This window comes from Hesperophylax consimilis, chromosome 14, assembly GCF_061612785.1.
Source record: "Hesperophylax consimilis isolate HC1 chromosome 14, BYU_Hcon_1.0, whole genome shotgun sequence".
Taxonomy (NCBI): Eukaryota; Metazoa; Arthropoda; class Insecta; order Trichoptera; family Limnephilidae; genus Hesperophylax; species Hesperophylax consimilis.
In genome coordinates, this window is record NC_142849.1 from 37574414 (window position 1) to 37646502 (window position 72089).

A 72089-nucleotide genomic window follows, 5' to 3' on the forward strand; every position below is an offset into this window, starting at 1 on the left:
AAAATAAAACGTTTTCGGAAATATTTTTTTATTATCATTTATTTATAATAATATTTTTTATATAATTTATAGAAATATGTGTGTAATATTATTGTAAATAGTCCTTAGTAAAAAAATAAAACAGTGCACTGGTTAGTTAGGCAGTGGTTGAGTTGGCACAGCTTTTGGTTCCCACCGAGGCGCCGTGAGTTCAATTTCTCGGCTAGTTAAGTACTGCATAAATCCATGTTTGTCTTTCATAAACAATAATAAAAAGTTAATTAGTTTGTTTATTTTAGATTTTATCCAAAGATGCCATACCAATTAGATACAGGCGTCGCATTATTGAGTTTTTCTTCCTCATGAACACGGGAATCTGCCTCTTCAACGTGGTGGGAACCGTAGTCCTAAACGATGGAGAGATTGATGACAGCCTTTGGTTTGTACGCCTCAATATTACCCACTCCTACTCCAGGAGATATCAGTTTGGGCTGTTTTTTACACTGGCTTCTATGACAAGTAAGTTTGAAAACATATTTAGTGAGTAAGTACTTAAAAATTATAAAAACAGAGATAATGTTTGGAAGTGCGATCTACACAGGGGCGGATCTAAATCTCAAAAAGCAGTCAGCAAACGTATCCAAGGGGCCCTTTGGCCCAATTGGGGTATCTATGTGGCGTGGGGGAAGAGAGTGGAAAATTTGTTATCACTCTCACAAAATAACTCACGAAACACACTCTCACGAAAAGCACCACAGGTGAAATGTTATACACGCCACCCCCAATTGGGGTACTTATATGGCGTGGGCGAAGAGAGTGGAAAATTTGTTGTAACTCTCACAACGACATGGAAAAGCGCCGCAGGTTAAATTTCTTACATGTTGTCCCCAATTGGTGTACTTGGTACATGGTGCGTTTGTAGGGAGTGGAATATGAATTATTAAAACAAGGACACTAAAAAATACAGAAGGCGTAAATTTGTCTAGGTTACATCGATGGGCACAATCGATGAATTTTATTGTCATGGACAAATTGATTCTGTTAAAAATCATCACACAGTTCGAGATAATCGTTTTGAAACGTCATCGAATAAGGAATCAATTCTGTCAAAAATCATTTGAAACCACAGCCGTCACGTCATTGATGAGAATTAATTGATATAAAAGCAGTCACGTCATTGGTCAGAATTCATCGATATCAAATCGATTCCCAAATCCGAGATACGTCAAAAATATCTCGGAATCAGATTGCTTAAATATTCTTCCCGGGGGTGCATTATGTTACGTACTACCTAATGTGATTTGGTATGCATTTGGGATTACGCAATTATTTTTTGGTAATTGTTTTATGTTGGTAAAGTTAGGTATTAGATATTAGCTGTTTAATTATGATATTATCTAGCAATCGAAGTAACTACGAGTCTTTGAACTAATACAAAAAAAAAAAAAAAAACAATTCATTCAATTTATGGTTGGAATTTACATCGCCCCTACATTTAGGACGGGTTGTTTCGGAGAATTTGAACAATTCATCAAATTTCAACGTTCATTTTCGGGTTCTGTGAAAGACTTATTCAAGTTCTGTTTTCATATCATTGTAGGCTAGTTATTTGACAAAACTGAAATAAAAACAGAACTTGAAAAAATCTTTCACAGAACTTGAAAATGAATGTTGAAATTTGATGAATTGTTCAGATTCTCCGAAACAACCCGTCCTTAGTGTTTTTAAAAAATGGGTGTGTCAAGCCTACGCAAGACAGAAGTGAAACTTCTAGTATTCTTCTCTCTCTCTCTTTTCATTTCATTCTCTCTTTTTTTCTGTCTATTGACATATTTATAAGTAGCATGTGATAAAAAAAATTAAAAGTTATAAAAAAAGAAAAAAAAAATTAGTTAAAGCGGGGATCGAACCTCGGTTCTTCACGACCACAGTCGTGCGCTCTGCCTGTAGACAGCGAAGATGAGTTAGGAGAGTGAGTTAAACTAGGTATATAATATTTACACCTTGCTAATGTTTTCAGTATTATTAGGGCTTTTTTATACTAATTTTCATATATTTATTGGCAGGTAGAGTAGAAATTAATATTGTTTAGCGTTTGCCAACGACCATACCATGTTGAACACACCGGTTCTCGTCCGATCACCGAAGTTAAGCAACATTGGGCGCGGTCAGTACTTGGATGGGTGACCGCTTGGGAACACCGCGTGCCGTTGGCCTATTTTTTATTTTAATTTCATGTTTTTTTTATTTTTTTATCATTACTATAATTAATAATATCATAAAATTCTTTAACTTTTCAAGTATGCTACAGGCCTAAAATATTACTTAGTGGATTGATATTATGGTCAACCATTGAAAAAAAAAATTCCTACAAACTTATTAATGTAATTACGATCTTTTTCAAGCGCGTATGTAATGATTATTTTTATCAACCTCGCACACACCTTGCTAATTTTTTCAATATTATTAGGGCTTTTTTATACTAATTTTCATATATTTATTGGCAGGTAGAATAGAAATTAATATTGTTTAACTTTTGCCAACGACCATACCATTTTGAACACACCGGTTCTCGTCCGATCACCGAAGTTAAGCAACATTGGGCGCGGTCAGTACTTGGATGGGTGACCGCTTGGGAACACCGCGTGCCGTTGGCCCATTTTTTATTTTAATTTTATGTTTTTTTTCATTTTTTTATCGTTAACATCATAAAAAATTTTATATCATTCTTTAACTTTTCAATTATGCTACAGGCCTAAAATATTACTTAGTGGATTGATATTATGGTCAACCATTAAAAAAAAAAAATTCCTTAAAAACAAAAAAATAATATTCCATGGCCGAGAATCGAACTCGGATCAACTGCTTCGAAAGCAACTATGCTGACCATTACACCACCAACGCCAGTTGTCGAGATGAGCTAAGAAGCATTTATATTTTACTTCAAAACTTTTACTACATCAAATGAACTTTAATCGGTCCCGCATTTTCGTTTCGGTCATGAGTTGGTTTTACTCCTCGAAATTGCATGACGCGCGTAAAGAAGTTTCACTTCAAAAAATTCCTTAAAAACAAAAAAATAATATTCCATGGCCGAGAATCGAACTCGGATCAACTGCTTCGAAAGCAACTATGCTGACCATTACACCACCAACGCCAGTTGTCGAGATGAGCTAAGAAGCATTTATATTTTACTTCAAAACTTTTACTACATCAAATGAACTTTAATCGGTCCCGCATTTTCGTTTCGGTCATGAGTTGGTTTTACTCCTCGAAATTGCATGACGCGCGTAAAGAAGTTTCACTTCAAAAAATGGCAGGTTATTAATAAAAATAAATAATATTTTTTATGGCCCTGTTCTTGTGAAAAACCTAAAAAAAATTATGATGAATCTAGAGTTGACTTAGGTTATGTATCTAATTGTTGTGAAAAACCCAATCAGCCCGATACATAAATTTTATATTTGGTTTTTGTTTATTGTCCAGGTTTTTATGTCCGTGGGGAGGAAATATTAAATTATTTCTTCTGTCGAAGTATGACTTCACGGAAATAAATGCATTAAAATTAGTAGTAAGAGAATTTTTAATTTTTAAAAATTTATTTTAAAGGCTTACAACTTTGGTGATTTTTTCAACTACCATACTAGGCTCATGCCCGTATTATGGTAATCATACATGATTTATGTAAGAACAACAATTAAATTTATAAAAAATAATAAAGTTTTTATTGGCATTTTATTAGCTCTGCAAAAAACACACCTTTTTCTAAATCTTGATTCTTGAACAAAAAATAAAGAAAAATAAGAAACAAACAAACACACAAGAAACGTTAGGTCCTAAATGTACAAAAGAATAGAAACGCTATAATTGGCATTCTATTCAGTTTTTAATAATAACTGTCTTGTTTTAAACATCACACGTACAATCTCTCACAAAGATACTTTCAGATACTTTATTGTATCATTTAAACACTGTAGTGGTTCGGGTGAAGGAAGAATTTAATCTAATTTTAGTTTTCCCTGTAAGCAACACACACCTTCAGATTCATCCTTCCATTTCAGAGCAGAACAATGTTCACAGACAACAGACATTTTACCTATAGAAACTGTAGAAACATTCTTATATTCAATTGAAGAAACGTAATTTATAGCAGCATTAACTTTATTTGAAAAACTAGTAACCCTCATAGACCGGGGGTTATTTTGTCTATTTCGATCGATGAGTAATCGATTGTTTCTTTGTACGGAAGATTCTCTGGCTCTCTGGGATCTTTGCCTATCACGACCATGATTCCATGAATGACTAAGGCTGCTAAGGCGAGCCTCAAGTTCAACAGACGATTATCTATATTTTTACGAAGGCGTACTTTCTCTGCTATTTGACAGACGAATTTCCCTTTCTTCTTAGTTTTCGTCATTAAGACGTACCAAACGAATTCTTTTTGCATTCCTTGTACTACGACCTATATTCAAATTACTCTGTTTTCGAGACATAATTTATATACAAAACTGTGATCAGAAAATAACAAAAGAACTAATATTCGCATTATTCACAAAATAACAACACTAAAATAAGAATAACTCGTGTTTCATCCTTGAAAACCAAATTATATTGTCAATAAACAACCCAACACGGAGAGCTCTGATATACCTGTTATCGCGACATTCTCGCCGCGGCGGCTTTTCTGCGTGCAGCAAATAGTTTTGTTGCAAGTGATTTTTAAAATTGCGATATCTTCTAAGATATTGATTTAAATTTTATGTTGTAGAGGGCAATTTTAATATAAATGAACTGCTCAACATAACTACCATATTTAATTGGATAAGAACAATATTTTATTGGCGTCGCATATAACACATAATAATATAATATGTAAAAGATAAAATTGATTACTGTGGGTTATCCTTAGTAGATAGATATATTTCACCGCTGATTTTTCTGTAGGCCTTTTCAAGATATACAATTCCGTAGTACATTATTTTGTTGTATTTTCTAAGTTTTAGCCAGCGTTAGAAATGTAACCGCCTGAAAAAATATTTTTTTGACTTAATAACAAAACGTCAACTTTTCCATGCTTTCTATAAATATAATATTCAGGTTTTTTTAAACAAATATATATATACAAAATATAGAAACCTTCCAGAACAAATTTTCTAAACGATAGTGAAACCGTATTAAAATCTGCTGCGTAGCTTAGGAGAACTGAGCGCACAAACAGACACGAAAAGCGACTTCATTATACTATTTAGAGATACGATTTTCCAAAATTCTTGCATGAATATACATTACATGTTTTACTAACATTGTTTGTGTTACTGTTACATGTTTTACTAACATTGTTTCATATTCGGTTTTTCAGTTTTCAGTATACTCTTATATCATGCTAGGTATATTCTGTTCTTAATATCTAAAAGGACCCTGGGTTCGTGCCCAGCTTGCCCGTGGGGTAAAGACGAAACTGCAAGGGGGCCCCAGAGAGGCCAAGCAGGGTGGGGCCCAGTCAGCATTTTATGAAATGCTGACCGTTAGATCCGCCCCTGGACCTACATACATTATATGTATACTGATTTGAAAAGAAAAGATGTTGCTGATGTAGGTATGATGGTATTATAAATGAGAATGATGATTTATAATAATAAACTATAATTACTAGATTGGTCAATGGTACTTAACAAATAGCAAGAACAGGAACAAAAGAATAATGCGTAGGGCATTGATTAGGGCAAGTATTGTAGCGTTAATTATAGGGAGTTTACATCTCCCGAAAATAATGACAACATTATTTTTACCCACATTCTTGTGGGGCTGGCATCACTGTAAGCCTGCGCACGATACCTCCCGCGGAAAACATTTTATTCTGTTTCCAGCGGTCTAGCCAGGTCTAGCCGTCGGGTTAGCCCTAAATCTTCTCTAGCGTACGCGATCTGTTTGTTCATAAAATTATTGTAAGGTGAGTTTTGTTAAAATAAAAACTAAATTGGAAATATCCGAATTCTCATTATTACACACCGAGAGTAGTCACGCAACCTTGGATTCTGCGGATTGGAGAACCACAGAATCATTCAGCCAACTATCCATTTAAATTGGCGATAATCACAATCCTACATTATAACATTACATATCATATACAATATAAAGTAGGAACTTACCGAATAAACTCACAGACACATCAACAGTCTCCAATTTACCCAAGGCCTTTCAACTTCTATGACCGACAGGCCAATGGAATGTTTTCAGCAGATTTTGCTCAAATTGCTTAACCCTCAAATCTCTCCTAATTATAAAAAGAATTGCAATATTTTACATTAAAAATCTGGAACACAAATAACCACTTTCATAATATAAAAACTTCAAGATTTTTAATTAGTTTTATGAATTTGTAAATATTCGTTTTGATCGACTTCTGTAAAATTTTCATTTTGTGCTTTGAAAGGTTTTACCAAACCACAGTCGAATATTATACATTTGTGAATACATATATATTGATAGTAGAGATAGGTAGGTAGGTAGGTTGATGTTGTAGAAACAAAATTTGTCAGTTTTCATCTTGGCAAGTTAATAACAATTAACAACTTGTTTGTATTGATTTTAAATCTGAAACTGAAATATAAAGAACTAATCTGCATTTTTCTGTATTAAGCCGCTGGATTTGGGCCAATTCCACCAAGTCACATTGGAGAAATGACTATTTCGATGATAGTGATGCTCTGTTGGGGACTGTACAAGAACTACATTTGCTGTAAGAAAGATTTCGTTGTCTTATTTAAGAATCTACAACTTTTTGAAAAATTTTACTTCAAAAATGAATGCTAATTAACGACAATAATGGATGATGGAATGGAATTGGGTGAAAGTGAATGAAAAGGCTGAAAACGAGCAACTTTTTATGGAAATTTCTTTTCGTCTTCTTCTTCCAAGGTATCGTTTCTATTTCTCTACGCTTGAGGAATAAGTATAATTTTAATGTATGTTTTCAGCATTTCTAAATGACGAAATAAGAGGTGCCAACAGCGTTAGCAATGAATACCTCGAAATGCTTAGCCAGATAGAGGTAAAAACTAAAGGTAATAATATAAATCATACTTATAACACACATTACACATAATTTAACTGCATTAAATTATTTGTGCAGGAATATATGAGACATAAGCAACTACCGGTTCAAACGCAAGAGAGGTTTCTCGACTACTTTGATTATAGATTCCTAAAGAAATATTTCAGAGAAGAATTTTTAATGAATTCACTGTCAGGTAAATCAAGTGTATCGTTTATGATTGGGTGAAGAGAGATTGTTAAATATATATACAGATATAGCAAAAAGAAAGCATGGCTGGAAAAATGTAAGTATCTACTTACATCTCTTCTTTGAAAGTATTATTGGTTGCATGCGAACCTCTTGAATGAATCTACTTAATATACATTCAATATATATTTGATTAGATATAAATCTATAGATTAGATCAATGAATATCTTAGGTATGATTATAGTAGAACTACTGCTTGTAGGCAATGGACCCCTTGGAAATGTAGTAGAACTACTGCTTGTAGGCAATAAATCTCTTGGGGGTGTAGTAGAACTACTGCTTGTAGTCAATGGTTTTCTTGGGGGTGTAGTAGAAATACTGCTTGTAGTAAATGATTCACTTGGGGGTGTAGTAGAAGTACTGCTTGTAGTCAATGGTTCTCTTGGGGGTGTAGTAGAAATACTGCTTGTAGTAAATGATTCTCTTGGGGGTGTAGTAGAACTACTGCTTGTAGTCAATGGTTCTCTTGGGGGTGTAGTAGAAATACTGCTTGTAGTAAATGATTCTCTTGGGGGTGTAGTAGAACTACTGCTTGTAGTCAATGGTTCTCTTGGGGATGTAGTAGAAATACTGCTTGTAGTAAATGATTCTCTTGGGGGTGTAGTAGAACTACTGCTTGTAGTCAATGGTTCTCTTGGGGGTGTAGTAGAAATACTGCTTGTAGTAAATGGTTCTCTTGGGGGTGTAGTAGAAATACTGCTTGTAGTAAATGATTCACTTGGGGGCGTAGTAGAACTACTGCTTGTAGTCAATGGTTCTCTTGGGGGTGTAGTAGAAATACTGCTTGTAGTAAATGATTCTCTTGGGTGTGAAGTAGAACAACTGCTCGTAGGCAATGAGTCTCTTGGGGGTGTAGTAGAACTACTGCTTGTAGGCAATGGTTCTCTTATGACTGTAATAGAATTACTGCTTCTAGGCCATCGTTTCTTACCCTTTTTATAGTCTCGACCCCCTTAACACTTTCAATGACCATGTACTGCTCCATACCTATAAAGCTGATAACATGTGAGTGTAATTTTTGGTATAATATAAAATAAATAAAACAATAATTAAATAAATTAAATGGAAATACTTGGTTTTAGGTCACTTTATTGATAAATTTTATTGTCCACCGGTTTCTGTACCTCCGTACCATCATCAGGACAATTATAAAAATTATGCTATTAAATACGTCAGATAGAAAAATTTTAGATCCGTTTGTGAAGGCCTAGAAATCCTTTATTAGAGTCATTTTGTGTAAACCCTATAGGTACTCTAGCGATCAGCTCTACATTAAATTTATCGATAAAGTCACCTAAAACCAAGTATTTTCACCTCATTTATTTCAAATGTCAAGTCACAATGTGCTTGCTTCTTTTTAAAAAAGAAATTAACAATAATTGATTAAATTCTTTACTTTCTTTATTCAGGTACACATTTCATAGAATATTAAAAATCCATATGTTAAGATACCACAAAAGAAGAAACATTTGCGAAAAAGTTATTACAGATACAATAACAAAAATAATTGAAGATTGTAAACAAAATAAAAATGAAAAACAAAGGCGTACTGTAGGAATAATTTTAAGAACACAACCACTAATACGAAGTTACCGTTTTTAAGTTTGTTATAGTTAAGCGCACTTGAAGTGAAATGACACTAAACTGCACTATTTAAATGCAATATTATTATTATTATTATAATAAAATCCCTGGAAAATGAGGCAAATAATAAAATTAAATAACCAGTGTTAAATCTACCAACGTTACACCAATTGACGAGCTGAAAATAGACAATGTCCCCTGGACATACACTGATAATCCTAAAATCCTAGCCAAATTAGGGAATAGACTTCCCTCAGCTCTTACTAATCTCCTGAATTTGGCTGAATTTAAACGGGCTTTAACAACAAAATTATTTAAAAAATCTTACCATTCATAAATCTTAACTTCTTATCAATATTTTATAATAAGCCATATTCTCTAACTTCCGGTAATTGTTTGGTTTCGATTGCCTCCTTAAAGGTAAAATGTCTGCTCAGAAGATTCTCATTTCTGAGCACAAACTGCCTCCTGTTTTATGTTATGTTTTAGTTTTAATATTCGTGTTTTGTCCTGTCCTGCTGTTATTGTTATTCTAAGTTTTGTCAACACTTTGTATAAATAGTACAGTGGTACCTCGACATACGAGTGCCCCAACATACGAGTTTTTTGAGATATGAGCCGGCGAGTGAGTGATTCTTTGCTTTGAGTTACGAGCGAAATTCGAGATACGAGTTTGGTTTAGCAGGTTGGCCGGTAGCGCACGTGTGTGGCCACGCCCACCACGGCCAGTGAATCAGTTAGCAGCGTGCTCCCGCTGTGATAAGTTGTATTCGCGTTTTGTGTTGCGTTTACATTTACATTTATAGTTGTAGTTCACTTATTTTTATAACCATGGATCGGAAGATAGTTTGTGAAAAGTCAAGTGCTAAGAATATCTAATTTATTTTTTTACATTCTCTTTTTTTGTTTTTGTACAATAAATATTTGTCATTTATAAATACGTTTTTATTATTCAAAACCACGTAACAAAATAACTGGGGTGACATTTTGGGGGTTGGAACGGATTAATGGTAGTCTAATTGTTTTGTATGGGGAAATCTGCATCGATATACGAGTAATTCAAGATACGAGCAAGGTTGCGGAACGAATTAAACTCGTATGTCGAGGTACCACTATAAATTTAGTGTTATAATATTAGATCTGTATTGGGTAAGGCGCACTGTAGGAATAATTTTAAGAACATGACCACTAATACTAAATTACCGTTTTTAAATTTGTCATAGTTAAGCGCACTTGAAGTGAAATTACACTAAACTGCGACATATAAATGCCATGTTATTATTATTAAATTCTTGAATATGTCAATAATTTTTTCGTAAATAATAGGATCGAATTTAGCAAAGCAAGCTACGCAATGTGATGAAGCAAAACTAACCGCCTGAGCAAGAAAGAAGATCGAGTTTAAACAAATCACAACTGATGAAATCAAAAACACAATTTCTTCTCTAAAATCAAATGTATCTTCGGGGAGGACTTAATCACAACCAATACAATATAATATCCCTGTAAAAATACTTATCGTACCTCTGACATACCTAGTTAATCAGTCTGTAACTGGAAGCGTTTTCCCCACAACTCTAAAATTGTTATACCAATATTTAAACAAGGATGTAAAAATGACATAAACAACTATGGATCAATAAGCCTACTCAATAATTTTTCAAAAATAACGAAGCGAATAATAAAAAACATCTCCTATCCTACTTAGAAAATAATAAAAGTGGGTGTGTCAAGCCTACGCAAGACAGAAGTGAAACTTCTAGTTTCAGCTGATGCTTGGCGTGGCGCAGTTCGCTGGTGTCTGAGAGAGAGGAAAGAAGAGAAGAGAGAGAACGTTCGTGAGCGGCTCCCCCACCTCAACAAGGTTTCACTTCAAAAATGCCACAGCCGAGAATCGAACCTCGCTTAACTGATTGAAAGCCAACCACGCTGAGCACCAACTGTAAGCAAAGCCGCATAAATTGATTATATTATGTAGGTTCTGAAAATATGAGAGCTTGTTATGTTTTATAATGTTACCTACATCACACCCAAAATATAATATATTTTCAAAAATAATGTACAATGTACAGAAATAGAATCCCACACAAGATCGCGTAGTGCGCTCTAGCGAACGGATATTTTATCAGAGGGAGATAGTTTTAATTTTTTTTTCTGTAAATTATTACATATTATCAAAATAAATAAATTAATTAAATAAATGTAATACAATTATCATAATATACGGATTAGATAATAATTTTAATCCAACACAATAACGCAAAGCGCGCTCTAGCGGAGTAATGTTTTATCACAGTGAGATAAGTGTTTTTATTATTTTGCAATATTATTTTCTTTTAAAAAATGTTCTGACCTACTAAAAAATAAGATATTGAATGAAAAAGGCGTTAAAAACAAAAAAATAATGTGCGATGGCCGAGAATCGAACTCGGATCAACTGCTTGGAAGGCAACTATGCTGACCATTACACCACCAACGCCAGTTGTCGGGATGAGCTAAGAAGCATTTATATGTTACTTCAAAACTTTGACTAGATCAAATGAACTTTAATCGGTGGTGGGGGTACCCGCATTTTCGTTTCGGTCATGAGTCGGTTTTACTCCGGTCCTCGAAATTGCATGACGCGCGTAAAGAAGTTTCACTTCAATAAAATATTATCGGAAACACAGTTTGGTTTTAGGGAGAACTTAAGTACACGCTATAGAAACAATACAGATATGATCACAAAAAATTTAGTATGTGAAGAAAAAACACTGGCAATCTTCATAGACTTTCAAAAGACTTTTAATACAACTAACTAACTAATAATCACACCGTTTTCCGCAGGGGTAGGCAGAGAGGACGGACTGCCAAACAACTCGGTCTTGGCACACACTCCTTGCCTCATTAACATTCATACATCGTCTCATACATACTCTTCTATTATTCTGACTCTTGACATGGCCCGACTCGAGCATCTGATTCACTTGATCGTGCCATGTCTTCCTCGGGCGTCTCCGACTTCTGCTACCATTCGCATTTGCATCATATATCCTCCTTACACTCCTATCTTCGCTCATTCGCTCTACATGCCCAAACCATCTAAGCGTCCCTTTCTTGATCTTACTCAGTACGCTTACATCAGCCTTGCACTCTTTGCGGATCTCCACATTTCTGTCACAATCATACATGGTTTTACCACACATAAGCCTCAGGTATCTCATTTCTACAGCATTCAGTCTACTTTCATCCTTTCTCTGCCAGTTCCATGCCTCACATCCGTACATCAGGGTAGGTACCAGCACTCCATCGTGGACTGCTAGCTTCGCAAAACTTTAAAAAATTGGTATGTCAAATACAACTCTAAGGGGGTATTTCACTATGTCGGGCTAAATATCTGACTAGCTAGCCGTTGGCTGGCTTTAAAGATCAGAATAACTTCGTTATTCAACGGCGACCGTTTCACCATTTTTTCCGAGCTTCCGGATAGATAACACTCGAAATAGTTTGGCAACATCGCCCTTGAGGTGTTTTTGCACAAAAACGGCGCTATACAAGTCATCCAAGTATTATTATTATTATTATTATTAACATCGCAAAATGTTTGCAGTTACTCCATCTACTGCCACGGCTGTCATGCGTCACAGTCCGCACACCGCGAAGTGTGCATTTTTTTGGTTATGTTATGTTGATTATCAGGTCATTTTAGATAGATTCGTGTCGAATTAATACATTGTTTCTTATTTTGAACACAATCAAATAATTCAGGATGGATCATACAAGCATTCAAATTCATTCAACAAAATTCGACTCACTTCTCCGCTGTCAAACTCGGAATGTTTTGACGCCATCTTTGATTCGAGGAATAGCGCCTAACGTCTGGTTCGAGCACTGATTAGTCAAATCGAACTTTAACCCGAGCGTTAGCGTTATTCAGATATAGTGAAAACGAAAAAATGACTAATCCGCGGATTAGTGCTTAGTCAGAACATAATCAGAGATAGTGAAATACCCCCTTAAAATAGTAAAAAGTTATATGATGGAGCCTACAAATAGCGTTCAAATTAACAAGGTAAAATGCAAACCTCTCCTAATCAATTACGGAGTACCGCAAGGAAGCGTACTAGGACCGATATTATTTTTAATATATATATCAATGAAATCTGTAACCTAGGAACGAGGGGAAAACGATTTGTTTTGCTGATGATTTAGTAATTTTATTTAAAGAAAGAGATTGGAAAGTACCTACAAAGAAGCTGAACAAGGACTTGGGTCTCCTGCAAAACTGGCAAGAAATTCCCTCATACTTAATGTTGATAAAACAAAATATCTGACATTTTCTATAACAGCCAGAGTTCAGCCGTCGGATGACTTTATTCTCAAATTACATACATGTCAAGGAATCTATCAACATAATCAAGCTTTATCATGCCTCTGTCCCACTATAGTATACTCCATAAGTAACAAATATCTTGTAATTGTCTCCGATGGATCTCACACATTGATGTAATTACGAAAAACTCACCAGGTACTCTTTATACTTCTTTAGAAACATCCGTAATATCCTCAAAATAAACAACATTAAAAAAGTGTAGTACGCTTTGTGTCAATCACTAATAGATTACGGGATAACTGGTTGAGGGTCTGCCTTGAGCACTCACACAGAGCGGCTCAACATAGCCCAAAAAGGAGTACTAAAGACAATTCTAAAAGTTTCGGTTAAAACTCCAACAGAAGAAATATTTACAAATTTCAAGTCTACAATGTACGAAATCCTTATTAAAAAAATATTTTGTTTACTAAAAAAAATATCTGAATACTCCACTGCCCATTTGTATAGCGCCGTTTTTGTGCAATATCATTAACTTTTTTCTAATGTATATTCTTTATCTTTTGTTTTATTTACTTACATAATATTGTACAATGACTGTCAATAACTATCATACATGTAAATGGCACTCAGGCTGTTAATTCTAAATAAATGAATTATGAAATATTGTCTTTAGTGAAATGAAATGGACCTCGGGGTCACGTTTGATCTCAAATTTACCTTTTCAGATCATATAGTGGAACAAGGAAACAACTTTCCAAACCCGAAGCAATGATGCTTTTTTTATATATAGGAGATGGTTGACGTAAGGTTCCCGTGAGCACATGGTCAATAGGCCCATTGTGGTATCTCCCATTTTACCTCATTCCTTTAACAGTAATCCGGTCCCTTTAATAAAGTTCACCAGGGTCGTCATTGGATATGTGACTATGTCTTCTGGTTCTACAATGTGTCTTCCCCGGTATATGAGCCTTGTTCCCAACAGGGCGGGACATTGGCACCAAAGGTGAATTGGAGTCTCTTCACATTTCCTGCATCTGCTGGTATTTTCCACTCCCAACAAATGCATGTGTCTTCTAAGATGGCAGTGTCCCGTTAGTAGTGCATACTACCAGTTCCTTCAGTGAGTTTCTGTCCATATTGAGTAGTTTTCTGGTTCGCCTTGGGTCTAGTTCGTTTATGAGTACTTTAGATTGCCTCATTCCAGGTGCCCTTTCCCACTCCTCCCAGTGCCGTCTTGGATTCCACAAGTGGTGCTTTCGCCTCTTTCCTTGCTAGTCCCTCAGCCCGCTCATTGCCCTCAATTCCTTTATGTCCTGGTACCCAGATCAGGGTTATTTTATTGATGGTAGCAAGTTCTTCAAGAATGGTCCTGCATTCCATCACCAGTCTCGAGTCGCATCGATTACTTTCCAGTGCCATAAGGGCTGCCTGGCTATTAGAGCATATGTCTATGTTCTTATTCCTGTATCAGGAACACAACACGACCTGCAATGTATTCCACATGGTATGGTGATGCTAAATGATTTCTCTAGGACTCTTGACATTTTCGAAATTGGCCTTGAAGGTTTTAAGAGTCATTTTAGGCAAGAACTCTAAATACATTACATATTGTTAATTTATTAGGTTATGTCATGTTTATTGCAATAGAATTAGGTACATAAATCTGTAATACGCATTATTAAAATAAATTTCTACAATCAATCACGGATGATGAAAATAGATCTATTACAAAATTTCAGAGCATCTACGGTCCGAGGTGATTCTCCACGCCTGCCAGAGCCTCTTACGGAGTTACACATTCCAAGATTTGCCCCCGCCTCTGCTGGGTTCCCTCCTGAGCAGGCTTCGCTACGAGGTGTACCTGCCGAACGACGTGATAGTACGGGCCAGCTGCATCGGGGACAGCATGTACTTCATCTGCAGTGGGACGGTGGCGCTTTATACACCGACTGGAAAAGAGGTACCTAACATTGGCCTCCATTTCGCAGCTTAAAAAAACCTAAATGTTTAAGAAAACTGATTTTTTTTAAATTTTATTTTATATTATAGAAAAAAACAGTACATGATTTACAGAGATGAAACAATAAACAGGAATAAGATACTTCATGTTGGGTACCTATGATATGTTTCCTTGTAATGTCTGCTAAGTCGTATGGTTATTCCTTAATTACCAGGGGACATGTGTAGTATATAGGTGTGTGTGTAATGTATGTGTGAGCGTTTGTGTGTGTGTGTGTCTGTATGTATGCGCATTGAACAGTTTAAATTATTGACATGATGCCACGTTTGAATTTGGGCAGTGAATTCGAAAAAATATCAATGTTAGAGTTAAGACAAATATTATTTAAAGTATGAAGAGCTCGGTTAATTGGCGAATTAGATATTTATGTGAATGATGTCAAAAGTTTACTAAAAAACAGACTTTTATGGTTTTTTCCACAACATTGTTTTTCAAAGCTGAGTCAAGCAGTGAATGTGTACTGATAAATTGACGTTTTGAAGCAAAGGGCTGGTATTTCAATTGATTCTAAGCTCGGCTTGAGATATGTTTATCAAGTTTCTATCAGTTAGGTTTCCTGACAATCCAATCTGATTAACATTCCTGTGTATATACTGAAATACTAGCCCTAAGATGGATAAAGGTGTCACTTTCTAAATTGGGCAGCCAACACCATGCTTTTTATTTGCATTTAAAGTTAACCATAAACACTCAAATAATTGAGTAACTGTCTGGAATTGCTTTTATGTCAAGGTTTGTTAAATGTTTTATTAATTATTTTAATTTTAATAAGAAATCCACTGACAAGACATTCCCTCGATTTTTAGGAATTGTTCCCCGATATTTAGTGATTCCCCTTGGCCGGGAGACCTGTCGGTTTTCGGCTCTTTAAACAGGTCAGGTCCGAATTCTTCGCAAATGTTTACGGCCGCGGTTGTCCATCACGTTTGTAGCAAAAAGTACAAAAATGTTATGTTGCAAGAAGTAAAGAATTCTTTGCATATTTTATTTATAGGAAGTGAAAAAAGTAAAAAAAATAAATAAATGTACAACATTCGTCAATAACCTCGGAGCCTGTGGAACTATAACATCCCCGACTGGAGTAAGTGACGAGAGCGAAGGAAGTGGAAAATTAGTTACAACGCTCACAAAGAAGTGGAAGAGCGCCGCAGGCCAAATCCTTTTCCATAGTCGCACCAATTGGGGTAGATAGTAGTTATGTGGTGTAGGTGAATGGAGTGGAATGTATATTATTGTATTTACAAAGACACAGAAAAAGCACCGCAGACAAAAAAAATTTAGGTAACAGGGCAAACCAAAGATATTAGAAGAACGAGATATGCTATGTTGGCCGCCGGACCGTAGCCGGAGTACTACCTAATTAGGGTACTTTGAACGGTATCGGGACGTGTACGCACAGAAATCTGTTCTATGTATTAGTGCGGATACCTTAGCGCAAGCGAAGGTGTGCAGTAGTATTGGTGAACAAAACCGGCGACACTGGGCAAAACAATTCCACTCAGTACGAACTGCGCATAGCACATCTCGTTCTTCTAATATCTTTGGGGCAAACCAACAAATGCTTGGAATTTCTATTTTTCGGAGTCAGAATCCCTACAATATCCCTAAACGTAAACATTTCAGAATTATATAAAACGGACACCTTTAAAACATATTACCTTAACCCCTCCGACTTTTCGCGAACTTGAAGCTAAAATGTCTTTATCGAAATGTCAATTTCACGAAAACGTTGTGTTATTACCGCCTCACAATCAAAGCTCTATAAATGAAACATTACTGAACGGAGCCGAATAGTAAAAACTGTTTTAGAAAGGTTACAAAATAGGCTTTCAAATTGTTGTATCATAAATAAATATTAACATTTGTAAATATTTAAATTTAGAATGGAAACATGAAAAAATTGTAAAAATGACTCACCTGTAATGTTTTATGTAAAAACGATACTAAAATCACGGATAATGTAAAAAAAAAACACTTATTTCATCGTACAAATGTACAATAAACAATTCTGTCACTTTTTGACCATTTCATACAAAATATATTTTTAAAAAAATAATTAAACTTGCGAGGCGGGTCGGCACGTCAAACGGCTTTCTTGGCGTCGTTTTACGATTTGGCGGGTAAAATTTGCTTCCACTGAGTAGGTCTTTTTACGGGTTTCTATGGATAACTTTGAATAGAGATGTGAAGCTTCATTCAATACAAATATTCTACTTTTTGTTTTAGGGATGTCACTAGAAGAATAACGGAGTTATGACGATTTTTGTGGAAACACACGCGTTGACGTGTAAACACGCTTATTGTACTTGACTGCTATCGTTATTTTATCGTGTATATCTGCTTACGTTGCTGACCGGTTAACTGGACAGTAGCAGAATGGACAAATGTGTCAGTCCCACCCCACCCATGAATCACAAGTTCAAACTACGGCTAGTTAATTCCTCCATCATTGCACTAGCAACATATTCCGCTTTTTTTTTCCGAGTTCTGTTTCCTTTTATGGATTTAATTTTTAAACAGTTATATCTTCGGGCCATTTAGTGATGTTTTATTTGTAAAAAATGTATGTATTTTTTATTACGTTACAATTTTTTAATTTTTTTTTCTCAAATAAGTGAAAGGATTTAATACCCGTTCTGCGGGTTTAAATATAGTTTACTTTTGATAAAATATTCTTCTATACAAAAGACAAGGATTTAAAGATATGGGAAGACTTGGTTCACATTTTAAATACATATACATATAGTTGGGAACCTCACAAAGAGATTAGTATAAAAAATTTATGTAAAATTATCGGACAGCAATGCCTTTTCCGCCATTCAAACAGGACTGGCGTAAAAGATATAACTACCCTTCCCGGACAAAGTGTGTTTAGATAAAAAAATATATATGTTTTTTTAGTTTCCTACAAAGTGGTATTTTTACAGTTTACAATAAAAAACAATTAGTAAGCGACACAACAATGGTAAAAAAAATACCTTCATTTGTAAATTAAAATTTTTAATTGCATATGTCCATTTGTAATATTATAATCTCTGAAAGAGTCTTTCGTCTGCTTTCATAAACAGTATTTAATTTTGGGATAAAATGAATGTCAACTGCGAATATTTCTAAATAAATCATGAATCTGACAGAATTTTTAAAGAAACTTGGGGTTAACTTGTGTTGCTAGTTGGAAACGGCTCAAATGCATTGTGTGTAGTGTCACATTCACACAGGCATACAACATTTATTGGTAATTTAAACTTTAATATAGTGGCCAGCTTGAGTGCGGACATAGTTAGGTGGATTGTGAAGATGGTGACCTATGACGGAGGATATAACGTTGCCAATAACGAAGAGGTAGGCCTTGCAGCCCTTGCTCTTGTGGGTGGAACACCCCCACCTCTCGCCGGCACTCCCCTTCCTCTGGAACGTGTATGTGTACTTGTTTAATAACAGGAGGTGTCCACCCTTTCTGGAGGGGATGTAGGAGCCTAAAAACATTATATTATTTAGTCAAGTATTTATAGGTATTGCAATCAGAGTTCAATCAAACATGTTTCAAATTTGACTTGAAATGAAAGACTTATATTCTCTCAAGCAATTTAACAACTGACCAGAGATGAGCAAAATGGGTACCCAAAACCATTTGAAATGCAAAATGGAAATGGGTCAAAACTTTTCCATTTGAAAATGCAAAATGCAAAATGGTTTTTAGAAAAGCATTTCAAATGCAAAATGCAAAATACCTATTTTCAAAATGCATTAAAAATGCAAAATGGTTTCACAGGTCAAACAATTAAAATAATTATAGAATTTTTAAACAATTTTGTCATTTAATAATGGACATAAATGTAGAACAAACATATTACATGATGGTAAATCCAAAAACACCACGACTACAGATTATGAAACCACAAAAAATTTGCGCGGTAATAATGTTGCCAACGTAAAAACATAGAAACTGCTATCTAACATTTAATATTACAGCGTCATGGCCCCATGTTCAGTATTTGAATCAGTATTTTTTGTAATGGTATCACTCAATTGCCAGGGCTCCTACCAGGGAGCAACTTGACAAATGTAAATTATCTCTCATAGCGAGGTTGAGGACCGACTGATATTTGGGGCTTATGAAAAAAAGATGAGTGGAGATAGTAGGAAGAATGTTGCAAAAAAGCATTTAAAATGGAAAATGCATTGAGAAAAGCATTTAAAATGCAAAATGCAAAATGGTTTTTAGAAAAGCATTTAAAATGCAAAATGGAAAATACCCATTTTGCATTTTGCATTTCCATTTGAAATGGATTTATTTGAAATAAAGCACATCTCTGCAACTGACAGATGGTATGCATATCGCTTGAGCTTCATAGAGAGAAGAGGGTGCGAGAAACGGGTGGCCCGGTCCAATGCGGCCACCCGCAGAATATTTCCCGGAGTCAGTTGTTTACAATATACCGGCACAGACCTGTGAAAAATCACAAAATAGTCTGAATTCCTAAAAAATCTGTTCCAATTTGACAGATAAAATAATTTATATTAGGTAGGTACTTTATTGCTTGCCCGAATTTTTTACACAATCACTTCCAATTCAAAAATGATTACTCTTAAATTCTGAGTTCAATGAACCAGAGTTACGCAAGACAGATAACCGAAATTAGTATTTTTGATACAGAACAAACTGCAAAACTTTTCCAATAACTGTAATAATTATTTGAATATTCAAATTCAATGATCATTTGCACGAGTTGTTCTTTTCTCACTACCGACTATTGTCGGTATTGCCTTTGCTCAGTGAAATACGGCAAGGACATCTCTATAATACACACAAGTTTGTGTTGTTTCGGTCAATTATAATTGTGCAAACTTCTACTTCAATGAATCGAAAATGTTGCAAAATTGAAGAAACTACGCAGGGCAATGCATATTTGTATGAAGTGTTCAAAAACAAGTTAAAATGTTTCTCAAGGTAGAATGGCTTTTACATCTCAGATCTGGAGCTACAGAATACTTAAGAAAAACCCTAGACTCCGTTTGATAGATTCCCCTACTTAACAAACGGATTGACATGAAGTCCATGTTCTACTGGTATTTCAATGGAAGATGCTCCGGGAGTACCGTGGCAGTCAGTAAATGTGCGCTCAACGGTTGTCATTTTTTGTCCCATAAGAATGGGTCGTCTATGACTCGTTCTTGAGGTCAGCAGCTCGGCTATGGAACGATTTGCCGGCCTCTGTGTTTCCTCCCTCCTACGTCATGGGTCTCACTCATTCCTCTCTTCAACAAGACCCTCCACACAGCATCCCCAAAGATGACCTTTTTTAACAATTTCTCTGGGGTTATGAACAGCATTATGGACAGCGGCAACTTCCGACAACTGCATTCCACCAAATAAGATAACTCGAAAACATAATACTATTTATTAGGTAATTAAATGAGTGTGTATCAGATGTTCCATCTGGATGACGGAGACCACTTTGGAGAGATTTCCCTGATCATGAAGGACTCCAAGAGAGTGGCCACCGCAGTAGCCCTGGAAATGACAGAACTGTTCCGCCTGGACAAACAGGACTTTAGGTAAGTAAGGTCAATCTAAAAGGAGATAACTCAATGCTGTTTACCACACAATGAGATTGTGTGGTAAAACCATATATATAAAGAATGCAATGCAGACGTGAGTGTAATGAGCAACATTAAGAAAGGGACATGTAGAGTGGTGAGCGAAGAAATGAGTCTGAGGAGAATATACGCCCGAGTAAAAGAAGAGTATTTATGAGACGATATATGAAGAATGAAGCCAGGAGTTTATGTGTGGCAGTCTATCCACTGTGCATACCGATGCATACAAATGTTGTTAGATAGATAGTGCCAAATTACTGCAATGTGTGGGAAACTGGAAAATAAATTATGAAAGAATGTGAAAAGTATAAGTTTTTTAATATTATTTGAGGAAATCTGTAGAATGCTTACACAACAGAATACAAATATAATTATATTGCATTAATTTTTATTGGGTAATATAACAACAATTCGATAAAAATAATTAACGATTTTGAAATGGCATAATTTTTTCCTGTTAAAGAGTCATAACTCATACATTATTGTAAAGTCTTTTGCTTTGGTATAATCACATTTATTGAATAATTTGTATTATTTTTCCAGGGAATTGGTTATTATTAACGATGCTTTATTGAAGAGGGTAGAGGCCATAGCCACCACGAGGATGAAGAAAACAATCCTATCGGAGAAAGTTCACAGGCGAGCCAGAGGATTCTCAGATGACTGACATATTTACACTTCTATTCTTATTTCTACGTTATTTTATATGTTATGTTCGAGTTTAACTAAGATTTTTAATTAATAATAAATACAAAACCATTTAACATTATTTAAGCTTTCAATCTACGAATGTGGATAGCATAAAGCTCAGCTGTAATGTCTCCCACTTTCTCATAAACGCTTTTAACAAAAGTGAGGCTACACAAAAGCTGTCGGCAGTAAGCCTGAGCCAGCCCATAATGCGGGCTTTAATATTTATTATAAGGGTGGTCGAGTAGGAGTCATTTTCATGGCAAGGAGTGAAAAACAGCGAAATAAAACGCCAAGTAAAGTGAAAACTTATGCATTATTCATGTTTAGACAATAACACAATAACATATATAGCCGCTACAGCCGGAATTTTGTCGATTTTTTGTTTTATCACACGCAACATTCACACTAGTACAATATTTGGAATGGAAACTGCACCACTGGTCAGACGTATATGCCGACCCACAGCAGAAGAAATAGAACTCCAAAACCGGAGAAAATAGCCGCCACAAGAGATACAAGCAGTTCTTTGAAGATGTCCCTCGACGATTTCGTACTCGTGACTTCATATACGAAGAACCAAGCTGTGAAGAATATCCCGATGCCGAGTAGGACGATGGTTAGATGAGGAAACACGGCCGGGTTTACCGGCGATACGTAGCGGGCCATGGTTTCAATGTCAAGCTGAAAAACACATCACCATTAGAATACACACAAACAATTAGACACTACGAAAATTAGACGCGTTAAATACTCACAGCCATGATTACGTTTTTATATTCTACGATATAATAAAGGTCTTTTCACGAAAATATGAATTCTTGCCACGAAAATGACTGATGACAGATAAGTGACACGCCGGTTAAAATAATTCCACAATGAGGCAAACGTGACAATAAAAATAAACTTGAAAATAAGAATGAAGTTCGTCTAGCCCCATTTCCTGATAGTTAGCTACTAGCATAAACATAAATAAACCACTCACGCTACTAGGTATTAAGTAATTAATGACATTACGAGGTACCTACTTTAAAACAATAGAAAAAATAAGACAATAATAATAGACGAATAGTAAATATGAATAAATAAAGTGACTAGTGTGGTAGTCGAAAAGCATGTAGAAAACTGTATACAAATATATTTTACGAATAAAGGAAACAAAAAAAAAATTATATTATTTTATTATTGTAGAAAGCATCACTTTGTGGTTTGACATATTTAATTTAAAAACACGATTTTTAATTAATTTATTGACCGATTTTAGAATTAATTTGCACCCTGAAGATTTTTGAGCTAAACGAAACCGTCGGTCAACAATTTGATTAAAAAAATCGTGGTTTTAAACTAAATGATTGTTTTTATTTATTATTTATTTAGTAAAAGATTATAAATTTATATACCTACATTATTTAAGAAATGTTTTGACTGCCTAACTAGGAGGATTCCCGTTTTAGGACAGTCAAATTAGGATGAGTATTAACATTTTGATAAACTGTTTGATAAGTATAGTCTTAAAATAATAATGAAATAATAGGTATATGTACTTTTAACACTTGCCTAAGCCTACTTACATATTTTGTATAAATATGAATAACAAAGAGAAGAAATAGAATAAAATAAAATATCCAATTAAACATAAGATTAACTGCTGCTTGGGTAGCATTCTAATTTAATAGTACTACGTAGGTACATATATACACATAATGATAAAGATTAGAACATAAAGGTATCTTTTACATGGTTTATTGGAGTTTTTGTTGTTGTTTTTGGTTTGTATTTGATTTCATTTTTAGTGTAGTAAAAGTTCACTCTCCTTTCTACCTAATTGACGAAACCAATTAGTGGTCAATTTATGAAGAATAGCTGTGTTTTTCTTTTTCCAAGCATCCGGCATGAAGTTGTATAGTTTTGGACCTAAGAATGAGAAGTGTCTTTGAGCGAGAGATGTTTTAGTTGTGAGTGGTACAGTTGGATTTCTCCGTGAGTGGCGGGTGTCGTAATAGTGGTTAATAGATGGATAGAGGTGGCGTTGTTGATGGGTGTTTAAAATTAATTTTCTGATGTATAGTTGTCTAACATCCAGTACTCGGAATTCTTCAAATAGTGCATCGCTATGATATCTAATGGTTTTTTGAGGATTACCCTTAGTAGTGATTTTTGAGCTTTTGCTAATTTGTCCAAAACAGTTTTTGCACAGTTAGTTTTATTTAATTTTTTTAAAAATATTTTTTTTTATTTGAATACCGTACGAGAGTCTCAACTACTAACTGGAGCCGGTGAAATATGGCATCCCCAATATATTGAGGTTTGTTGTGAGCCTGAAGTGAATGGGGAGAGGAAGGTTGGGAAGTACCTGGATATTCAGATCCGGTCACCCAACATTGTTAAAACCATTTTAAGCAACATTTTGATTTTGAATGGTGGTCTTTCACCAGGCGCCACTGAAAGTACGTATCTTGGTAAAATGTAAAAGCATATTGATAAACAATAATCTGTCAGTTGCTGAATGTCCACAGTGGCAACACAAGCAACATTTTCCGTTTACTATGGTGGTAGTAGGAGATTTTCAAATATTGTCAGTATGATTTTCAGGTTATTCGTAACCCGAAAATAATGATGGTTCTTTTAGTATATGTGTGTAAAGGTACATAATTTTACAATTCATTTAATGTTCTGTATTTATAGTTAATAATCGACAATTCATTGGTCGATGGTTTCAATAGTACGAAGGAAAACGCATCGGTTCATACCATTTTTACGATTTTTAACGCCCGGTTCTAAGTACGGAGAAGTGAGAATTCCCATCGATTCGAACCAAGTTGATTTATGATTCGAACCTACAAGCGTTTGTATCGCATCTTAATTCTGACAGATGCTATGGATAATTAAAAAAAATATGCAAGACAATGCTTTCAATAAATGCAGCGGCGTATATAACATAAATATGAGTGGTATATAAGAAGGGGAATTAGGGATTTTTTTATTTATTCAATGGTACATAGACTCATTAACATTCCCTTGGACAATAAAGCGTAGGAGAAAGAAAAGGCAACGATACAAACCATCGTGGTCAATAATGGATATAACATAAATAACATTGAAAAATTTATAAAAAATAAGAAATATAAAATTAATTTAATAAATCCGGCAAATAATAAAAATATAGAAAAAATTGCATGTCTCGAATTTATCGGTCCAATATCCATAAAAATAGCAGAAGAAATAAAAAAATGAGGTCTAAATATAGCTTTCAAAACCAATAATAACATAGGAACAAATCTTAAAAACTCTAAAAGTAAAAATCGTAAACTTAATAATAGTGGCATATTATATGAATTAAAATGTGACCACGCCGACTGCAACGCTACTTATATCGGACAGACGGAAAGGGCTTTCTAAACTAGATTCAAAGAACATTATAATAATAAAAGCACATCTTCAAAATTCGCAGAACATATCTAAATAATCACGTCCCGCTTGACAACAATGAACTTAAACCCTTGCACATAGAAAAAAAGGGCCTTAGATTAAATTTACTTGAACAATTAGAAAACAATATAAGAACCAATGACCCTAATATAACATTAATTAATAAAGTAAGGAAAATTATTTATTCCCCGCTTCTAAGTATGTACACAAAACCTAAACAATATAACACATTTAAATAAATTAATAACTGCTACATCATTATTAAACAATTAAGATAACTTTAATGTGGGGAAAACAGATTTCAAAATACCCCCACAGAATATGAAATCTATTGTCACAATTATTTTTATCAGTAAATTGGTTTAACCGGTAATAAATCATTTTAAATTGGGAGGGGGTAAAATAGAATCATATTAATAAGTCGTCTAAACGTGGCTAAACCACAGTTTGAAAATGGCCTTGAAAGCCGAAACAGCTGTAACAATAACAAAAACCAAAAAATACTTGCAGATAAATTTGATTAAAGTTAAATAAAAAAAAAATTGAATGGAGTTCTACGAATTAAACACAAAAAAATAAAGAAATAAAAAAATATAGCCTATTTATGGTATGGGTTTAACCCCCCCCCCTTATCAGCAATGTAGTGCTCACAGATTACATTTCTGGAAAAAACAATAATTTTTTTTCATATCCATAAAAAATTGTCTGGTCCTTCTGGTTTAAAAAAAATGGTTCGATTCCTTAGGGCCTTTCTGTGGAGGTAAAAAATATTTTTATTGTTACGAATGTTTGCATTTTATACATTATGCCATAATAGCCTTTAAAACCTCTTGTTGGAAGCATATTTTCATAACCCTTATGCGGACCGTTTTTAGCCGTTCGTATTTTTGACAGCTGTCAATTGTGTAATGAAAAAATATTATTTGTTTTCACGTAGAAACTAGAAACGTAAATACAAATTAATATCACGAGAATATTTTACAGTTATCATCAGCTAACTTCCACGAACTTTCAGCAATAAAATACTATAGTTTCATTCAACAGTTCTAGTGTAATTTGATTTAAATACATGTTTTATTATGTAGATTTATAATCTAATCACCTAACTTCAAGAATAACATACAAAATGATTGTAAATAACAAAAAGTATGCTACTGTCCACCCTGGAAATAATATCATTAATTTTGGAAAAGAAAATGGGAAGGATGATTTATCGTATATGGTGAAGGAATCCGTAGGAAATGTTGACTTTTACAAATGCAAAAAATGTCCTTATTTAGCATTATCCGTGAAGGATATCAAATTCCACTGGCAGACTCTTCACATTCCTTCAGAATCAGAAAACAAAAAGAAAGAAAACAAAAGTATCAGGATAAAATGCCCCGGTTGTTGTGGAATATTTCACCTGGAGAGCAGTCTGACGGTACATCTCCGGAGCCACCACAAAATGGCCCCCAAAGACATCCCCAAACTGGTGTTCAGTTTGGTAAAAGAAGCGGAAAGAAAAAAGGAATACATTGAAAAGCTGGACGTTGTTATTGGTAATTTTAAATGCGAAGATCAGACCCCTTTCGAAGGCACCGTCATTGCTTCTGTGATTGAAGTTCCACCAGACCCCATAATAAGTGAAAGTGATGTACAAATATTCAACCATGAAACTTACGGGGGCACCTCGCAGACATTGAATTTATCAAACGACGAAATAAATTTAAATTTGGTAGAAAATGCATCCAGACAAATGTCTCATCCGGAAGGTCTCATTTCTCACGGTATTCAAAACAGCGGGGAAGTGTTTCTTCTCCGTGGACAGCATTTAATTAATACATCCGTATTAGAGGCCAATCTCTCCCACGCTCAGACTCACAAACTTGTAGATGTAATGTCTAGTGTTCCAGATGTTAAAAAATCACCGCCTAAAAAGACAATCAATAACAATATATCGAAGAAAAGCCAGTCAAAAAATATTAAAAAATGTTTGCCGCTTAAAAAAAGTATATCAACAATTTGTAATAATAAAAAAGCCGTCTCTGGCGAGTTAAACTCTTTATTGCCAGTCAAACAAAAGTGTAATATTGAAGGATGCAGCGCCAAATTAGTATCTGATGAAAATATGGCCTACCACTTAACTTGTCATCTGAATAGCACAAATGAGCTGTTTTGTGCAGAATGTAAAAAGCCTGCAATGTCAGTGGAATCCCTACATTCACATTTATGGATTCACCATAAAATCGACCTAGAAATGCAGAGCTGCGATCAGTGTTCGTATAAAACATTCAAAGTCAGCCGACTGAATAAAATTCACAAAAAAATACACTCAGAAACAAAGGCGTACAACTGTGAAGTCTGTGCCAAAAATTTCAAGAATTCCAAACAGCTGGCCAATCACAAGATCTCCCACAGAGAAACGCCTCTCGCAAGATCTTCGTGTGACATTTGCAACAGAGATTTCAAAAGTAAACGGTATCTTCTGGCGCACAAGAGAAGTGTTCATCAGAAGGAAGTCAGCTTTTACTGTGAGAAGTGCGAATATGCCACGGCCACTAAACATTCTCTCATTCTGCATTCTAAATCGCATTCAGGTACCGCACCACATGTGCCATATTAACTAATCATATTATTACTTTTGCTATGGGATTCATTCCACAATATATTGTATTGTTGCCTTCCTTCCCAGATATCTGAGTCTTCATCACATCAATGTGGGACATTGGTACTATGTATGGATGAACTATTCATCCTATAACTATTCATTCTTTCCGCTAACAGCTGCATGCATCTCCTGCGGTGGCGGGCAGTACACTTTTCAGTACGGAATTTACTCTCAATCTTAGGGGGTATTTCACCATCCTCTCGATAAGCTGTAATATCCTATAATAATAGGATAGCCATAGAATAATGTACATTTTATATTAGCGGTACATTTTATATCGGCTATGGAAGCCTAAATGTTTGACCTTCTTTTGGCAGAACCCTACTCCTACAAACAGGGCCCAATAGAGGGTTCTAGGCTAACATACCGATAGCGCCACCCCTCCCAATCTGACATCTCATATAAAACTTAAAAACTATAAGTAGGTACATAGACGAGACCAATATCGACCTACTGAAAGCTTCCATATGTAGTCTGCGAACAGTAGCGCCATCTCTACTTGGAGAAAATGAGTAATTATATTCTCATGGAAGGTTTTGGAGTTTTGTATTAATTTATTATTTCATTTTCATGATAAATTATCCACACACAAAAAATACAGAAAAAACATTGTAATTGTTTGTTTTATTTATACAAAAATATGCAGGCTAATTTTTTTATATATTAACATAATGGATAGTTACCGAGAGGATAGTGAAATACCCCCTTAGTATAATACAAATGTGTTATTATACTAACTGCAATATTGAAAACCCTTTTAAAGGTTGTTACTCACTATTTTACATGCATCAAACCATAACCAATAAAGTTTGTTTCAGATGATAAGCCCTTTGAATGTGACCAGTGCGCATTCAAGACGGCAATCAGAAGTTCTTTGCGACGTCATCTCCAGATACACACACAGAACAGGCAATACAACTGTGAGCATTGTGCATACGCCTGCATACAGACATCCTCGCTAAAGAGACACTTCTTATCCAAACATCCCGGCGTCCAATTTGACCGCCTGCACTTGTGTCCGTTATGCTCTTATAAAACTGTCAATAAAGATAACTTCACCGTGCACATGTCCACCCATACTACCGACGCTCCACGACAATCAATTCCACAGACAGCCAGAGTGGAAGTTATTAAACCAGAAGACGACAAGTCGCCACCGGCCAAGATGGAAAACATTGAAGTTATTAATGATTTAGTTATGAACAGTTCCCATTTCTTTTCTTCAAACACAGAAGGAATAGAGATTATGTCAGACGTAGAGAATGATAAATCTGAAGTTGAGACAGCCAATACTGCGCTTAATCCCGAACACAATGCTTCCAGTCGTGAAATTATTAATTTACTTCATCAAGAGTCTGATGATTTATATTACAATTTACCGGAAGATTCCGATGAAATCAGTCTTGTTACAAAAAGCATCAAAGACATTCTTAACTCTGCAGCAAATAAGGTCAAGAAAAGCCAGATGTTACAACAATGTATATCCACTACGAATATTCAGACGGCCAGTAAAAACCCAACCTTTCCTATTATTTTAGTAAAGCCAAGGTCTCAAATGTTTTCTGAAACTGATAACATCAATTCCATTGCATTACGCAGCTTTACACCCCAACTGTTAAACATACCCTCGCAGAGTAACCACTGTGAGGCCAATGTGAATGACAATCTTCCAAGAAAGAAACCCAAAATTTCAGTGAAAAGTAATCTAATTCTGAAGGGGCCAGATAACGTAGATAGTTTTAATTTACAAGCTCAGGGAAAATCTCGCTTTTCTTTGCTGAATCTACCATTGTCCACCGATGAACACAATGCTATGCAATATCACACTACAATCAATACCAATAGTTCTCAAAATGACAACATATTACCAGTTTCAAAATTAATCTCAAGGGACCCATTCATGTCCGATAACACAGTTTTACCCAACTACCTTTTGACGTCTAATTTCTTCTCCAATCTGCACGTGCCTAATATTTCAAACGATACGCTGCTTATACAAGCTCCTTCTGATGCCTCTTTAAATAAGGCACAAAACTTGAGGAATAACATATCGACACCTGTAGAAACAAATCAGCCTTCTGATTTATCAGACATAAAGGTAGAAAATAAGCCTTATATTCCCCCGCAATCGGAACTGAGTTGTACAAGCTTAAATGACAACGCTTCCTTAATATATGAAATACCGAAACACACAATACCTATTAAGTTTGAAAACAAGTCTGATATCATGGGTTCTTATATCTACCAAGATGGATTGTACCAGGATAATGGGAATGCTTTGAATCAAATGCAAAATGTATCCATCATTGAGGAGCTCCCGGCCTCATTTGAGAATTCCAGCGGAGCCATTAATCCTCACGGAGACAACCCTTACCCTTACGGTGACGCTTTTGTTGAAATGTTAGACGAGGATGAGATAATAGTCGTCGACGACACATCGTGCGAAATGAAGTCCATACCGAATTTCGCTGACGATTCCAACTTTGGATTACAAGAAAGCCAACAATTTTATAATTATCATGTTCAAAACATGCCCATACCGCTTATTTCCAATTTGGAAGTAGGTAACAAAAGCATTAAGCATGTCAAAGAAAAGCCCAGAATCATTTCTGAAGTTCACATCAGCAGTGACAAAAGCAAGATCATGAATTTCGAGGCTGTTAAAAATTTGGGTTTGAAACTAGAATTTCCTTCCATTCAAAATATAGAATGGACATTGGCTTTATTGAACGATCAACATGAAAATAAGGGTTAGGTTACACAAAGATGCTTTGAGATCGATATTAATTTATTTATTATAATATGTACCTAGTACATATGTATAATATTTTGTGTAAATACTTACTGGGACTTAATACTTAAAAAAAATTGTAAATGCAATTATTTATTTTCATTAAAATCAAATACGATTTTTTTTGTTGTTAGGTATCTACTTATTTTATATTTTGCTTTACCTGAAGAAGGCATTGTCAAACTGTCTATGTACTGAACTTATTAAATAATAATACAAATATATTATAAAGAAGTTTACAAAATATACAAAAATATATACACTTTGAAATAAATTATTGTCAGAAAAGATTTACAATAATATAACCTTATAGAAATAGGTTTAGTTTATACAACCAAAAATAATGCGGAGATTTCATACATTCTTACCATATTTTAGTTGTTTACCAATAATTTAAACAAATATTATGTAAATACAGTCAAACTTGGTTATAATGAGCGCGAGGGGACCAACTAAAAATGCTCCAAATCGGATTTTTAAAAGTTGTATGTACCTACCTAATTATTATAGTATATTTTCAGAATACGAGTAGGTACATATTACCTATTAACAAAATACACTTTTTATTACTCAAATTTAGATTTTTCTTTCACACTTTTCAATTTCCTCTTTAAAACAATAAACGCGTTATAACTATCATCACCTGGTTCAAAGATTCCAACAAAAATATCACTAAATTGTGTATCTTTTTATCTAGTGATGCACAACCCGCGGCCCCAATCTTGAGGCCCGCATGTCAATTTCTTACGGGCCACTTGGCTATAGAGAAAAACCTAAAAGATTGGGGTAATTCTTGAAAACCCGGGCTGAGTTAATTTACGCTGCATTTTCTAAATGGAACCAAATTTGAAGAACCGGTTTGTATAAAACAAAATTCAACAGAAACCTTAACTCTTGAAATTCACTGTCAACCCCGTCCCCCTCAACGAAAACAAAAAAAAAATCGTTGTAATACAAAAGATGTAAAAAGGGAATAAATGTGCTAAGCTCAAATTTCGCAGATTTTATGACAATTTTACATTATGCCCCATGGATAGCAAATGGTTCACATAGCCGAAAATCTTACACAGGTAGAAAAATATGAATCCGTCCCCGACGGGATAGGAAATTCCCGCCCCTTTGTTTGTTACTATATACTTACTTGGAGAATAATTTCCAACTACTTTTCAGACTCATTCACGTATTCAGAAATTGTGTTGAAAATAATTTACTCGGTATATTAGGGAATCGACCTCGTTATAACAGTCAACAATTATATGAATTATAAATAGCTATTACCGTGATCGTTATATAACCAAGTCCGACTGTATACAAAAATTTCTTTCCCAATATTTTACCAACAAAAATAAAATATATGAAATTTGGAATAAATTTTAAATGTCAAAAGAGTAACTATTATTTTATTTGTATCCTACACCAGTGGTCGGCAAAGTGCGGCTCCGGAGCCGCATGCAGCTCTTTGGCTCCTTGGCCCGGGCAAGCGCATTGCGCCGAGGGAATAGACCCCCACACACGTATACTTTGGAGCGACGGTATCATTCGCCGCTTCAAGCTGCCTGACTTACTGAAACTTTCCAAGAATATGCAAAGACATTGTTCGCATTAAGTGTTCGTCAGTCATTGTCATGCTTTAAATTTATAAAGACCTTGTTATATTATTGTTTATCAACGAATAAATCTTAATTAAGTGTGAAATCAAGTTTTATTCAGTGTACACGTAATTTAATGAAGGTCTAAAGTTATAATAAAGGTTTACTAAATTAAAAAAACAGGTTTGGCTCTCAGAATTTTTTTAAATCGTTGTAACGTACATATTTGGCCAATAACTTTTTGCCGACCACTGACCTACACATAACATATCGTCATCGCATATGTGTAGGAATTGTAGAAGCAAAATCAATACTTAATTTTTTTTTGTACTTAGAATTGTATTCCAACTAATAATATCAATGTTGCGTAAAATAATTTTGCATGGATTTTTTTCTATGTAAATGTGGGTGCTGCAAGTCCGGGTACTGGTAGTGTGATGACACAAGATAAGTGATATTAAAACTATCCAGGCTGCAAATTTGTATGCGTGCTAAGAGTATCCGGTCGCGTCCGAATGCAGTTTTTGACTCAGTTATCGCCAGAGTTCCGAGTTATCTGGCCGGGTGCCTTTAAGTAAACATACCACATCCGGCCGGGCTTTTTGGCAAATATTCAATCATTCAGATTAACATAACCATTATTTAAATTGAGGTTATTTAATTTTGAATATGTTAGAATGATTCTTTAAGATTTTTTCAAAATAAAACAATGCATTTTGCAGTTAGTTTTATTTTTGTTGTTCTGCTATTTTCGGGCTAAAAGTCGCACACGCCACGCTTGCGCGGCAACTGAAGTGCTTGTTGATCTCTCGCCATATAAAAACTGTTTGTTATACAGCAACGATTTTGGGAGGGTGTGTGAATTTTAAATCCCACTTGACTCTAAACTTAACACCTCACGAACAGGACACGTAGTTTAGATAGGATAAATATGCAAACCAAAGACAAACACAGTTCGGACTTGGCCGATTAGCCTAAAATATCTACACGAACGGAGTTCGTACTCAGCCGGATGAGGATAGAAGTTGCTTAAAGTGCAGGCAAACTGGAAGAAAAATGCATACCGAACATGGTCCGGGCACGGCTTAGAAAGTGTTAACACTTTTGTTGGATAAAAAAGTGTCATTCAAATTCAAATATATGTACTTTGCAAAAATAGTATGAAATTAATATTAAATATAAATAATATCACATCTTATACCACTCTACAGTTCAATTGTTATGGTATGTACACAACATTCACAAATATACTTTGTGATAATAGAATCTTATCTATACAGGGTGTCCGGAAACTCGTAGTACAAGCGGGAAACTGCTGAATCTACATCACATTTGGAGTCGATTTTTTAGTATATTTTTTTTTGATTTGAGCTTTCGTTATCGAGTAAATCGAGTTAGAAGTTGATTTTTTTTTTTTTTTTTTTTAATCAAATTCTTATAAATTATTACTGAAGATATCGAGTAAAAACCAATTAAGTACCCAACTAATTAAAACTATTTGAAAGTAAAACAAATGAAGAAACTTGGATTTGAAGCATTATTTTGAAATCACCCTTCATTTAATCCGTTGTAATCATAAAATATTTCTGCTCTGCAGGGTTAAAACATCTGTTGTTCAACCCTAAACACCAGAAAAAACTTTAACCCTAAAATAGCAGAAAAATATATTTTTTTTGTTTTTTTTTTTTTTTGTGAAAATGCTCAAATCAAAAAACTTAATGTTTATTTGGGTTCCCCATGTGGTGTAGATTCTCCAGTTTCCCGCTTGTACTACGAGTTTCCGGACACCGTGTATAAATAAAAATGATAGTTTGTTCAAAATCTTAAATCTGCGAAAGTTCTTCAATGATGTGACAGATAAAAACAGCGTCATATGTTGGACCTGAAAACAACACGTGCTATTGTTTCTCTATCTGCACAGACATACTGAGCCACAGCAAAGCGTGGCGGGGTACAGCTAGTAATATAATAAATCTCTCCAGTACTAGACTATGGCCTAGGTGTCAAATTGGAATAATTTTGAATCAAATATTTTATTGCTGCTATCCTTTTCGTTTTTCTCAGAATGTACACTGAGTCACATAGCCCATATTTGTACTCAGAGTCACATAGCCCATATTTGTACTCAGAGTCGCATATCCCACATTTGTACTCAGAGTCACATAGCACATGTTTGTACTCAGAGTCACATAGCACATGTTTGTACTCAGAGTCACATAGCACATGTTTGTTCTCAGAGTCGCATAGCCCACATTTGTAGTCACATAGCACATGTTTGTACTCAGAGTCACATAGCCCATATTTGATGTGTAACGATGATATTACAAGTTACACCTTTTGAAAATCCATATCATAAACTTCTTCATCAACGGTTTTGGACAAGAACCTCCTTCAAATGCCTCCTGCTTTTCATTTGAGAAGAGTTAATCTTTACTTACAGACGGGACGCACAATGCACGAGAGCCGCTCCCAACTAGCAGTCAAAAGAACAAATGACTATAATGGTGAATGTTCAAGTATTTATTAACTTACTTGCTAGTTAGGAGAGAGGCATTGTGCCCGTCCATATGAAGATAATGAAAAAAAAGTAAGACAAACTTTCCCCGGTAAAAAATAACCTGACAATATTTTATCTCATAAAAAGCTTTGTTTTTATAATGTTTTAAACTTAATCCATTTAATTAATAAATACTGTAAAATCATTTTATTGATTGACCCGTAGATAGACAGCTATGAAGTCTTTAGTGTGTCGCACTTCTTGGGAATCCCTGAGGTTCCACTCGTCTCCGAGGTTGGGATTAAACGGCGTTGGCTCGGTGTGGGTGTTCCTCCCTTCTCCAGGGCCAATAATAAATATCATATCACCATCAAAGTGCTTGATATAGTCTTCAAACGCTGGTCCATTGTTGAAATAGCAGAAGAGGAGGGCTTGAGACCGGGCTCTGAGAAGATGTTGGGTTACTGGGTCGTCTTCCAGATGGAATTTAGCTAAATGCAATGGAATAAAAGCCTTGGGGGCGTATTTGCAATCCCACCATGCGCCATCGACTTCTAAGCCAATTACATTTATGCCTGCAATCAAACAACCAAAAGAAATATTATTATGTGGTGCGTTTACATAAAACGCTCAAGACAATTTAGTAAGTATGTAAATTGTTATGACTGAATTTCTCTACACACACAAACATTAATTGTAATATGAATTCTGTTGCTTTAATCAAAAAATTTAATAATCTGAAGTTCAATTTTCACATTGCTTTTGTGCAACATCATCTCCATAATTACAAATCAAAAATCAAGTACTTTATAAAAATATGCCACTGAAAAATGCTGTCAATTAATCTGAGATATTAAAGAAAATGTCAGCTGATTAACGCTACTCTACTTCTGAAATTGGTATATTCGGCGCCTTAACTTTGGACAATCAAGATGTGGAGCCATATTTTAAGATTTCGATAATGTTAACAAGTTAAATTTAAAAATACATATATTTTAGAAAATTGCTTTTAGGGAACCAAATCTATAATTTCGGAACAAAGCTCTCTTGGAGAAATTATGTACTTTTAAAAGCTTATTTCATAAAATGTTTAAGACTTTAATTAATGAATTATTTAGCTCACCTAATGCTTCCATTAATATCCATTCCAATAACCCCGTCCCACAGCCAACGCTGATAACGTTTTGACAATTATTATTTTTTAATGCATCACCGATAAAGGTAATATTTTCCTCACTGGGAAAGACCCAAAGCAATCTGGAGTGGTCATTGTCGTCACTGCAATTATTTATTATTTTCCTCCAATTCTTTTCTTTGTGCAAATCCATCACACTGTTAACATAGTCTTCTTCGGCCATTGCAAAAAAATCACAAATTTTTAAACTTAAATTGAATAACAATAAATTATAAAATATCCTCCGATTATTTGGTATAAACTTTGGTGAAACTTGCTACAACTGAAGGTGTGCTTTTAAAAAAAATGGTCTACATGTAGTCTCTATTTAGCATTCCACAGTTCAATAGGAAGCAATGAAAAAAATACAGAGACGAATTCAGCTGTGTGTGGGAACTAATCCTTAGTTATCATTGAGCTGATGTTGAATTCCGGATGGGCCAAGAGAAGTGTAACCTCGTCCAAATACTTTGGCAACATTTAGATTTTTAATTAGAAAACTAGAATGTTAACGAGGAATTAAATACATCTTGAGAGAACTATGCATGTTGCAATGTTGTATAAATTAAATAAACTTTAGTAAATATAATTTTAGAATAACTAGAAAAAAATCATTTAAATAAGAGAAAGGGAAACACACAACTTCTTTTCTAAATGATCTTTACAGATATTCTATTGGCATTGTTTTTTGGGACACCTCACAAGATAGCCCCTAACTGTAAAGACAGGGGAGCTATGTCGCCACCCGGTTGGGTAGCGGGTTAAGGTAGGGGCTGTAGGAATGGATTTATTAATGCGGGACTTGAGATGATTGCATGAAGGAGGAAGAACGGATGCCCGTAGCTCGATCCACGTACGAGCCGACTTACACAAATTGACCTGAAGAAACTACACATTCTCCTCATGAAGCCAGCATCAACTGTGAACGGGTGTCCACCGGTGCACCTGGGATCAATGCTGCTAGCTCCTTAGAGCAGGATCCATTAAAATACCTGTGTAACAGACTCAGCATGCCCAAATTGCGTCTGTGCTTTGGAGATGGCAATAGGTCTGTTAATAATGGATTGTCACAGACGGACCGCCCTCCTTTGCACAGAATCAAGTATCGTAGGGCTCGAGTCCAGAGGTGGCTCCCAAATTCAATTGTTGGGCGTATTTCAGATTTGTATAGGATTAGCAGCTGGTCACTATTGAGAATCGGTCAGCTCTATACAAGATGCGCAGCTTCTCGGAAGCCGCTTCTATGGAGCCCCGATACTTTAGTCAGTCTGATATATTTAATCCTTTATTGGGGAGGGTGCTTCCATCAAATTGCACCAGACAGTCATTGAACTCCTTCTTTGGCGAAAGAAGGTCTAGGTTGGCCTTACCTCAGGCACTAACCTTCTCGAGGTGGTGGTCAACTTTTGTCTCAAAACTTCCCGAGCTGTACGGGCATCGTAAGTGGAAGGGGGTTTGTCCAAAAGATGAACTTTGTGAATAGTGCTGTCGTCAGCGTAGCAACGAATTGGTGAACATTCTATGAGATTGTTGATGTGCAACAAAAACAGAGATGGTGGCAGGACAGATCTTTGTAGTACCCCCGTATTGATTTGGTGTGGAGAGGAAAAAGAGCCGTCAACTAAGGTTTGATTGATCTTCCCTTGAGAAAGTCCGCAATCCAACTATTCAGGGTTGGATGGATCCCATACGATGGTAACTTCCCGACAAGCGCCCGGTGTCGGACCTGCCCCCAAATATGCGTCATATGTCAGAGCAGATCGTCACAGAATCGGTTTTGTCAAACTCCATATTACCGGATGTTGTCATTCTCGTGGTATGTGAACATTGTGAACATGTTATTAACAACCCTTTCCAATACCTTTCACAATATGGAAGTGATGGGCTATGGGGCGGTAATCTAGGCGGTAGTTTTACCTGGTTTTTTTATTATTATTTATCTCTATGCCTTTTGTCAAACTGAAATTTAATTACTTCAAAATTATTATTTTCGCTTCATTATCTTCATCTTCTATATTCATACTTGAATTGTATAGTCATTTTCATAATATTGTGTAAACAAAAACCTAGCTAACAACTACTCGGTAATCTCAACACAGGCGTTTCACACCTTATTGTAATAAAATGTAATGTAGAGATTGAATAAATTCAACTTGCCGAGTAGTAGTTAATCAACTACTTGTATTTCATTTGCAATTAGTAAGCAATAATTTCGCAATGAATGAATGAATGGTTTTGTCTGAATACAACTCTGCATTTTTTCAAGTTATCATATTTTGGCAGTGATTCAAGGTGCTGTTATCTTTCAGAAATTAATGTGAGATTTATTTCCTAACTCAAATATGACGTCAGCGGCTTTGGCTTGGCATACTATCCAATACAGCGTGTATAAATAAACACACTTTTATGGAATCACCCGTACGACATCAATGAAAGTAAAAATAAATAGGCTGTCGAATAGATCACTATACTTTTGTGCCAAACAAATAGAATTACTTAAGAGGAGAGAACGCCAATCTAGATGGTCTCCAGGTGTCTTCAAAATTCGCTAAAAACAATGTTCTGATATGATTCTGCCCCCCTGTAATCTCTCTTTTTATTTTATGCGTAATTTATGAGAAAAAGGCTAAAGTTACAGCAAAGCCATCAGCGGAATGTCTTTATAAATAGGTAATAAATATATTGATATCAAACACAGACTAAAACAGAATCTACTAAACTGAACTATACAAAAAAACACTATCTTACTTATTTTAAAATTATTAAAAAAAAAAAAAAAATTATACTACATGATATACGTTCATAATTAAATTCATATGTAACTTTGTTGTAATATTAATTTTCTTATAATTAAATTATAATATGTAAATGAAATCCTCAGCACGGGAGATCCCAGTGAGGATATCATTATCTCTATATTTTACTAAGAAAAGAAGACAATAAATCATTATTATTATTATTATATTAATTTCCTAGCACAATAAACCAATAGTTTAACAAATAAACTTAAAATACGTTTCCCATTTCGTGTCATTCGTACAGTGAAATAATATTTTTTTATAATTTTGATAAAAATTACACTTTGTTTGAAAACCACAATTGTATTGAACAAAGTTACTACCCGCATTTGTCTGTTTGTGCGCTAAGTTCTTCTAAACTATGCAACGGAGTTTGATAGGGTTTTATACATAATAATACACGGATACTATATTTGTTGAAAGAACAGAAAAGTAAAGCAACACTGGGTACACGTCTCTCGTATTAGTACTCAATGTGGTTTTCAAACTAAATATTTGTAAAAGTTAATATTTATTTAGTCTTTAATTAGAATGCCTGACCAATCACAAGAGCGATGGAGATTTCCGTTTTCGATTTGATTGAATCGTACCTCCAAATATTATTACTGAAACATATAACTGCTTTTTTAGTTTAGCCAATGAATCCACCTAGATTCCTACATTTATCCCAAATCATTAAATTTAAAATTCATTTTAATTCTTAAAAATCACAAACCTAAATTTGGGTAGTTATCGCTCGCGTAGCTATATCTAGTACGACACACATGCCATGTTTAGAAATGTTATTACACAATAGTAGGTAAATATTATTATTCCAATAAATTAGTTTGTATTGCTCCACATTACTTTAGAATTACTTATTAGGACTTGAGAGACATATAAAACAATATACATATTTTAATTCCAATATATTTATTGATTTGCTTGTAAAAAGTACACCCTTTGCTTTATAAAAGTTATGTAAATGAATGTATGTATTAGTTGTCACATGTATAATTTATAAATAAAAACATCTGTACCCAACACACAATAACAATTTTAAAATTCAGTAGGAAACTACAAACTGGCATCACAAAGAAAAAGCCAATCCATTTTAGTTAGTTACTATAAAATAGGTAAATCAATTTAAAATGTAGGTTTGAATATCGCTACTTGCCAGTCAAGTTTCAAATATTCATTAAATTTTCTCTTATTGAAGATCTAATAATGTGTTCATATCACAGTTTTAATACATTGTTAACCCCCTGCACTAGAGTTTTACGCAATATGTCACTATTTTTTAAGATATTGAATTATATGTTTCTAATTTCTATGAAATTACTCTCCAAACCCCTTCGGATCTCCATTACTTTAAAGAGTAGAGAACCTCTACTACAACATCAACATTCTTTAAACCCCCTATTATTTTTAATATTTTAAAAGGCACTTAAACATTCCTTAAATAAATAAAATGTGTTTTAGTATGTAAAAAGCTTCTCGAATAATATTCAGTCAGTGTACGAGAGGACGTGGAGGAGATAGGTTATTAATTTTTCGCTGCAAAAACATTTTTGTAAACAAGTAGGCACATCAGAAAAAAGGTCATAATAACGGTTAGCCGTTACGTTATTATGCATCATGGCATAGTCAAGTTGATATTTTTACAACATCCGAAATCGTAAGAATATTAACACACTTCGGCCGGGAAAGGTAGTTCTACACGTTCGGTCGATTGACGCTTAATTTGCTCATTTCAATGGCAGAAAAAACGGAATTATTCAATGTTTTTATATTAATATTATAAACCAATCTCTTTATAAAGGTCCCAACTATATGTAAATAATTATCGAATCGTCTGTTATGCAAGCCTGTTTTTTATATTTATTTTCGTGCCTTTCGTTTACATCGGTATTTTAACAAAAGGATAGTGTATTATTTGTTATTGAAATAATTCAATTCCTGAAATAAGGGTTTTTATACCGTGAAACCCGATTCGAATCTCTTTCTCTGTTCCGCACCCACTCAACTAAATGTGTAAGCGAGCGAGAGATGTCAGGCGTATTTAAAGAAAGCCAGTATGAGAAAATACCGATATGCGGACGGTAATAAACATATTACAAGGTTAATTGAGCAGCTTTTCAAATAATATTCGATTTTCGTTTAGTACTTTTATAGCTTGGGTATGCTTAATTACTACGTAGAAATTTTTATTATTTTCGAAGATATAGAGATTTAAAACAAATTGAAGAATTTTCACCCAGAGTCAGGGTAGCGTCAGTGCAAAAAATACCTTGCCGAAATGTGTTAAGTGTTTTACTATCTTCTTTTTTGGTAACAAATAGATATAATGATATCCCCACTCAGACTGAAACCAATGATTGTGTAAAGCAAACATTTTCCATAAGGATTGGTATGGAATAAGATTTACTGAAAGTGTCACATTTAGCCTGTTGTATTTTTTAAAGCCAAGTATTTTAAAATTACTTTGGATAGCCACACCGAGTAGGGGTTAGCGGGGGTTGCATTCGGTGTGGGCGGATAGACAGCTATATGAACTACATTTTGCCTCACTAAAGAAAAAAAAATATATGCATGCAGCCCGTATAGCGTTGTGCCTTTTTGACAAATATCCATAACCACCAGTAACAAGAAGTGGAGGCAGGGCCGGCCCTGTGCTGGCGCAATGGAGCAGTCTGCTCCGGGCGCCGACTTGCCACAAGCCAAGGAGCTACTAAGGAACCAAGGCGCTGATAATACCTAACCTACCCTGAATCTGCCGGCCGGGCCTGAATCGAGGTGAACAAAATAAATAATGTTTACAATTTTCATGATTTTTATTGTTGCACTTTTGTAGTGTCGGGAAGGTTACACAATATAGATTATGAGGTTGGCACCATTGTTGGAGTAATTTTAAATAAATACCTCCTTTAGAAATTATTAAGTACACAGGTAAATGATAAATTGGACTTGCAGTGAAATTTATGACATAAGAATGATAAACTTCCCAAAAAGAGGTAAATGAAGGTAGCTTAGCTAACTAATTTAATACATATTTTATTGAAAGCATCCCTCAAATTTAAAAGTTCCATGATTCCAGGAAACTAATTATAACGGCCAATTAAATTCAAACACAACTCACACAACAATCAACTACTTGATTGATGGATACAACAATATATCTCGCAGGTGTAACTACGCTGTCCTAGTTCTTGTATGTTCAATAGACCTTTTTTTGCAAAACTGAGTTATGAATGCCAATATGTTCATTAGCCTATTGCGCATTAATGAAGCTCAAAAAAAAAATATTTTTTGGTTTTTAAGTGACATTTTCAGCATTTTTCGAGTGCCAATATACACTCACGGAAAAATGTTTTAGTTCTTATTTGTTCAAACTCCCGGATATTGAACATTCAAACACTCAACGTTATGAATATAATATTTTTTAAAAAGCTCATAGATATTTGTTCAACATCCCGCCGAACGTTGAGGTCTTGAATGTTCAATCTTCACTTTCAACCAATCAGGAGCCGGCTAGTTAAAATGTGCGGCCATGTTGATTTTTAGTTGTTTTCTAACAACGAAATTGTTCCACTAAAAATACGTTTAATTGGGAATATTATCCTGTTATTGAACTGAAAAATTACTTCACCAACTCCAGAATTATAAACCTTAGACCAGTAGCTCAAATAGAAAGGTAAGTCTTAAAATTATGTCATTCATAGGCTTTTTCACCATATTTTACATGTACTTCTTGAATTTACTAGGCAAATATACAGGATGCTTCATTTATTATTTATTTATTCAATTATTAATTAATTATATTAGTGCATTAAAACTTATTTTTATTCAAGAAATACAACAAAAGAGCCAGGACATGGAAATGTGCAAGAAGTCGACTGTCCTCATAGTCTGATTGAAAGACATCTACGACACATATTTAGTCCGTTAACACTGCTGAGATCGCTGATGAAAACGAAGTCCAAATCTTTTAATTTTGAATTCATTCAATTAAAAGTTTCCGATTTTTTGTTTTTTAGTCACATAAAAAACAGTAAACATATTCTTATGTAGGAACTACAATAAAACCAACTAGGCACACGACAAATAATAATAAATGTAATGTTAAATAGCGCACACCCATAACCCAAATCGCGGGATATTATTATTTTGCTGAAAGTATTTAAAAAAATAATATTTTACTCACGTTAATCAACATAAATAATAAGCTCACGGCAAATAAGACCTTCCAAAAGAAAAAAATCTTTCTAAAGTAAGTAAACTTTAAAAATTACATTTTTCAAATGTAGGTAACGAAACAATAAATAAAAAAACAATTTTTTAACTGAAAATTGAACTTTAATAATTTTACGCATCACTTGGGATTTTTTTTTATGGAATACCGCTAACAGTCTCAACTGCTCCCAACCATCTGGAGCCAGTGAGACTATGGAATCCCCAATTGGGGTATATTAGTATATTGTGAGGCTGAAGGTAGTGTGGAGGGGAAGGAGATGGAGAGGAGAGAGAGAGGAAGGAGGAGGAAGGAGATTCAGATCTGATCACCAAACACGGCTAAAGCCATTTCAATTCTAATGGTGGTCTTCCTCTCTGGAACATGCCGCAAATAGACTATATGTTATTTTAAATGAATAATTTGTGAAATAACATAAATGAATCAAATAAAATTTACTTGCGCACGCCGAGATTTGAATCCGCGACCTCCAGATTTCTAGTCAAGAGTACCCCTAGACCAGAGGCCGTAATACGTACGATGTAAGAATATTTCACATCACGCATGCACCGACAATCGATAGTAGTATATTAGCGGTAGGTACCTTTGTACTTGTGCATCGTTTTCAAACTTACAAAATATTTGGATGATTTATATGTAGCAGTTTTTGTGAAAAATCAACTCAAGGACTCTGTTTGTATATTTTAAAGTAATACTTTAAGTCAACTACTAACTAAGATAAAAGTAAAGTGTTTGAAATCTGAAAATCACCCTTTATATAAAATTTAACAAAAAATACCTCAAACTTATGGGAGCCGAATTGTTCAATCTCCAGACGATATGTTCAATATCCAAAATAATCATTCATCATTTTCATGCCATGTTCAACGTCCACCGTTAAAGTCATAATATGGGCATATTATAGCTTCAATCTTCGAAAAATGATTATTTCCTGTTACACATATGTATTAAACGAAATGACCAAAATCGAGAATGTTTCAGAATTTGCCTGTAAAAACAAAAAAAAGTCTCCTGTAAAATTTGCTAAATGGTCTATTGAACATACAAGCACTAAGGCAGCGACTAGTAAATAAATCGATAATATTTTAGCAAACCGTTTTACGCGATATACCGGCTGCAATACTACACAAACACCCTAGCAATTAGGGAGTACAACATAATACACATTCACGGTCTTTGACATAGAATAAATTGACCGGAAATGGAACGTAAAAACAAATTTACAGATAGACGAAATGCAAAACAGTTGAGTTAAAACAGGTCTTCGCTACGCTCAATCAAATAACGTAAATAAAAGGAAGGTGATCAACAAAAGCTTTGATAATACCATTCCAACATCGACCAAATTCAAACTAAATGTATTTATTATAATTCGTCTCTTTCTCTCATATGTATTATAGTGTGAGAAAGAATGACTTCCCCTTGTTTTCAACTCACTATTGTAACTTATTAATAAAATATCTGCATTATAAATATACCATTTATAAAGAATAATTGCATGTGACAGTTAAATAAAGCAATCAGTAATGGCAACTAATGCGGTCAAAATATTTAAATATAGTAAATTTGGAAGAGTATTTGAATGTTGATTTTGTGGCGATTCTACGATTATATTCAGCAAGTAGAAAACACAATTATTTCCGTCTGTTCCGGTACTGGAGGGAACAATCGATAGTATTTCTTTCGTAGTTCACCCGGTAGGCAATGATGCTTTGCACTTCCCCATGTACTAAAAATAGGTAACTACCTAATTCCTCTCACCCCCGGAATATTATTCCAATCTTCGTAAAGCTGGCCTTAATAAAACAAGAATACCGTAAGATGGCAATGCACACTAATGTTTACATAAAAATGAACATTTTGTCGAGAGAAGGCCAGAAGAAAGGAGATAACGGCCATGCGGCAGAGGGAATGTTTTGATCCATTTCCTCATAAAAAATAGTAATCAACAATCATAAAAGTTATAAAATTCTAACCTAACACCCACACCTAAAATGCATAAAATTATTTTTTATACTCTGAAATAGTCCACGTCTTATTACCTATCAAATTCAAGTATTACCCAAAACATTATTCGAGCTGTGAGCCAATCTTCTTCTCCAATGAATATCATTTGAGTGTGAAGGTGTTTGTGCTTCAGGAATAGTTTTTCCAGGAGCAGACGCATTATTTTTCTTTCCGAGAGGGACCAACAGGGGAAGCGGCAATTCTCCTGAGGAATTATCATTGAAACTGGTTTTGGCTGGGGGAAAATGGTCTGATATCGGAGCTAAAGGGGGTACACTACTTCCTGAAACAGTTTTGAGAGAATCATTTTGCACATCTACTGAGTGAGCACTTTTAGTTTCACTGTTTGTTGATGCGGATGTGAGGGTAGTTTCACTGGAACCTTTATAACTGGGAATCAGAATTTTCTTATAAAGTTCCAAGGACTCGGGCGAAAAGTAAGTTCCTTGCGAGTTTTGGTTTAAATTTCTCTGTTCATTGTGTTCCTTAACGATTTCACCATATCTGTCTTCAAATGCCAAACTGCTTGTAGTTTTTTTATTCAAAAAGTTGTTCAAATCATAGTGAACTTTTTTGTGAATGTACGTTAGTTTCCTAGAATTGCTGTCATATTGAGCGTCGGCCAACTTATCAACATATTTGTACGGTGAAACTTTGGTAGCAGGCTCAACTCTTTTCGTCGGATTTGACATTCTTCGATTAGTGAAATTGGTTTGGCTGCCGTTGGGGAACATTTGTTTGTAAACTTCGCAGACATTGATTGTCCTCTTTTGAGGTTTTGAAGAAGATTGGGTTGTAGCAGTTTTATCGCTAGCTGAGCTTTCAGCATTATCGTTTTCTTCTAATACTTCTTCGTTATTAGACATATCTTGTGGAATACACTCTGTTGTTTCATTATTCGCAGAAATGGTTAAGTTAAAAGCAGTGGATTCAGAATACTCGTTACTAATTAAGTTATTTTCTGGGTATATTTCATTGCTAATGGTTGACTGTAAGCAACTCTCTTCGTAAGCTGGAGGGTTGAAAATGACAGATTGCCGCTTGTTATTTGCTTCGATTATTTCTGACCTAGAAGGATAATCAATCAAGTTGTTGGCATTAACACCGCTATCAGCGCAGGGAAGACAAATTGGATCTGAATTAATATTATTTGTAATTATCCGGGAAGATTCTTCCTCATTTGTGGAGAATGAGTTTAATTCTTTTGGAATATAATTTTTATAATTTCTAAATTCAGATTTATTTTGGTAATAATCATCAGCAAGAGGTTGGTCATCCAAAGTCTGGGTTTCCAAAAACCCCTTAGTTGAGGCGGCAGTGTCACTATTATTACATTGAGTAGGATTGCTTTTTGAGGTTATGTTTCTGCTTTCTAATGCCGTTTTTTGTATGGATAAATCTACAGCAGAAACTCTTTTGATGACTGAATTTTGCAATTCCAATTCCAAGGGGTCAACGTCTGAATGAGTGTTTCGAAAATGGCGTTCCAAGTTATCCTTCCTTTTGAAAAATGTGTTGTCGCATACTTGGCATTGGAATTGCCTTGTGTCTGAAAAATTAAAAAAAAAACTAAATTGAGAAAAGAATAACTAAAAAGCCATGAAAAGCTATGCTAAGTATCTTCAAAATAGTAGATGCTATCAGTATTACTCTGGTGAAGATCACTTTCCCTTCTCACTCTCTTCAGACACACAATGCACCCAAATAGTAGATGCTATCAGTATTACTCTGGTGAAGATCACTTTCCCTTCTCACTCTCTTCAGACACACAATGCACCCAAATAGTAGATGCTATCAGTATTACTCTGGTGAAGATCACTTTCCCTTCTCACTCTCTTCAGCCACACAATGCACCCAAATAGTAGATGCTATCAGTATTACTCTGGTGAAGATCACTTTCCCTTCTCACTCTCTTCAGCCACACAATGCACCCAAATAGTAGATGCTATCAGTATTACTCTGGTGAAGATCACTTTCCCTTCTCACTCTCTTCAGCCACACAATGCACCCAAATAGTAGATGCTATCAGTATTACTCTGGTTAAGATCACTTTCCCTTCTCACTCTCTTCAGCCACACAATGCGCCCAAATAGTAGATGCTATCAGTATTACTCTGGTGAAGATCACTTTCCCTTCTCACTCTCTTCAGCCACACAATGCACCCAAATAGTAGATGCTATCAGTATTACTCTGGTGAAGATCACTTTCCCTTCTCACTCTCTTCAGCCACACAATGCACCCAAATAGTAGATGCTATCAGTATTACTCTGGTGAAGATCACTTTCCCTTCTCACTCTCTTCAGACACACAATGCACCCAAATAGTAGATGCTATCAGTATTACTCTGGTGAAGATCACTTTCCCTTCTCACTCTCTTCAGCCACACAATGCACCCAAATAGTAGATGCTATCAGTATTACTCTGGTGAAGATCACTTTCCCTTCTCACTCTCTTCAGACACACAATGCACCCAAATAGTAGATGCTATCAGTATTACTCTGGTGAAGATCACTTTCCCTTCTCACTCTCTTCAGACACACAATGCACCCAAATAGTAGATGCTATCAGTATTACTCTGGTGAAGATCACTTTCCCTTCTCACTCTCTTCAGACACACAATGCACCCAAATAGTAGATGCTATCAGTATTACTCTGGTGAAGATCACTTTCCCTTCTCACTCTCTTCAGACACACAATGCACCCAAATAGTAGATGCTATCAGTATTACTCTGGTGAAGATCACTTTCCCTTCTCACTCTCTTCAGCCACACAATGCACCCAAATAGTAGATGCTATCAGTATTACTCTGGTGAAGATCACTTTCCCTTCTCACTCTCTTCAGCCACACAATGCACCCAAATAGTAGATGCTATCAGTATTACTCTGGTGAAGATCACTTTCCCTTCTCACTCTCTTCAGCCACACAATGCACCCAAATAGTAGATGCTATCAGTATTACTCTGGTGAAGATCACTTTCCCTTCTCACTCTCTTCAGACACACAATGCACCCAAATAGTAGATGCTATCAGTATTACTCTGGTGAAGATCACTTTCCCTTCTCACTCTCTTCAGACACACAATGCACCCAAATAGTAGATGCTATCAGTATTACTCTGGTGAAGATCACTTTCCCTTCTCACTCTCTTCAGCCACACAATGCACCCAAATAGTAGATGCTATCAGTATTACTCTGGTGAAGATCACTTTCCCTTCTCACTCTCTTCAGCCACACAATGCACCCAAATAGTAGATGCTATCAGTATTACTCTGGTGAAGATCACTTTCCCTTCTCACTCTCTTCAGCCACACAATGCGCCCAAATAGTAGATGCTATCAGTATTACTCTGGTGAAGATCACTTTCCCTTCTCACTCTCTTCAGCCACACAATGCACCCAAATAGTAGATGCTATCAGTATTACTCTGGTGAAGATCACTTTCCCTTCTCACTCTCTTCAGCCACACAATGCGCCCAAATAGTAGATGCTATCAGTATTACTCTGGTGAATATCACTTTCCCTTCTCACTCTCTTCAGCCACACAATGCGCCCAAATAGTAGATGCTATCAGTATTACTCTGGTGAAGATCACTTTCCCTTCTCACTCTCTTCAGCCACACAATGCACCCAAATAGTAGATGCTATCAGTATTACTCTGGTGAAGATCACTTTCCCTTCTCACTCTCTTCAGCCACATAATGCGCCCAAATAGTAGATGCTATCAGTATTACTCTGGTGAAGATCACTTTCCCTTCTCACTCTCTTCAGCCACACAATGCACCCAAATAGTAGATGCTATCAGTATTACTCTGGTGAAGATCACTTTTTCTTCTCACTCTCTTCAGCCACACAATGCACCCAAATTGGGGATGCCATAGTCTCACTGGCTCCAGGCAGTACGAACTCTTGTGCGGAAACCCCGCAGGGGTAGGCAGAGAGGACGGACCGCCAAACAACTCGGTCTTGGCACACACTTCTTGCCTCATTCACATTCATACATACTCTTCTATTATTCTGACTCTTGACATGGCCCGACTCGAGTATCTGATTCACTTGATCGTGCCATGTCTTCCTCGGGCGTCCCCGACTTCTGCTACCATTCGCATTTGCATCATATATCCTCCTTACACTCCTATCTTCGCTCATTCGCTCTACATGCCCAAACCATCTAAGCGTCCCTTTCTTAATCTTACTCATTACGCTTACATCAGCCTTGCACTCTTTGCGGATCTCCACATTCCTCACACGATTAAACATGGTTTTACCACACATACGCCTCAGGCATCTCATTTCAACAGCATTCAATCTACTTTCATCCTTTTTTTGCCAGTTCCACGCCTCACTTCCATACATCAGGGTAGGTACCAGCAATCCGTTGTGGACTGCTAACTTCGCTTCTTTGGACAATTTTTTGTTAGCGCCAACTGCGTTCAGTCCTTCATTAACGGAATTACCTGCATTTACCCTACTTTCAATATCTCTGTCAGCCTTCCCATCTCTCGTAAACATACTTCCAAAATACACAAACTCATCCACCTGCTCCAAGTATTCCTCATTCACAACTATATTGCACATTGTTTTCGTACTCTCTCTTTCAAACACCATTACTTTAGACTTACTTACATTCATCATTAACTCATTTTTCATCCATACTTCGTTCATCCTAGAAACGAGAGACTGTAGATCATCTATACTATTAGCAATCAGCACCGCATCATCAGCATACAACAGGCAACATACTTTCAAATTACTCAACTTTGCGCCCAATCCCACCTCTTTCAATTCTTGCATACAATTATCCATGTATAGATTGAATAACCACGGTGACATTACGCAGCCTTGTTTAACACCTTTTGTGATATCAAACCACCCCGTAAAATCACCGTTTACCCTAACACATGCAACGCTTCCCTCATACAGAGATGTAATTGCATGAGTCAGATTTGTATTCACTCCATACTTGGACAACGCCTTCCATAGCTTTTTATATTGCCGGTAACCCGGTTGTTTATTATCATCCATGATTATTTACAAATCATGTGCGCTACCCGTCTCGCTAGACAATATCTGTTCTGATTAGTGTTTAAATTAAAACATCAGAGAAAGATGTCAGTTTACCTGTGTGTATATTTCCGTGTCTATCTCGATCCTTCTTATTACGAAATGCTCTCGAGCAAATGTCACAACTGAATGGCCTAATCTTCGTATGAGTTTTGATGTGCTTTGTCAAGAACACTTTCCTCTTGAAAGTCTTCCCGCATTCCAGACAAGGGTGGTTTTCAGCTGGTATAACTAAAATTGAAAAATAAATTCTCATACACAGTGCAAAAAGATGTATCTGGCAGACTTTGGGCTAATTTCAAGAGGGGGGTTGTGTGGTTAGTCCACCATTATCAGTGACAAGTGACAAATGCCAAGTAATATTTACCTTTGTGGATGTGGATTTGGTGTTTTCTCAAATTAGAAGAATCCCGGAAAGCAGTGTTGCAGGTTTTGCACACAAAAGGCTTGAGGTTGGAATGGATCAGACTGTGTTTTTTAAGCATATAAGCGCTACTAAATGTTGATTCGCATTCAGTACATTGGAATGTTTTAGAGCCTGAAAATGAAATTTATAAATATATTTACAACTTTCCCTGATAAAGTGATTAGGGGATGTTATGGGAAATGGAAAAGGACCGTTCCCTGATTAGGAGATGCCGCAAGGTTCCACTGACTCTAAGGGCAGTTGTGAACTGAATGCTGTAGAAATTAAATTTCTGAAACGTACGCATTGTTAAACTATGTATAAGTGTTGGAAAAGAGGAGATCTGGAAAGAATGCAATGTTCGGTCTATCACTCTCGGGGACTCAGCCAACTTGTTGTATTCTCAGGCGAGTCCTTCAAATCTGTATCTGAATTCGCCCATGGGGAAAGTTATAATGAAATAAGAGTTATCTGAATACGGTGGATGTTAAATTTGAGGTATTCAGAGGCCGTCTAGTTAGTTAAAAAGGACTAGTTAGTTAAAAAGGACTAGTTATTATAAAAAAAACTTACCATTGTGTTTTATCATATGTATCATCAGTTTAGATCTGTTATAGAACGTTGCATCGCAATTATCGCAAATGAACGTTTTATTTCCAAAATGAACGTCCAGATGATATTTCAGTTGAGATCTTTTTACAAATTTCTGCAAAAAACATTTAACAGAATTTAAATTACAAGCAAAAATCATTTTAAAGAGGACACATTTGAATGTATTTGTGCACATCTTTTGTGTACCCCGAAAATTCCCTACAATATTGGGTGCGATTCAATTCGACAATGTAAATTTTTATGTATTCTGTTTCATTCTTCAACTTCCTAACAACAAAAAAATTGACTATTAAATGACATTATATTTTTATCCATCCATTTTACAAGCAAGGATATCTGTAAATTGATTTACGTGTACTGTTACTATACTATAACTCGGTGCATGCGTGATTTGAAATTGTATTCCTACTTAGTGCGTAAAATCATTCAAGTTCAATGAACCTTCAGTTTTCAAAATTGGAACTGATGAGTATAAATCATATCAGATAGGTGATAAAGAAGATAACGACATTATTTTATTAATAAGTAATTCTTTATTTGAAATTAATATTTGTTTTGTTTAAATTTTTGACAGATTTACCTTGCAGGTCAATTCAGATAAACACACTTCTTTTTAGAAAGTTTAAGCTTTGAGAGGATACAACTTTATTTACGAGGATATTGGTAAGGTGTGCGTACACAACGACACTAGACACTCGACACTGAGTGTATAAACCGGGTGTCTGAGTGTGTTTGTACACCGCTGTCAGTGTCAGAGCGCAGTTGGAGTGTTTCATGCGGTGTATCAAGTGTTCGCTAGAATTGTTAGATCACGTTGTGTCCGTGGAACAAAGATGACACTTTACTTAATTAAATACGTGGAAGGGCTTCTAGAGCTTGGAAAATAATGAATCCAATCAAAAATAAAAAATTCATACCATCTGCGAAACTCAATGTAACGGGAAGCTTGTTAAGTTATTTATTTATATTATATTATAATTCTGAAAAAACCCATGTTTTTCTTTTCTTTTTATCCAGTCCTTGATCCCAATCTTACAACATTGTCATTTAATAAGAATCGCAACAACTGCAATAACTGCTGTGACTCGATGCGGCTTTACTACAGTGAATGTAGGCAAGCGTAGTGTAGACACCAACGTAGCAACACTGCAACTCGGACACTGCGGACGATGACACACAAATAGTGTTGGTGTGTGGATGGTTCATACACTAGTGTCTACATTCTTAGCGCAAGTATCGAGTGTCTAGTATCGAAGTATGTACAAACCATTACACTTATCAGATCTCTCTAATTAGTCAAATTTGTCCACGCTACTTATATAATAATAGAGTTGCCAATTTCATACAAACGTGAATTCAAAGCGTTTTCCACTAGTTGTGGGCAGGTGCTACGTGGTGCCGGGGGATTCGGTTTGATCCGGCTCTTTCCGGCACCGACACAATGCCACGAGTATGCTGCCCTGCTAAAGTTAACTTTCCTGTGTTTTCCACTAGTTGTGGGCAGGTGCTACGTGGTGCCGGGGGATTCGGTTTGATCCGGCTCTTTCCGGCACCGACACAATGCCACGAGTATGCTGCCCTGCTAAAGTTAACTTTCCTGTGTTTTCCACTAGTTGTGGGCAGGTGCTACGTGGTGCCGGGGGATTCGGTTTGATCCGGCTCTTTCCGGCACCGACACAATGCCACGAGTATGCTGCCCTGCTAAAGTTAACTTTCCTGTGTTTTCCACTAGTTGTGGGCAGGTGCTACGTGGTGCCGGGGGATTCGGTTTGATCCGGCTCTTTCCGGCACCGACACAATGCCACGAGTATGCTGCCCTGCTAAAGTTAACTTTCCTGTGTTTTCCACTAGTTGTGGGCAGGTGCTACGTGGTGCCGGGGGATTCGGTTTGATCCGGCTCTTTCCGGCACCGACACAATGCCACGAGTATGCTGCCCTGCTAAAGTTAACTTTCCTGTGTTTTCCACTAGTTGTGGGCAGGTGCTACGTGGTGCCGGGGGATTCGGTTTGATCCGGCTCTTTCCGGCACCGACACAATGCCACGAGTATGCTGCCCTGCTAAAGTTAACTTTCCTGTGTTTTCCACTAGTTGTGGGCAGGTGCTACGTGGTGCCGGGGGATTCGGTTTGATCCGGCTCTTTCCGGCACCGACACAATGCCACGAGTATGCTGCCCTGCTAAAGTTAACTTTCCTGTGTTTTCCACTAGTTGTGGGCAGGTGCTACGTGGTGCCGGGGGATTCGGTTTGATCCGGCTCTTTCCGGCACCGACACAATGCCACGAGTATGCTGCCCTGCTAAAGTTAACTTTCCTGTGTTTTCCACTAGTTGTGGGCAGGTGCTACGTGGTGCCGGGGGATTCGGTTTGATCCGGCTCTTTCCGGCACCGACACAATGCCACGAGTATGCTGCCCTGCTAAAGTTAACTTTCCTGTGTTTTCCACTAGTTGTGGGCAGGTGCTACGTGGTGCCGGGGGATTCGGTTTGATCCGGCTCTTTCCGGCACCGACACAATGCCACGAGTATGCTGCCCTGCTAAAGTTAACTTTCCTGTGTTTTCCACTAGTTGTGGGCAGGTGCTACGTGGTGCCGGGGGATTCGGTTTGATCCGGCTCTTTCCGGCACCGACACAATGCCACGAGTATGCTGCCCTGCTAAAGTTAACTTTCCTGTGTTTTCCACTAGTTGTGGGCAGGTGCTACGTGGTGCCGGGGGATTCGGTTTGATCCGGCTCTTTCCGGCACCGACACAATGCCACGAGTATGCTGCCCTGCTAAAGTTAACTTTCCTGTGTTTTCGCAACATCTTAGCATGCAAGCCGATGTATTATTTGGTTATTTGCTTGGAATTTGATAATGCACTGTTAATTGTCTAGCTGTGAGACCAATGGACTCCACATGACCGGACCTACTTTGGAAATTTACTGCATTATGTATATAAGTACATCTATGAATTGGAATAATTTAACTTTTATTCTAATATATAATACAAACCACAGATAGATTTGGATTGCAACAAGATTTTGACCAGCAGAGTTCTATGTGTTGAATGGTTTTCAAATTTTTGTTGTTTGTTTTTGGGGTGTTATGCCGTGTTGCGCTCAGGATCTGCCCGATGATGGACACTGCAACGCTGTCCGAAACGTCGGCTAAAGAAGGAGTTAGCGCAACACGGCATAACACCCCAAAAACAAACAACAAAAATGCTTTTGGCGTGAAAATCTAAAAACTTACCGGTCTTCAAATTCTTTTAAAGTAATTGAATAATGGTAAATAGAGTAATATTAACCTTTTCACAAAGATTGCAAGCAAATGGTTTAGTGGCGTTGCAGAAAGAGTGATATTTTACTTGACTCCGGGCGTGGAACCTCTTCTTACAGACGGTGCATAAATATGACTTGGGTTCTTCTTCAGCTGTAAAAGATATTTTTCTTTAAAAGTAATTATAGGTTAAAAATAAAAGCTTTAAATTACAGAATGAAGTTCAAATAAATAATTCTGGATTATCAGAGAAGGAAGACATTTTTATAGAAAATTAGAGCAAAAGAGTTTACCTGACTCCAATAAAATATGTAAAGGGAGAGCTTTCTTCCTTCTAGAACTCTTTTTAACAACATTTCCTTTTGTGATTGCAATTGAATGACTTACAATCACAGAGCAATTCTGGCCGCCTTTACCGCCATCAATAACCACATTGCTTTCAGATATATTTACTTGCCCAATTATTCTTTCATTTTCTATTTTAGAAATGATAGCGGATTTTTCAAGATTAACGGCGATATCCCTGGTATTTTCGTCGCAGGCCAAACACTGGATATCTTCTTTTAACAGGCACGATCTGCATTTGAAATGTCCACAACTATCCCTGATTACTCTGTTGAATGTATCATTTGTAATCTGACCACATTGTAAACACCTTTCTTCCGCCATCTCCTATTTAAAGACATTTGATTATCAACTAAATATTTGCATGGCATTAAGTCGAGCCGTATAAACAAATACGATATCATTTCCAAGCATACCTACTTAATTGTTAAGATTTGTCAAAAACAGTCTTCAAGTAAATAACTACACCGAAGTATTGCACAGTTATAATCCAGCTGTATAATTAACAACAACCGAAGATGATTGGTATGCCAACAATAACACCGAGCTGCCAAAAAATTTAAATGTCAAATACGTCAAATAGAACAGCTGTAAATGTTGTCTATGATCAACCATCGACGAAAAAGATTTTTGATTCATGTCTTCGACTGTATTTGAGGCCCCTAGAAACAAAGACGGAAGTGTCCACCAAACGTCAAAAATGAGTTGAATATGCAGTTTTATAGAGAAAGGTTCATTCTATCTCGAGAATATATCTGTTTTTAATATAATTGTCACTAAACCATAGTATTTTGGCTTTAAAGTTTTGTTGTTGTAACAAATACGGCAGTGTCCACCTCCTTCCGAAACAAAAGCGGCAGTTTTTCAAATAGCCAATCAGGATCCTTTATTCATAATGGCGGCCGTACTTGAATTCATACAAACTCGTGCGGAAGCGATAGTGAATCGTGTAGTGAAAAGTTGTTATTTTTTGTGGAAATAACCATTTATTGTTAGTGGACGTCAAATGTTCCAAGAATGGAAACTTTCCCCGATATATTGCCACCGGAATCAGTGAGAAAACGTGTCAAACAACCGCATAAATGGAAGGCAAACATCGCCAAGAAAAAAGGGTAAACTGCCATCATGTTGTAGGCAAATGTCAAAATATGACATTTTTAGATTTATCTGAATTTGTTCACAATTTTTTTTGCAAGGCTACTGCAACTGCTAAATATCCACTTTGGCGGTGACTGGAGAAATATTCCCGAATTGAATTTCTACTCGAAATTATGTCCAACTACTTCGCTTGTACCTCAAGAAGAAGAAGATGATTATGTTCACATAGAATGTAATGAGGAATCGACAGAAATCGTGGCAGACTTATTAATGATTTAGTTAATTTTTGTATTATTTTATAATTTAGTTAACTTTTCTTTAAATCTATTTTTACCTTTTATTAAGGGCGGCTTGCACCATAAGTTTAATTTTGTTTAAATATCATTTTAAACACATTATTTGATTTAAGTCGACTTGGCGTCTTGCACCACAAAATTTAATTCGTTAAATGCGTTTAAAGAACTGTCAAAGTTAAATACCCAAAATGGGCTGTTTAACCGAGTTAAACGTGTTTAGCTCTACTCACAAAGCAGTAATGTCATTTTTTTAGTTTATCCCTTCGATTTCTGATTGTGGTTAAAATCTATCTCATTTTAATTTGTATTCACAATGAACATTTGGGATTTGTTTTCTCACGATGATGGAGAAATTATAAAATTATAAATAAATTATACTTACATTATATAAGTAGACCGTTTGTTAGTAAACACAATAACAAATTTATTTGAAACACTCAGTGCCAAGAAGTTTCAAAGAAGATTTCGTCTCGGTAAAGAAACGACATCATTATTAGTGCAAGAAATTGAACCTCAGTTAAAATTCAACAGCAATTAAAACATCTGAGGAGTACTTTGCAAGGTTGTAAACTTCTAATCATACCTACAGCATTCTTATAATACTTTAAAACAATTTAATATGTAAAAGAAATAAAAAACAAAATTACTCGGATAATTGTTTTATTTTTAATTCCAACAACAGAATCTCTTTTTGTCTTATTTCATCATTATGTCTATTTGTTTTAACTTTTTCTTCATAAAATAAATGAACACACTATTAAACCACACAGCAATCACAAAATATTTTGACACTTCAAGTAAAATGAAACATCGTAGCTGTTTTATTTACGCGTTAATGGCGGTAACCACGCGGTAACTGTTTTACCGACGCGTTAATGACGTTTAACTAAAATCGCCACCCAACTGCGTGGTGCAGGATACAACTAAACGCATTTAAGTTAAATGTATTTAAGGTCTTAAATTCGTTTAGTTAAATAAAATTTAAGATTAAATTTGCGATAGTTGGTGCAAGCCGCCCTAAATCTATTTTACCTTTTTTTAAATCTATTTTCTGTTATCCAGAATTTATGAAAATTTCTAAGATAGAAGTGACCTATCAACTTTCAATAATATCTTCAAGAGGAACTCAACTGCAACTTTTTCAATAAAAAAAATCTTCCTAAAAATATTGTTTTCTTACATTGACTGCAACATCTTTGAAATTGTCATTTACATCAAAACCGGCAGTTTCCAACTGTTTGTGAAACAAAACAGCAAGTGTCCAAGATGGTCAAAATGATTGAAACAAAAACGGAAGTGTCCATCAAAAAAAATCATTTTTTAAAGAAACTGGGGCATTTAGATACATAGATGATTTAAAGTAGTATTCTTAAACAGGTTTACTATCATATTATTAAAATTTCCTTGCATATTGATGAATAACGGACTGATTAAACGTTTTTTTTAGATTGCCAACAATTTGACAAAATGGACACTTCCGTCTTTGTTTCTAGGGGCCTCATTTTTACATTATGGACGGTCCATGTCTATTGTCTAATGCCCATACATAAACCACTAATTAAAACATTTAAACACAGATAAAACGATCGTACGGTTTAAACAGGTCGGGATACGGGTTTAGACAGGACAAAGAAATCTCAATACCATTTTAAAAAAGGTGCGACCTTAGACTATACATATAACAACAGCCAATATTGTTCATTCTGGTTCATTCATTAGCCCAAAAATAATAGTTTACAAAATAAAAATATCGGAATTCAGAAAATGATAAACTCACAGCTATGCACATGTTAATTTTTTTTTTCTAAAACACAATGGATAATAACACGAATAAATATAAACGGAACATGGAACAGACAAATAAAAAGTAACGGTCTCAACTGGGAATCGAACCTAGGATTTCTACCTTACCACGACAACGTAATAAAATTTAACTAAACCCTGCACGAAAATACACAAGCACAAAACATAGTACACAAAAATACAAGAATATGAACACAAAATACATTTTAAAGAAGGTGTTGAAAGATGATGTCGAGTAAGTAATAAAACAAATAATTAGACGCAGGGCCAGCCCTAGCAGTCCGCTCCGGGGCCGGCCCCGATTAGACGAACAATAATACTAACGCCTTTTGACTTTTACAAGATATAATTTAAATCATAATAAAAGAAATACAAATCGCGTAAGTAATAAAAGCTTGAAAATAAATATAGCCTGTAAAACAACAAATAGTAGTGTGCATTTTATATTTCTATTTTTGATACTGACAATTCTTGGTGGAATTCCATTATGATGATTTATTGAAACAAATTTAAAACTTTTATCCACTTGTGAAAAATGACTCTAGAGAGAACGTGATTTAAAAATGAAAAGTTTATACAGCGAATTGCCATAGCAATACGTTTGTACAAAGCATTATAAACAAACAAACATTTCTTTTAAAAGCTGCGAGACAATCTGCGGAGAAATAACCACTGTTTGTCAAGATATCATAAACACACTTGCAATATATCGTCCGCCGAGCAGCAACAAGAATATATATCTGAAGGAACTAAAGCAAATATTACAAATGACCTCATCTGATTCAAATTACTTGTACTGTGGTGACATTAACTTATTAACTTATTGGATACCAAAAATAGTCTAATTACAGAACATCAAAATCTACTCAGTGAAAATGGTTTAGAAAGTGCAATATTAGATGTAATCCGGGATGAAATATTAAACGGAAAAAATGTTTATGCATGTATCGACCATATTGCAATACGTAACCGTTATAACACTGTATTTTCATGTATTGTGACTAACAAAATATCCGACCATTATATAACAGGAGTAGCAATTAGGAAAGAGGTATTTACAAAGGATTTAAATAAAAAAGGGAAATTTTTGATAGTAAATTGGTATATTCTAAATTTAAACTAGTAAATTGGGGAAAACTATTACAAACTGAATGTCCCTCAGAACTGTACTATACTTTGAAAAATATATTTGATAATATTTATTCGTCCTCGAAGAAAGAAATATCATTTGAAAATAATCTTAGGCACAGCAATCCATGGGTTACTGAAGAAAGTAAGAACACGATTAAAAAAAGAGATTATCTTTACCGAAAATGTAAGAATAGCCCAAATAACCCGATATTTCGTTTAGAATATGCTCGATATAGAAACAAAACAAACAAACATATTAATATTACTAAAAACGCATTCCACAAAAATGTAATAAATAGCTTAAACGGAAACCCGAGGAAACTCTGGGACGAAATAAACAACCTAATAGGAAAACCTAAACAAAATCTAGATAAAATAATCCTTCAACATATGGGAAATCAAGGAGACACAAAATTTTTATGCGATAAATTTGCTACAACATTCGTAAATGAAATAAAAGACACGAGACACAATTGTACTACAAAATTCTTAGATCGTAACATGTATACAACTCCTGCTATTATGTCAATGAGATTTAGACCTGTAACAGAAAAAGATGTAAAAAAAAATTAATGATATGGATGTTAAAAAGTCAGAAGGCAACGACCAAATAAGAATTAAAGATCTGAAGTTAATTGCTGATAATATAATTCCAGTCCTTGCTAAATTAATTAACCTTTGTGTAAATAAAAGCATCATGCCTGACGAACTTAAAACATCCATCATCAGACCTATTTATAAATCAGGAAATCACAAAGATTTCACAAACTATCGACTAATTGCGATTCTCTCGTGTATTGATAAAATTATTGAAAGAGCTATCTTTAAACAAATACAATTTTTTATAGAAAAAAAAACAGAATCATAAATCCCATACAGTACGGATTTCAAAAAGAAAAAAGTACTACACAATTACTTTCTAATTTCACTGACCATATAAATTGTCATTTAAATGAAAAATATTACGTTGGTATAATTTTTATAGACTTTAAAAAGGACTTTGACACATTGGACCATCAAACATTACTAAAGTCAATGGAAGAATGTGGTATTAGAGGTCCTTTAAATAAAATGTTTAAAAATTATCTGTTATAGAAAAATTAAAGTTAAAATTGACGGAATTTTCAGTGATGAAATGTTAACAGACACTGGAGTAGCAACAGGGTCGATATCGGGACCTACGTGTTATATAATGCAAGTAAACAGTTTACCTAACGTAATAAAACGTTGTAAATGTTACATGTTTGCAGATGATACTTGCATCATATGTGCTGACAAAAATCTACAGAAAATTGAGGAATTTTTACAAACAGACCTAAATAACATAATTAAATGGTCCCACGACGATGGAATTATTATTAACGCAAAAAAAAAACAAAATATATGCTTGTACACTCTCCATATGCAAGTTGTCAGGATAAAGAACTGCAAATAAAAAGTCATTCATACGATTGTTTACACACAAAAAACCAATCTCTGCCATGTAAGTGCCCAAACATAGAAAAAGTTAATACACATTACACATACCTTGGTCTTACAATAGATGTCAATTTTAACTGGTCAAATCACATTGAAAATGTATATAATAGATTAAGATCCATATTAGGGAAATTTCACCACCTAAAAAACTTTGTCAATATTATACTGTATATATAATGCATTGGCAGAATCAATTATAGGATACGGAGTAAATAGTTACGGATTAACGTATAAAACGTACAAGGATGGGTTGTTTCGGAGAATTTGAACAATTCATTAAATTTCAACGTTCATTTTCGGGTTCTGTGAAAGTCCTATTCAAGTTCTGTTATTATATCATTATAGGCTAGTTGCTTGACAAAACTGAAATAAAAACAGAACTTGAAAAAATCTTTCACAGAACTTGAAAATGAACGTTGAAATTTGATGAATTATTCAAATACTCCGAAACAACCCGTCCTAAATAAAATAGAACAATTACAAATCCGTTTCCTAAAATTGATATCAGGCAAAAAAAAGTACAATTATGTGAAGGCGATTATAAAAAAATGTTCTCTTTGTGTAATGTGCTCTCTATACATAGTAGGGTAGATTACAAAGATATTAGAAGAACGAGATGTGCTATGAGCAGTTCATACTGTGTGGAATTGTTTTGCCCAGTGTCGCCGGTTTTGTTCACCAATACTACTGCACACCTTCGCTTACGCTAAGGTATCCGCACTAATACATAGAACAGATTTCTGTGCGTACACGTCCCGATAGTATTCAAAGTACCCTAATTAGGTAGTACTCCGCCTACGGTCCGGCGGCCAACATAGCATATCTCGTTCTTCTAATATCTTTGGTAGATTACCAACTAACGCTAGATGAATTCTGGAACACAGAATACAAAAAACCTGTAAACCATAACTACCCTACTAGGCATAGAGAAGCACAAATGTTTATTATTAAAATATCGCAAAATGTATACGGAGACATAAAATTCCGGAATTATTTAACGCATTACCTGAAGACATTAAAAATGAGACATCTTATTAAAAAATCCAAACGAAAATTAGATCGTTCTACCTCCGTGAAACATGAAAACAAATAATATTGAGGATCAAGTTGAGATTAAATATATTATTATAAGCTAATAAATAGGAAAAGTGAGAGATTTTTTACAATTAAACTGATTGATCAGCTTTGTAGGATTTAAGTAAGATAAAATATTGTACAAATAAAAAAACTGAATAAACACATTAAAAAAAATAAAATAATTGTTTCCTTTGACATATATCGCAGCTGCCGCCTCGTCCCCAAAATCTCCAACGCGTCTTCTTTTTCCTGGGAGAAAAAGCTCCCGGCGTCGGCCCAATGTAGCTCAAAATGCCATTTCTCTTACCTAGAAAAAGACAACATTTGAGGCCAATGATTACACTATTCGAACAAAAGATACCAAACAATGATGAACAAACAAAAAACTATTTATTGTACACATGTTAATAAATTAGTATTATTCAATTACATAGATAAAACGAATCAAAAATATTGTACGAAAAAGGGGACATTTATATTACGTTACTAGTTATCGTATCGTTTGTGAGGGATTCACTGTTGAACTTTTGAAACTTCTTTTATGAGAAAAAGTCGTGTTTTTTGCAGAATTTCTAGGAACCAAAAACAAAACTTCTTATGCGGGTTTCACTGTAATATAAATTAGATGTATACCTTCATAATATTAATTTTATTATTTTTTATTTATTGTTTTTGTGTTTAATTCGTAGAACTCCATTTAATTTTTTTTATAAATTTAATTTAGATTAAATTTGATAATATTATTATTAAGTTCTGCAAGTGTTTTAGTTTTTTATTATTGTGACAGCTGTTTCGGCTTACAAGGCCATTTTCAAACTGTTTGAAACAATAAAAAACTAAAACACTTGCAGAACTTAATAATAATATTATCAAATTTAATCTAAATTAAATTTATAAAAAAAAAAAAAAAAATTCGTAATATTCCTTCAAATGAGGATTCCACACTGTTGAAGCGTACTTTAGGTCACTCGTCACATCTTATATTATCTTAAATATAAGATTTCATAAGAATGGCAAATTTAAATGTTAAATATTATTGCCACAGGACTGGAAATTGAAAGTTATTTATATTCTCCTGCAAGGGTTTGTAATAATTTTCACAGCTTTGTCGTCAACAAACATCATGGAAAATGCTGGTTAATCTGAACAAGGTACTTACATGATGCAATTCTGGAGAGGTTCACACTAGGTTGTGTGTTTTGGTTCCCCTTACTGGTAATGCTATTAATGTGATTCAAGAAGCGTAATTTGGAGTCAAAGATAACTCCAAGGTCATTGAATTCAAAGACTCTTTTTATATTCGCATTGTTAATTGAGTAGTCGAATAATAAAGGGGTTTTAGATCTATGGAAACTGATCGTTTGGCATTTGTTGATATTAAGATGTAATTTGTTTACGATGCACCATACATAAAGTTTATTTAAGTTCATTTGTAGAGTTAAACAATCAGAAGAATTACCGATCGATTTAAACATCTTTAGATCGTCGGCGAATAGAAGAAAGTGAATATTATCGAAAATTAGTGAAATGTCATTAATAAATAGTAAGAAAAAAATGTTCCTAGGTGGGAACCTTGGAGGACCCCACTTAAGGCAAAAAAGTGTTAGAAGTTGTGGAGGTAATTTTTACAGATAATTTTCTGTATGATAAGTAACTTCTAAGCCATTCGAGAAAGTTGCCGCTTATTCCCAAGTGTTCTAATTTTTCCATTAAAATGCGATGAGAAACAGTATCAAAGGCTTTGCTAAAGTCAGTATAAATTGTATCAACTTGAAGACCCTTGGACAGGCATTAAAAATAAAATTTTTGCTAAGCAATAAGTTAGATGACGTAGATCTGTCTGGTATAAAACCATGTTGAAATGTTGATATCATTGGTTTAATTTGATGCATGAGTTTACTTATTTTTTTTTTTTAAAGAAAGACAAACATTCCCGAGTTACGAATAACCTGACAATATTTGAAAATCTCCTACTACCACCACAGTAAGCTGAAAATGTTGGTTGTGTTGTGATGGAGGACTAAGCCAGCCGAGGAATTGAAAACACTACGCTTGAGTGGGATCCAAGCGCGATGTCAACTCGGCCACCGACCGGTCGAAAATAATCTTCTCTAAAAGTTTAGGTAGTGATGACATAATACATATGGGTCTATAATTTTCAATTTGACATTTATCTCATTTTTTAAAAATAAGTGATATAAAGCTACTTTTGGAAATTTCAGGAAAACAACCTGTAGATAAGGATAAATTGAAAATTATATTAATAGGAAGAGCTAGAACATGAATACAGTTTTTAAGTAATATTGAGGGAATCATATCTGGCCCCGAATTCGACCTGATATACAGCTGTTTGATAAAAGTCACAACATCATTTACTACCACATGGATGTTATGCAAGTTGAGTGAGCTTTCGGTAAATTGGGGTTTATCAGATAATATGTTGTCATTGTCTTCAACATATACACTATTGAAGAAATCTGCAAATAAATTTAAAATATCGTTTTTGTCATGACCAACTTTTTTCCCGTAAAACATTGTACCGGGAAAGTTAGAGTTATTTTTCCGAAAGGAGTTAGCGTAATTCCAAAATTTATTAATATTTGTTAAAATAGAATTTTCAACATTGTTGGTGTATTTCTTGAAGCATACTTTCGATTTCCTAGTACAATCTTTACACAGAATGGAGAATGCAATATAATTATCTAGCGTTCTATTTATTTTATAACGTTTGTGGGAAATTTTTTTATCGTACGTTAGATTAATTAGTTCAGAATCGAACCATTTAGGGAATTTAGAAGTGTAATATTTTTGTAGGGGTACAAAGCTATCGATTGCTTGATAAATTACATTGTAAAAGTATTCTAAGGCCTCATTTAAACTTGAGCTTTTATAAGTGAGATCATAAGCCCAATTATAAGAAGATGAAAATTCTGTAATCTTTAGGTAATCTGCTTTTTCAAAATTACGCTTGACAATCGTGGGGTCAATTACCTTAACATAAGTATTGAGGTAATTATATATTAGAGGGGGTGGTATTTATCGAATGGAAGAATCATTTCATCAGAGGTATACACATTAACATTAGAAGAATTTGTAAAGACAAGATCTAGAAGACGAGAATTGATGCTGTACACATGGTTTTTCTGATGCAGATTTAAAAAGTTCGACATTTCTATAATTTCATTGGAGCCATGATTGATGTTGTCCGGACTCGAGGACGCGATGTTCTCAATGTCCCATACAATATTTGGAAGGTTGTCGTCACCCATCAGAATAAATGTAGCATCAGGAAATTTTCTTCGCATAGTTTCAACTTATAGACAGAAATACTTAGTGACTGGTTTAGTTTACTGTTGAGTGAGTGGAATTTTATAAAGAATATGTAATTTTTTGTAAATGTTTACCTAAGAGTAACATTGTGATTAAATTTATTTTTAATAAATTAAAAATAAAATAAGTTTAAGAATTCTCATCTACCCGGTGCAAAAACCACGAGAATAAAAACTATGTGAAAACCCGCTTAGTACGTTAAGAAATTTGGTTTTCATGTGGATAAATATAAAAAAGTTACTTTTTGCTTAAAAATTAAAAAAATAAATAAATCGACAATTTATTTATGTAAGTGTTACATAACACATGGATAATAGAATAACTATGTATAAAAAAATCAAATGCTAATACAAAGATTAACATCACATTCAAATAATAACACCTGATATTGTTAATAAAGCACAGATTCAAATACAAAGTGTGTACATTGGATATTCGTATACGCATACAATCAATTGTCCTAGTAGGTTGTAAACCAGCAAGACTGAAAACAGGAAAATAAAGTACTCGTAAGGTATATAAATTTATTTTTTATTTATATATATAAATATATTAAATTTTCTGTTTTATAATACTGATATGTATTAATTAATATCAAATTTAAATAATGGTACTTGAAATCGAAAATAAATCAAAGTATAACATACTCGTACATATCAACTCTATCCGTACATGCATACAATCATTAATATGCGTGTAGAAAACAAAAGAAACTAAGGAGTATGTGATTTAAACTTTGGAAGGTATAGGGACAAGAATTTTGTTGAAAGCTAATAAATAATACAAGTTAATAACTAGCAAATAGGCCTGAAATTCGTTGCCTTTTCAAACACACAAAATAATTAACACCAACTATATAAATAAGTTCACAGTGTTTGTTTGCAAGGTGATGAATTCTTGGAATTGGTGAATAAATAGAGTAGTTAGTATTGAGGCTATTGTTTCATTTAAAAGTGTTTTTGCTTCGAGTTTGCCTGGCAGATACGTTCAAATAAATAAATTCAAATAATTCGGGCTGTCAATTAGAGATTTCATATTTTTTTATAAAAATAAAAAATCAGTTAAAACTCTGATACTTTGAGAAGCCTGGTTTCGGTACGTAAGTTGTTATAATTTATAAATTCTATGGAAATATTCATTTTAAAATTGATGTACCAAAGAAGTTTATTTTGTACCTTTTCTAAGGCTTGAAAATTAACTTTGTAGTATGGTGACCGTACTGTTGCATTCTAATTTACTTCATACTAATGAACAATATAGATGCTTTAAACTTTGCCCCCATTCTCAAAATAAAACCCAGCATTCTCATCGCATCGCTTTTAGTTTCATCGATGTGTAAGTTAAACTGCAGATTCTCGTGGAATAAGACACCGATATCTCGAATCTCTGAAACTGGAAGAAGGGCCATTAATTGAATAAGAAAAATTAAGAGGATTTTTACCGTTGTAAAAACTTATAATGTGGAATTTACTAATATTTAGTTGCAAATCATTTTCTGAACACCAAGCAAATAGTTTATTCAGATTAGACTGCAAAATAGCGCGATCATTATCATCTTTAATTATTCTTTAGATCTTCAGATCATCGGCAAATAACATAACTTTGACTTTCCTAAAAATATTTACTATGTCATTGATGAACAAGCAAAATAATATTGGGCCCAAATGAGATCCTTGCGGTACTCCACTGGATGCCGCAAATTTGAAAGATGTGAATGAATCCACCTTTGCCGCTAAGTACCTTCCCAACAGATAATTCTAACCACTCTAACATGCTCCCTCTCACTCTTGTTTCTGACGATTCTGTGGTTTGTACTTTATCAAATGCTTTACTGAAGTCAGTATATCGTCGACGGCAATCCATCACCGCGTAAATCATATTTGGCCACTTTTCAGGAGAGACATAAAACCACTTTTCTTAATATATTTACATCGAAATCGCGGCAAATCATTTTATTTTTCATGTTCAATTGTCTTTACAATTATGTATTTAAACACATATACGTTTTTAACCGAAAATAAAATAATAAATGACTTAAGCGGTGATGTTCAGTAAAATACGGCAAAATTTTAGACTTACGCGGAAATTTATTCTTGTTGGGAGTTAGGTTTATAATATCATTATAGTTTTAAAACACGGGAACGTGGAAACAAATGTTATTTTTTATTTTTAATGATAATAATATTTTACAACAAAGTAATATTATGTTACATGATATTATTTAGACAAATAAAATAGTAGATAGGTACCTTATCATAAAAATACAAAAAATTATTAGTTACTCATTAACGTAAAAATTAAGCTCATCAATTTTTTTATTTTAAAAAAATAAACTTACATTGTAGGTACCTCGTGTAATGTTAAAAATATAAAAAATAAAGTTATTGATATAGTAATGAATCATAATAGCTATGACAATCTTGCGGTATTACAGATTTCAGTTCCTGTAAATGTTTCCACTTGGATTCTTTTATTTTAATTCTATCTTTGTAAAGTTTTGGAATATTATCATTATAATTTTTATTATTCGATAATTTTGGTCGTCGTGGCAATTCGGCAAAATCGTCTTGGAAGTTTGTTTTAAAACGAATTATCCCATCTGGTGAGTATTGTAACACACGTAGGTTATTAACAGTTTGATCACTAACTATTCTGCCTGGCCTGATTGAATCGTATAAAAAAGTATTTTTTTGTGCATAATTCAAAAAGAATTCGAATGTCAGTATTTGAACGTCGTATGGCTTATTAGGAGGTTTTCTTTAGTGACTTGAGCATACTGACTTGGTAGGTATATTTCTTGTTTTTCAATTTATTTTCGATTCTACTATGTACTGAATCACATTCCATGTAGGTATGTCCCTTCTCTAAGAATTTTTGTGTAATGATGATGTTGAATTTCATGGAGAGACGAAGCAAAGCATTACTGAGGATGACATTCCTATTTTGAAAGCCGCATCCATCGCTATAAATTATAATTGGACGAGCAGGGGCTTTGTTTAATTCTCCTACAATGTAATCAATAATGCAGGAGGTGAATACAGATGCCTCCAGTCCGGCGTGGGTTTCGTCAAACCAATATGTCATTACAGCCTTACTTGCCAAATTAAAGACGGTAAAATTATGCACACATAATTTCGTCTTATAATAAATTGCACTTGCGTTTAAATTTGGTGCCAATTTGACTGCTTGCAAATCTAATATTCCCAACGTCGTGACCACAACATGTGTCACACCGGATCTTTTTTGGGCATAAAAATACTCATGTTTTCTTTTTTAAACACATTTTCGAAAGTTCTGCGACTCATGGGACTTCCTACATTTTCCTTACAATAATCTAAATAAATATCATACAGTTGAGCCAAGCTTTTGATTATTGGTTCTAAGTACAGCTTTTTTGTAGATTTACGACAATAGTGCGATTCGACTTTTGGAAGATCGTGAAAAAACTTCAGTAATAAAATTTTTTTAGAATTTTCTCCTGTTGTTCGTCGCCTGTTCTGATTCGTCATGGATGACATCGGAATCATTGCAGATTCTGATTTTTCTGCCCAATACCTCACGGTCCATTCCTTAATCCCCGGGGTATTCAAAAACGACATTTTGCAAACTTGGGCTGTAATATTTTCAATGGGCGAAAAATACACCAACGTGCCTTGTCTACGAGAAGCACTTGTTTCCGATCTTTTTTGTTTGGGTTATTTTTTCATTACATTAGATGCAACAAATTGTTTTCTCTGATCCCAATTTAGTTTTGACTGAAACATTTGGAAAATACCTAGATTCTCTAGAACCTTGGTTAAGTTTGGGACAGTTTCGTAGTTTTGATCGAATGCACATTTTGGATTTGCAAGCTGGACCCATTTGACGAGCTTCTTTAGGCACATCGTGTACCATGTTGAATTTCCCATCTTGCAGTAAACTTCTTCTGTAGCCTAAATAATCTTTCCCTTGCATCCTCAATTTCTTGTTTAATAATCTTGATGAATCTGCGTGTATGTCGCGTGTATATCACTCGGCCGATTTGATGGGGATGCTATTATTTCCGAGGGAGATAATATAGTACCTGGTGTAGGAGTACTGTAATCCACCACCTGCATTTCAATTGAAGATGAATCAACTATAATCTTTTCATTATTTATTACCTATAACAAAATATGTTGAATTATTATTAATGCTATGAATATCTTGGCATATGTATTCAGGAGATACCATCGAGATCAACTCCGCACTGTCTTCTGTTGTTGGTGGCTGATTTTGGGAATAATCAACGATAGAAAATTCCAAATTATTTATATCAATGTTTTCTATATTTTCATTTGTAGAACATTCACCAACTTTTTTTCCACTGCCCTGTTTGTCAGATAATGTATTTATTCCGAGTTCTTTGCACATGGCATCAACAAATAACTCATCATCGCTAGAATCGAACATTTTGTTACTGAAATAAAAAATAAAAAAAAGAATTAATATATTTGTTTCGCTATATACTATTAGTAAAGTAATAGTAAAGTATAGTATATAATTATTAGTAAAGTCACAAAAATTAAAAAGGACAAATCAAAAAAGAATGAATCAGCGCGTATCTCACGTTTTCCGATACAATGAAACAAATCATTGCGAAATGTATCAACGCGTAAGTTCATAATGATTAATAATAACGTCTACCGTGTGCACAAAACAATGTTTGCAATATATAATTACTTAGTCTCATAATACATACCTTTTGTAAGACATCCGATGAACAGAAAACACATAAATTTAAAAAAAAACTGTTGTAATCAGTGAAATAACGCGTTGCGGCAATGACGGTTGGTCAACGACTGAGATAGGCGATGATTTTACCCAAACGGAAGGCAAATGTAGGACTATTTCCTTACATTGAAAAAATCCTATAAAAATCCCAACGATGTAGGTTTATGACCGCTGTCGAATGGCATTTCAGGATGACTTACGCGGTGATGTTACATACGCGGTGATGGAATGCCGTCGACGTTATATAGAATCAGTTTGATACGATACGTTAAAGGCATTGGCGGTATCACTAATGATAATATTAAATTGTAATTTAATCGGCGAATGACGGTTGTTTGAAAGAGACTTATGTAATGTTAGAGAGAGCGCGCTAATTTTAAAAATGCTTGGAATGAACAGATGTAAGCGTCTGCTTTGAAAATATTTAATTAAACAGGACTTATTTAAAATAGAGCTAAAATCTTAAACAACAGAACAAACCCTTTTTTTAATTTTCGGAGTATATTTCGTGTTTTTTTTTCTACCGAGATTACTTTTAAGTATAACAAATGTACGGAGATTAGCTTAAAAAATAACATATATTTTTTGAAGACCTTAAAAACTTATTGTTCAACGGAAATTTGTTATAGTTCGGTAGAAATTCGGAATGCCGGGTCGTATAGAATAATTACATATAAAATCGTCTTTACATTGGGTTACTACATATTCAGAGATTTGAATATTACTGTCGCGTACCAAATCGATTGGTACTCGACGAATGGACTGTTATTTATAATAAGAAAATAAGATTATACAATCGTGCTTATCACAAGGAACAATAGGAGTGGGAAAAAAGGTCTTTACCTTACGAATGTTGTTGCTTCAATTGGAAGTTCTGATGTTGGTCTTGAATGTCTTGTGGTCACTATTGTTTATAGATGTGCATCTAGTATTGTTTCACAACATAAACGGTTTTTTGATCGCTCTCGATTAATATACAATATTTATTTAATGTATAATGATTGGGGTTGATAATTTATAGTCTTTTTCCACAATTACAACGAGGGGGCGACACATATGCAATGATATGCAACAACGTCGAAAATAACATCAATTTACAAAATACACTTTGGCCTTCGATTTTTCAAATCTTCTTGCTTCTTTTTTCGAAGGTAAAACCTTTAGGAAATGGAATAAAAACAAGGAAGAGGGCCATTTAGGTAGGAACCGGATTGTTGGAATAACTATAATAACACTTTTGTGTTTCAATATTAAACAACTACTGTTCAACTAGCTTGTGTTTGGAAAAGAAGTGTACCTTAGCGAAGGGCACAATCGATGAATCACTCGATCTTTTCGACCATCAAAATATTTCTATTCATTGTCATTGTCAAAAATCATCAAACAGTCCGAGACAATCGTTTTGAAACGTCATTAAACTAGGAATCGATTCTGTAAAAAACCATCACGAAGTCCGAGAAAATTGTTTTGAAACATCATCGAACAGGGAATCGATTATGTCAAAAATCATTTGAAACTTTAGCTGTCACGCCCCATTGGTCAGAGTTCATCTATATCAAATCGATTCCCATATCCGAGATACGTCAAAAATATCTCGAACTCGGATTGCTTGACAAACGAGACATTCTTCTCGCGGGTACATTGTGTTACGTACTACCTAATATGATTTGTTATGCATTTGGGATTATGCAATTAATGTTTGTTGGTATGTTGGTAAAGTTAGGTACTCGATATTAGATGTTTAGTGATGATATTGTCTAGCAACTAAAGAAGCTACGAGTATGTGAACAATTCGTACATTTTCTGGTTGGGATTTACGATGCTCAGTTACGTAGGTACTACGTACATAACACGTGTAAAGAGATTTATGTAAAATTTTTGGAAAAAATGTTCCCGGCTTAAACTTAAGACTTGTGTTTGAACTTTGAATGTCGTTTTCTCAGGCTCTATGATGCCGAAAGGACAGATTTTTAAAAAATTTACACTGAATTATGGTAGAAATTGAAATCAATATCAATTCCGCAGTAATGTTGCATTTTTGAAAAATGTTCAATTTTACGGGCACAAATGACTTGTGTTCGAACTTCAGATGCCATTTTATCAGACTCTTTGTTGCAGAACCTACTGAGATTTTGCACACGCACTATGAATTATAGTCTGAAAAGGAATCAATAACCAAATCTCCGTATAGAAGCATTTTTGAAAAAATGTTTAGTTTTAATGTTCAATTTTTCAGAAGGCTTTATGATGCCGAACGGACTGAAGATTTACAAACGTACTATGAATTATGGTAGGAAGTAGAATCAATAACAATACATCAGTAGTGTTGCATTTTTGGAAAAAATTCCGTGTTACGGGCACAAATGACTTGGGTTCGTTATTTGGATGACATTTTCTGTATTAAAGTTCACAGATTTGAAATAATAACAGAACTTGAAAATTAACTTAAGAAAATAAAAGTTTAGTTAGTACTTCAAGTTAAGTTAGTACTTACATACCTAACAACTTAAATATAAATCACAAATATGTTACGTAACATCTTTTTAATATTGCGAACAAGTAATTATACAATTTGTCCAAAGAAATGTCACCATCGCAGTGATAACTTTCTTCAGGCCGGTAGGTATATAAATATTTATCATTCCGATTTGACAGCTCGTAGTAGGAAAAAGGAAGTATCCAACTGATAGGCAGATTAATACACCAAATAGTCGAGTTAAAACGGACGACGCTCAGTCAATAATACAGTTTTTTAACTTTAATAATATATGAAGTGATAATATTTA

At 34.7% G+C, this 72089-nt stretch overlaps 6 protein-coding genes and 2 non-coding genes across 10 annotated transcripts; 4 read left to right on the top strand and 4 right to left on the bottom strand.

Moving 5' to 3' along the window:
• The first annotated feature begins 234 nt into the window (after positions 1 to 234).
• On the top strand, positions 235 to 21646 carry LOC149418259 (potassium/sodium hyperpolarization-activated cyclic nucleotide-gated channel 1-like). Of its 2 annotated transcripts, XM_089639829.1 has the most exons (7): positions 235 to 498; positions 6620 to 6718; positions 6957 to 7030; positions 7112 to 7229; positions 14919 to 15139; positions 20631 to 20758; positions 21344 to 21646. In XM_089639829.1, exons 1-7 carry the CDS (start codon positions 342 to 344, stop codon positions 21465 to 21467), a joined length of 921 nt encoding a protein of 306 aa, XP_089495955.1. In that variant the 5' UTR covers positions 235 to 341; the 3' UTR covers positions 21468 to 21646. The 2 variants fall into 2 exon arrangements, with proteins under 2 accessions (XP_089495955.1, XP_089495956.1); XM_089639830.1 differs by lacking the exon at positions 7112 to 7229 and having other exon boundaries at positions 243 to 498; positions 6957 to 7043.
• Positions 2077 to 2195, top strand: LOC149418260 (5S ribosomal RNA). Its single transcript, XR_016303219.1, has one exon. It is a non-coding gene; the product is annotated as a 5S ribosomal RNA (ribosomal RNA).
• LOC149418261 (5S ribosomal RNA) lies at positions 2518 to 2636 on the top strand. The gene has a single exon (XR_016303170.1). It is a non-coding gene; the product is annotated as a 5S ribosomal RNA (ribosomal RNA).
• Positions 7240 to 14598, bottom strand: LOC149418262 (uncharacterized). Its single transcript, XM_089639841.1, has 2 exons — positions 14388 to 14598; positions 7240 to 8235 (listed from the first exon to the last, which is right to left on the bottom strand). The coding sequence occupies exons 1-2, from the start codon at positions 14596 to 14598 to the stop codon at positions 7328 to 7330; spliced, it is 1119 nt and encodes a 372-aa protein (XP_089495967.1). The 3' UTR covers positions 7240 to 7327.
• Positions 21647 to 21787: 141 nt separating the features above from the next.
• kud (oligosaccharyltransferase subunit 5 kud) lies at positions 21788 to 22403 on the bottom strand. The gene is made up of 2 exons (XM_089639831.1): positions 22249 to 22403; positions 21788 to 22174 (listed from the first exon to the last, which is right to left on the bottom strand). The coding sequence occupies exons 1-2, from the start codon at positions 22252 to 22254 to the stop codon at positions 21935 to 21937; spliced, it is 246 nt and encodes an 81-aa protein (XP_089495957.1). The 5' UTR covers positions 22255 to 22403; the 3' UTR covers positions 21788 to 21934.
• A 3155-nt stretch (positions 22404 to 25558) lies between these two features.
• Positions 25559 to 31720, top strand: LOC149418264 (uncharacterized). Its single transcript, XM_089639384.1, has 2 exons — positions 25559 to 27498; positions 28388 to 31720. Exons 1-2 carry the CDS (start codon positions 26046 to 26048, stop codon positions 30322 to 30324), a joined length of 3390 nt encoding a protein of 1129 aa, XP_089495510.1. The 5' UTR covers positions 25559 to 26045; the 3' UTR covers positions 30325 to 31720.
• Positions 31721 to 34609: 2889 nt separating this feature from the next.
• LOC149418265 (uncharacterized) lies at positions 34610 to 36207 on the bottom strand. Its single transcript, XM_089639385.1, has 2 exons — positions 35570 to 36207; positions 34610 to 35021 (listed from the first exon to the last, which is right to left on the bottom strand). The coding sequence occupies exons 1-2, from the start codon at positions 35802 to 35804 to the stop codon at positions 34654 to 34656; spliced, it is 603 nt and encodes a 200-aa protein (XP_089495511.1). The 5' UTR covers positions 35805 to 36207; the 3' UTR covers positions 34610 to 34653.
• A 7596-nt stretch (positions 36208 to 43803) lies between these two features.
• LOC149418266 (uncharacterized) lies at positions 43804 to 54898 on the bottom strand. Of its 2 annotated transcripts, none has more exons than XM_089639387.1 (7): positions 54758 to 54898; positions 54286 to 54664; positions 54021 to 54145; positions 50695 to 50827; positions 50083 to 50253; positions 49773 to 49946; positions 43804 to 46205 (listed from the first exon to the last, which is right to left on the bottom strand). In XM_089639387.1, the coding sequence occupies exons 2-7, from the start codon at positions 54659 to 54661 to the stop codon at positions 44701 to 44703; spliced, it is 2484 nt and encodes an 827-aa protein (XP_089495513.1). In that variant the 5' UTR covers positions 54662 to 54664; positions 54758 to 54898; the 3' UTR covers positions 43804 to 44700. The 2 variants fall into 2 exon arrangements, with proteins under 2 accessions (XP_089495513.1, XP_089495512.1); XM_089639386.1 differs by having other exon boundaries at positions 54754 to 54889.
• Positions 54899 to 72089: the final 17191 nt, after the last annotated feature.

Bases quoted from the DNA above. Each gene is read 5' to 3' on its own strand.
- LOC149418259 (XM_089639829.1), top strand. From the start codon at position 342: ATGAACACGGGAATCTGCCTCTTCAACGTGGTGGGAACCGTAGTCCTA. The intron at 15,140-20,630 runs GTACCTAACATT...AGTGTGTATCAG, and splicing joins ATACACCGACTGGAAAAGAG to ATGTTCCATCTGGATGACGG. The intron at 20,759-21,343 runs GTAAGTAAGGTC...TTATTTTTCCAG, and splicing joins CTGGACAAACAGGACTTTAG to GGAATTGGTTATTATTAACG.
- LOC149418262 (XM_089639841.1), bottom strand. From the start codon at position 14,598: ATGGCACTGGAAAGTAATCGATGCGACTCGAGACTGGTGATGGAATGC. The intron at 8,236-14,387 runs GCACCTGGAATG...GAAAGTGTTAAG, and splicing joins ACTGGGAGGAGTGGGAAAGG to GGGGTCGAGACTATAAAAAG.
- LOC149418264 (XM_089639384.1), top strand. From the start codon at position 26,046: ATGATTGTAAATAACAAAAAGTATGCTACTGTCCACCCTGGAAATAAT. The intron at 27,499-28,387 runs GTACCGCACCAC...AGTTTGTTTCAG, and splicing joins GCATTCTAAATCGCATTCAG to ATGATAAGCCCTTTGAATGT.
- LOC149418265 (XM_089639385.1), bottom strand. From the start codon at position 35,804: ATGGCCGAAGAAGACTATGTTAACAGTGTGATGGATTTGCACAAAGAA. The intron at 35,022-35,569 runs GTGAGCTAAATA...GTTTGATTGCAG, and splicing joins GATATTAATGGAAGCATTAG to GCATAAATGTAATTGGCTTA.
- LOC149418266 (XM_089639387.1), bottom strand. From the start codon at position 54,661: ATGGCGGAAGAAAGGTGTTTACAATGTGGTCAGATTACAAATGATACA. The intron at 50,828-54,020 runs GTTAATATTACT...TGTTTTTTGCAG, and splicing joins CTTGCAATCTTTGTGAAAAG to AAATTTGTAAAAAGATCTCA. The intron at 49,947-50,082 runs GTAAATATTACT...TTTCAATTTTAG, and splicing joins CCAAATCCACATCCACAAAG to TTATACCAGCTGAAAACCAC.